This window comes from Apodemus sylvaticus, chromosome 3 (genome assembly GCF_947179515.1).
Source record: "Apodemus sylvaticus chromosome 3, mApoSyl1.1, whole genome shotgun sequence".
In the NCBI taxonomy this organism is placed as follows: domain Eukaryota; kingdom Metazoa; phylum Chordata; class Mammalia; order Rodentia; family Muridae; genus Apodemus; species Apodemus sylvaticus.
In genome coordinates, this window is record NC_067474.1 from 4,683,554 (window position 1) to 4,753,075 (window position 69,522).

General features: G+C 42.9%; 2 long non-coding RNA genes across 2 annotated transcripts; one reads left to right on the top strand and one right to left on the bottom strand.

The window, feature by feature from the left end:
- Nucleotides 1-6,707: 6,707 nt before the first annotated feature.
- On the bottom strand, nt 6,708-12,663 carry LOC127679777 (uncharacterized). Its single transcript, XR_007976902.1, has 3 exons — nt 12,517-12,663; nt 11,145-11,425; nt 6,708-6,975 (listed from the first exon to the last, which is right to left on the bottom strand). It is a non-coding gene; the product is annotated as an uncharacterized LOC127679777 (long non-coding RNA).
- Nucleotides 12,664-38,346: 25,683 nt separating this feature from the next.
- LOC127679778 (uncharacterized) lies at nt 38,347-44,741 on the top strand. Its single transcript, XR_007976903.1, has 3 exons — nt 38,347-38,517; nt 42,031-42,144; nt 43,801-44,741. It is a non-coding gene; the product is annotated as an uncharacterized LOC127679778 (long non-coding RNA).
- Nucleotides 44,742-69,522: the final 24,781 nt, after the last annotated feature.

Consider the following 69,522-nt stretch of genomic DNA (forward strand, 5'->3'; position numbering starts at 1 on the left):
CCTGCATGTATATCTGCATGTCTGTGGATCACATGCATACACTGCCTTCAGAGGCCAGAAGAGATCCCCTAAAACAGTTTTGGGCCACCACCACAGATGCTAAGAATCCATCCCAGGTCCTCTGGAAGAGCAGCAAAGGCTCTTAATGCTAAGCCTCATAATAAGAGTCTTGAAAGTAACCAATGGCAATCTCCATGCTTATACATATCCACTTTTATGCCAAGTTATTAAGACTGTGTTTCAAGTATGCTGTCATTAAAATAGTAATTGTGAAAGTATTTTTTTAAATTAGAAGTTTTGGCATGACATAAGATTAAGCTCAAATAAAGAAATAAACAAATACCAGAGCACAGATCTGGAGGTGTATACAGCAAAGAGCTTGCCAGGCAACCATGACAACTGAGTGCCATCCCCAGCCTCACACACTCAATGCAAAGACAGAGAGAATACAAAATGAGTCAGACCAGACCCTCAGTTACCTCACTGTATCTCTCAAGTAGGATCCAGCCCACTAGCTCCAGAACAGTGAGTAGTATTCCTCTTCTTCCTCCTTTCCAGAAATCACTCCAAAGAAACCCTTACTCTCCTGCCTCAACAACAAACACCTTCACAAGTGAAGCTCTGGGCTGGGGAGATAGCTCAGAGGAAAGCAGCAGTTGCTCTGAAAGCATGAGGACCCAGGTTTGGATCCCAGTGCTATGTAAAAGCCAAGCGTGGCCTCACATGCTGTAAATCTGTTGATAGGTTCCATAGGTCGGAACAGATGGGTGGGGACAGGAGGGTCACTTGTATGTTCTGGCCAGTTGATCTAGCTCCGGGCTCAGTTTAAAACTGAGTTTAAACTTTGTTTAAAGGAAGTAAAGTAGAGAGTGAAAGAGACACTGGTCTCCTCCTCTGGCCTCCACATCCATGAGTGCACACACATGCATAACCACCACTGCATAGGTGTGGGTGGAGAGACGAGTAGAAAGAGAAAAGAAGGAGGAGGGAGAGAGAAGAAAATGGAGAAAGATATGGTTTTAACTAAACAAAGGCTTGAAAGAAAACAAATGGTAGTCCAAAGGAACAAGACAGTTGGCCACCCACTTTGATTCATTCAACAAACATTCCATTTGCTACATACCACTCTAAGTACTAAGGTACAAAGCAGTCACAAAGTCCCACCCCCATGAAGATTACAACCTAGTGCACAGAGGTGCTACACAGTTACAAAATAAAAGTAAGTACATTGTGTAGTATCTTACTAGATAATAAATGTCACTGAAAAATAATGAAGCAAGGCTGGGGAGTCAGGTATGCTGGATGTGAGTGGACATCAGTGCCAGCTAGAGTCACCAATGTGGCCATGGAAAGAAGGTGGAACTGGGTAAAGGGTTGGTGTAAGAGGATTAATTCTACCATGTCTGGGGAAGAACATTCTAGACAGACAAAATATCAGGTGTGAAGGTCCTAATATGGAAACGTGTCTGGAATCTTAAGGAATAGCAGAGGCCATTATATATGTAGTGGCTGTATGATGGGAAAGGAAATCAAAGAGATCACAGGTGGGGGAAAGGAACAGCTCAAGTGGTCTTCTCAGCCTGCAGGCTTTACATTTACATTGGGATTTAAAGCAGAGTCATTGGAGAATTAAGATCAGAGAAGTAGACTGATTTTCCTGATGACTCAAACAGACAAGTTTTTTGAGCTGAGGATGGAGCTCAGTGGAAGAATTCTTACCTAGTATACATGGGGCCCTGGACTCAATGAAGAGTCCCACAATACAGAGGAGGGCGATGAGCACAAGAACAGCAATGAGGAGGAAGAAGAAGGAAGAAGTCTCACAGGTGGAGAACAAGGAGAGAAGCTTAGAGACAAGCTAATGGCGATTGTAATAATCCATGTTGGAAAGATGGTAAACCACATTAAGATAGTAGCAATGGAGACAGCAAGAGGTCAAGTCTAGAAATGAGGGATTTTTGAAGGATGAAATGTGCATGAGGAAAAGAGAGGAGTAGGGGATGTTTAGCCACATACTCAGAAAAATAAAGCCATCTTTAATGAAATTGCAAAAATATACACGGAATGTCAACAAGAGAAAAGACCCAAGTTCATCTGTAGGCATAAATTTTTTGCAACCTACTTTTAATAAGGGTTCAACCTCTCCTTTAGCCTGCCATCCAGCAGAGGTAGTAGAAGAGAAAAGTTATTAGGATGTGAGGGAAGTGCACCTGTTCATCAATAATCTTTGAGGGTAAACTCAGTCTTCTTTCTCAGCAACTCAATCCCATAGCAAACACCAAATATGACTCAACAGCTGCAGACCAGTTCTCTAGGCAGGCAGACACCAGGCACAAACACCAACCAGCCTGAGGTGAGGCCATAGAAATGGCAAGCTGCCGCAGGAGCCTCCTGAGCAGTTCTTCAGAAAGTTTCTCTCAATGATGGCATTGACACAAGTTGAGCTCAACAATGCTATGTAAGGTGAACCAATACATGTGTGTGTTTAGTAAATTAGAATAGTGAGGCAGAACAAACCAAATCAATACTCAATGCTTGTCTCCCATTGTCTGTGGAGTCATATTTATACTACTTCGTCAAGCATCCTTTCACCTGTGGCTGCTTCAGGAAATCAGTCTTTCATATGTCTGCTTTAGCAAGACATCCTTTAACCTTTGTGCCCCAGCAAAACATCATTTGATATAACTAACTTTCCAAAGAAACAAGAAGTTTCCATTTCACAGTCATCTTTGGACATGTGATGATACAGACCCAATAGTTGACTGGACTTGAACACCGGGAGTGCTCATTACAGACAGCCAGGAGGGCAGAGGAGATGGTCGAAGGAGGAATCAGGAAGAGACACAGATTCACTACAAGGGCAAAGCACTGTGTGTGTCATGGAAAAAGAAAGGTGCAGCAAGCCTCTGGGATGAGAGAGAAGCTGAACCAGGAAAGCTGACATCTTAGCAACCAAGAGAAAATAAAGATGCTTACTGGACAAGACTGAGCAGCAGCAGCAGCTACTGGCGGGAGGTCATAAGGGTGAAACTGAGAGGTAAGATTCTGATTCAGCCTGGCAGAGGACAGGGTTAATCTTAAGGATTTTTTTTTCTTGCAGGAAGGACAGAAAACATCAGCAGTAAAGAGAAAAAAAGAGTACTGTGCCTGGCATCATATTTAAATGGCTGGCCTGCTTCGTTCCCACCCAATGGAAAATGACTATCATTAGTTTTAAGGGAGGAAGAGGGGACAGTGCTTTTGTCACTTAGGGGACAGATGCCTGGCTGTGATGTTTCAGTGCATGCTTAAAAGTCTTTATGTTCTCATGACTCAACAGATTATGCTGCTAACTGACTGACTCTTTCTCAAGCTCTGCCCTGAATCAAGCTTAATCTTTTAAGTTGAAGGAAATACGTAAAGGTCACCTACCAGCAATTAAACCATCACTCCCATGAAACCTGGACTCAATCTGTGACATGTAAGAGATGCCTACAACAGTCTTCTTCAGCCCATGATGCATTGCTCCCATGGTGGATTGGGATTTTTAATAGGGTGGCCCAGGCTTAGGAACAATATTAAGAAATGCACACTGTTCCTTTCTCATAATTCAGCCCATGGAGACCAGATATCTAATGTCATGGCCAAGTGTGTTCTGTCATCACAGCTGGTCTCCTGTAAAGTCATCTCCTACCACCAACATTCCTGCCAAGTTTCCCATTTAGAACTGTCTTTCACACAGTCATATGTGAATGCCAAAGATATGAGAAAGTTAAAACCATTAGAATAAGTTTTTAACTCAAAAATGGAAGGTCTGCTTTGAAAAATATTTCTCAACAGTCCCTCAACACTATCTTTCTCCAATTTCCTGTTTCCCTGGTTAAATGAAATACATCCTAGGAACAGGCCTAGGTCATTATATTTAAATGGCTGACCTGCTTTGTCTCCACTCGATGGAAATGACTATCATTACCTCTCATAATGAAAGGATAGAGAACTTTCAGGAAAAGCCCTTCTGCTCCAATCACAGAGTTTTAAAACCAACAGAAAAGAAACCTTAACTGAACACAATTTCTGTAGTGTGTTTAAGAGTGCTTAGTAAATAATAAGAATGATAAGAAGCAGGAGGAGGATAATGTTCAGGGAAGATATTTCAACAACTCAAAGCACTAAGTGTCTTGAATATTATCTACTTGTTAAAGGAGAAGAACCTGCAGGACCTCTCCAATGTGTCGTGTGAGCACTACTTAGCTATTTGGGAGTTTGCTGTATATCATTCCCACTGGTTTTCAAAACTTATGAGCTTTTGTTATAAATGCTGAGCCACTTACACACACATACACACACACACACACACCTATACATGCACACACCTACATGCACACACACACACACACACACACACAGCTACACTCATGCAAGTATAAATAAATAACCTTCCAACCCACACATTTACTTGCCAACATCTACACCTCACCAGTAAATAGGTTTTCCAGATTTAAGAAAATAAAAATCATTGGTGGTTTCTTTCCATCTATAATAACTCCTTCTGTACTGAGTCAATAAACTCTACCCCAAGCTGCTTTTTCATAATTATATAATTATAATTTCAGCAGTATAAAATGAAAGTAAAATGTGGTTCTTATATCAAGTAACCTATGAAATTTGTCTTTTCTCCTTGTCTGTAATATTCATAGCAGAACAGAAATGATCAGAATCTGTGCTTTAAAAAAGATACACCAAGATTCATTTACAAAATTCAAAATAAATAATATGCTTTCTTAAAATATTATTTTTAGATGTTGGGTTGTGTGAGTATCCTGCAGGAGATGTTATGTGAAGGTAGCCCCTCACAAGTTGAAGCATCAGAGGCATATATTAAGTATCTTCATAGCCCAGGACCAGCAGATGATGAAATCTGACAGATTGGCTGGCATCATCCCCCCCTCCACTCCCCCTCCCCCGCTCCATTCTGCGTGCTTGTCTCGTGCAATCTGCTCCCGCAAGGCTGAGCCACTGAGTTATTCTAAAAACACCAGCCACACACACATACCACCTCCGATCCTGGAAACTGAAGAACTCTACACTGTGGCAAACATTCGCTCTATGAAGTTTTCCTAACTTTAGATGCAGATGTACCACCTATTAAAAGGGTGTCACATGCACATCATCCAGAAAACGTCTCCCATTACTATCCACAATAGTAAAAAATATATGTTCATCAAGTATTTCTGTTGAGCACTTGCCAGGCACTGTGCAACAGCTATTAAAGATATAAAACTAAAGCTAAACTAGATATCTTTTCACTTTTGTTTTTGTGGTGGTGATGGTGATGGTGATGGTGGTGGTAGTGCTGGTACTGGTGCTGGTATGCACTCAGAATTTAGCTCAAGGTCTCATATATGCCAAGCAAGTATCTATTATGAGTAAAACTGTATGAGAGTCCATGTTCTCTTGCTCCTTCTTCCTCTCCTTCTCTACCATCTATCCTCTATCATCTATCTAACTATCCATCATCTACTATCTATCTATCCTATCTATATACCACTTTTTCATCTATCATATATCTATGTATCTATCTATATCTCTAGCACAGGTTTTTGTATAGTCTTTGCAGCTTGGGCTCAAATTCTGTAAGTAGTCCAGGCTAGCCTCAAACTGGTTGTCCTCACACATAAACTTCCCAGGTGCTGGAATCACCAGTGTGTACCATTTGTTCTATGACATATATGTAAGAATTAGTGTCAAAATATATGGCACACACAACACAATGGGAGTAAAGCATTCCTGCTCTGCCTAGGACCTTGAGGGAAGCCACACTGAAAACCTTGCATTGAACTGAGCTCACTGAAAGAGCTTGCTAAGAAAGAAGAGCAGAAAGCACTAGCTATACACCTCCAAAGCCCAGAGACCTTGCTGGAAAACTGAGAAAACAGAATGACAGAAGTCATCCAACTGAATGCCAGGGTAGGCAGGAAGGACTTGAAATGTCATGCTTTCATTTGATACTAAAACAATAAGAAACTGAGTGATATCTAACCAAGGAAGAGCAGTCAAATCAAACTATATAATGATATTGCTATGGCAGGCATTAAAATGGATTTGAATAAGCAGAGAAAATTGGGACTTGAAATGGAGTTGTAGCAGCACAGAAAAGAAGAGGCAAGAGCCAGTTCTCATGGGACACAGAAAGAAGAGGAATAATACAGCAGTGATCCAGAGGCTCCAATTACAATGCTGGGGAAAAAGACTTTGCATGGTCCAGTGAAGGTAGCCTAGAGGAGACACGTGTCTGGTTGAAGAATCAGGCTGAGAATCTGCCTTTCAGTGGACTGCCTAAGACCATGGAAAGGTGGGTGGAAGTCAAGTGCTAACCACAATCAAAGTCAAAGTCAGTCAGATGTCAACAGGAGACAGTGAGGAGAGAGATAGTCAAAACAACAAGTGTATCAGAATGACCTGGATGTTTACATACTATGGCAACTTGTTGAGCTAGTTCATAGAGCAAGGCATGCCTTGGGGCAGATGTGCAAAGATGTCTGACTCCAGAGCATTCCCAAACCTCTTTTCTCTGGAGCCACACACATACTTCCCATTTCCAGCCAGAGGAGCGGTAAGGATTTAGAGGAACTCTACTGGGAGCTTCTGGAAAACTCATGCTCGTTTGTGAAACAACAGACATAGTTTATAGCCTTTGATTTTTCAAAACCTAATTTAATAAAGGTTCTTACATGCTTCAAACTCCCATCTAGCCCACCACCCACCAGAGGTAGGGGAAAGAAAGGTTAACAGGAAACAGGGTTTGTGGACCTGTTTAGAAATAGTTCTTTGGCGCTATTCCAATCTTCATTGTCAGCAGTCCAGTCCACTAGCAAAACACCAACATGAATCAGCAGTCCAGTCCACTAGCAAAACACCAACATGAATCAGCAATGGTTGTTCAATCCAGAAGAAACCACGAGGCTCCTCCAGCCAATTGGTCCAAGTCCACAGAAGCTGCAAGAAGCCACCAGAATATCACAAGAAGTTCTTTGGCGTGTTACTCTCTATGAAGTCACAACAAACAAAGATCGGCAACTCAGTGTAAGGTTATATACCTATATACAGAACATAACAAGGCAGACCAAGGTGAACCAATGCCACAGTCTCCTCCCACTGTCTATGGGGTCATTTTATATTCTTTCTAAATATCACACATCCTCTCACCTGCATCTGCCCCAGCAAAATATCATATGATATAACTGAGTTTCCAAGGAAACTGGAAAATTCCACTTCAAAATAGTTGATGCATGCTCCAGATAACCTTGAATGAAGGAGTGATATTTTTTAGTTCTTTGATCCAGCTTGTCACTGGAAGGTGACAAATAGCCACAATATAAATGATAGCAGCAAGGTACAAAGAAAGTCCCAATTTCTATTCCTACCTCAAGGGGACTTTTAGACAAAAACCAGGAAAACGTCATATATCAGAGAAGAGTCAGGCTCCAAATGAACCCAGAGGGTTTATTCTAAGGATAGACTGAGGCTACAAACAGTACCCAGCTGGCCTCAGCACACATATAATGTTGGTACATGAGGAACTCATACCTCAGACTTGTTGATCAAAAGCCATTAAGCAGAGTGCACAGTGAAGGAGAGGGCAGCAGAGCATGGTGGATAGAGCTAAGCTAGACAGCAAACTAGACAGTTAGAAAAATCTTCCCTGATCTGTACAGAGAATATCTTGTATATTGTATGGATGCATCACCTGTCAATTTAAAAACTATGGCCTATAGGAAAGGGTAAAATAGAAGGGTAGAATAGAATAGAATAGAATAGAATAGAATAGAATAGAATAGAATAGAATAGAATACATGAGTCAGAGAGAACTCTGGGATAGAGCTAGGAGTAGGAGATTTTCCCCGGGGCAGATGTAACAAGATGGATGCATGGTAACTGAACACAGATAATCAGCCACATGGCCGAATGTCGGTTAGAATGGTGGGTTAAGTTCTGATCTAGTTAGAGAAGAACCTAGCATATATGGCCAAGGTATTTGTAATTATATCTTTGAGTATGGGTCTTATTTCTGGAAGCATGGGACTGGGAGGAAGAACCAGACATAACTTCTACACTCATTACAGTGAGGTGGGGACAGGTGCTAACTATAGCTGGACAGAAAACCAGCTAAGTGCTTTTCAATAATCCAATAGTGGAGATAGCATCAAATTCCATGAGATCTTTAATACAAGAGAGGTTGGGAAGGAAGAGGGGCACATATTCTCAGACATTCACAGCTGTGTGATCCACCTAAGGACTCTTGTGGGAACAGGCATGAGCTATTTTATAATGTCGTGATTACGCACATCAACTCAAAGGAAAGCCCAGCTCGGCCAGAGCTTTTCAGATCTCTGCTTCTTCTGGCCTGAGAAAGTTGGGTCTTCCACAATAAAGAGGTAGTCAGTCACATGGCTTCAAAAGATATAAAGTGGTATTACCCTCTGGGATAAGAGCCATCCAACAGCTGACAAGGCCCACAGTAATTGTAACTGCAATTGTAACAATTGGAACAGGTAACTTCGAGGCAGTCAAACAAACCCCCAAATCCTCTAGGCCCCCTGAATATGACTGAATCATCATTTCCTCCCCATATACCTCTTTCCCTACAGGATCCCAGCTGGCCCTTCCACCCCACTGCATATATTCAATACAGAAGGAAATCTAGTGATTCCTCTTCTCTTAGTTAAAGTTTTATTACTGTGAAGAGACACCACAACCAAGGCAACTTTTCTAAAGGAAAACATTTAATTGGGGCTGGCTTACAGGTTCAGAGCTTCAGTCCATTATCATCATGGTGGGAAACATAGTTACATGCAGGCAGGCATGTTGCTGGAAGATGAGATGAGAGTTCTACATTTTGATTGCAGGCAGCAGAAGGGACTGTGTACCACACTGGGCACAACTTGAGCATATATGACCTAATCCCACTCAGTGACACACTTCCTCCAACAAGGTCACATCTACTCCAACTAAGCCACACCTCCAAATAGTGCCACTTCCTAAGGCCAAGCATTCAAACACATGAGTCTGTGGGAGCCATTTCTATTCAAACCACCACACCTTTTGTGGTCTTTTTGCAGTAAGCAGCCAAATAGACAAGAAACATGAGTAGACCAGAATCCCACAGAGGAGGAAACAAAGAGGATTGTTGTCAAGCAATTTAAGGTACATACAGCATGCAGGCGCCACTGTTTCCAGGAGAGAGACATATTTTTTAACTTAAATAATATCTAAATGTTCCACTTAAGGAAGAACAACATTCTCGAATGTTAGTTTGACATGCATAATTCCCAAAGTCCTAACATTTTACTAGAGAAACTAATCTAATTTCTAATAGACCAGTCATTTGCTGCCATTAATAGTACCCTTAATGTGTTATTCTGTATTACTAAGCCCCCTGTACACGTCCTAGTAGGAGACAAAGCCCCAGGAGAAAAAATGCCACCTACTGACCACATGTTAAAGATACAGTCTGAGTCAGTGGAATGGTTCAGAAAATAGAACTTCTAGCCTCCAAGCCTGAGAACTTGAATTCTTCTGCCTCACATAGAGAAGAGAACTAACTCAAGCCACACAGAATGGCACATACTCAAACACATACACACTTTTATACACACACACACACACACACACACACACACATACTTAAATTAAATTGATGTATTTTTTAAAAAAATTTTCCTTCCATCAAAAATAGATGTTTTTCTAACAAAATATATCCTGATTATGGTTTCCTCTCTCCCTACCCCTCCCAGTTCCTCTCCACCTCCCCACCCCCCAAATCTGAATCCACTCCCTTTCTATTTCTCATTAGAAACCATTAGGTTTCTAAGAGATCATATTAAAACATACCAAAATAAAATATAATAAGATTAAACAGAAACTGTCACATTAAAGTTGGAAGGGACAAATGGAAGGAAAAGAGCCCAGAAGAAGGCCCAAGAATCACTCCCTCACACACTCAGGCCCACTCCCTCACACGCTCGGGCCCACTCCCTCACACGCTCGGGCCCACTCCCTCACACGCTCAGGCCCACTCCCTCACACGCTCAGGCCCACTCCCTCACACGCTCGGGCCCACTCCCTCACACGCTCGGGCCCACTCCCTCACACGCTCAGGCCCACTCCCTCACACACTCGGGATTCCCATAAAAACACTACACAGGAAGCCATAAGGTGCATACACAGAGGACATGATGCACACCTGTGCAGACGTTGTGCACGCTGCTTCGCTCTGTGCTCAGCTGACTCAGAGGCCTTATTCGCCTGGTGTCCTCCGTCCCCTCCGGGTCTTACACTTTATACTCCCTCTTCTTTGAGATCCATCTGAGCTCTGAGAGGAGGAACTTGATGAAGATATCCTGTTTAGGACTGAGTGCTCCAAAGTCTCTCACTCTCTGTGTGCTGTCTGTCTAGGGTCTCTGTTCGTATTCCCATCTGTTGCCAGGGGAAGCCGCTCTGATGATGGCTGACTAAGGCACCAGTCTATGAGGACAGCAAAATGCCCTTAGGAGATACTTTATTGCTACTTTTTTTTTTAATAACAGTAGGATTTGGTTTTTTCCGACCTAATAAATAAATTAATGTAATTTAAAAAAAATTTTTTAAATACAGTTGGTGGGCCATGTTCATGTGTTTAGACTCATGGGTCATTGAGATACAGAATTTATTTCATGTAAAATGGTCTTAAATGTTATGACAGATTAAGTAGAAGTTAGTTGAGAATACATACAATAAAATACTGTCAAAGATTCTTCCTTTATTCACTTGGTGTGTTATATCTTTTTTTCATCACAACGTTTATTAAAAATATAGACTGATGCTTAAGTCTGTGCTTAAAGCACATTAAGTCTGTGCTTAAATTTCACTGTGGGTGTATGCTGACTTCCAAACAAATTCCTCACAAATACACTTTGAACAGGAGCTATAAACAGAAATAACCACTGAGATGGTACCATTTCGACATTATTTACAGTTCTGTCAACACCTAAGGTGTTGGTCTAAGGCCACCACGACCACAAGACATTATTTTACACTTCTGAAATATTTCAGCTATGGAGGTCAATTCCCAACGCCCAACTTCTTCTTAACAAGTAGACGTTTTACATCCATTTAGTCGGTCTTACACTTTTCTGGGCCAATTCATCTGCAGACAGGAGGAGAAAGCACCACCACGTTCTTCATGCCGTGTAGCCATGTGACTCTCGATCCTCATACACTGTCCTGCTTCTCACAGCAGAGCCACCGAGATGAGGAAGTTACAAATGGAGAAGACCACATGCTCACACGTCTTCTGCTTCATCTCCTGGGGTCGAGCTTCAGTGCAAAATTCTCGAACCAGAACATTGCAGCTCTGCCTCCAAAGCTTGTGGGTGTGGCACCCTGCGTGCCTAGTGTCTTAAGAAACCTATTATTACAAGAAAGCCTATTGTTATGTATATTCATTCACTTGATCTCTGATGATTCATTAAATGCATATTAACTAGTACCTGGATATACTGGAGTTTGCGTTTGACAATACAATCACAGAGAGACTAGAGTGACCCGGCACCTGCCCTCTTGGGCAGGCAGCTTTTCTAGAATCTGTCTAATTGCCTCTACCAGGAACAGCTTGGTCAAAGTCATGAATGCTTGCCTGAGCCTTTCAGCAAATCAGCTCTCAATGTGATGTCTCCAAGCCTCTTGTCACCAGAAAGAGCTCTTTATTTAAAGTGAGATCAGGGCCTCCTTTTGCTGTAAATCCTCATCTGGAGCCAAAGTTCTCATTTTTAGAATCTGGCCTCACCCTCACCCTCCCCACCCCCCCATCCTGGCCTCATCCAATCTTTCAGCCCCAGATCACCCCTGCCTAACACACCAGCCTCAAACAAATCACAGGGCCTTTGCACTGGCTGCCAACTCTGCCTTGATGATCACCCTTCAAACACTTGGGCAGCTCACTCCCTTTTCTCCAATTTTATCCACGAAGCCATTCCTAACAACCTCCAGCGGAATTTCAAGCCTCTCTGCCCCACATTGGAACCACATCCTCCCTGTTCTGTTCCCTTTCCTCAGGATCACTTAGCACCATCTGGCAGGCACGCTGTAAGCAGGAGTTTGCTTTGGTGCTTGTTGTCCTACCAAACGGAGTGCAGGCCCCATGAAAAGCGGCGGCTTCATTCTGGTTCCTTTGTATTTGCAGAGCCTAAAACAGTGTGTACCACCCACTGGTCAGACGACATCTCACTTCTATCAAGTATCTTCTCACTCTTTGGGATCCTGGTTCCTGATATTGGAAGCCCTTGTATTAAATCCATAGTCTAGGAAAACGAAGAGCCTGTCCCATGAAATTCCAGACAGGACTAGCTTCCCAGCCTCAGAAGTATCCTGGGCTTAGTTTGATGCTATCAGTCACTGGTTTTAAATTGTTAATAATTTGGCAGTAAAGGGTCTCCCTCTTGCTCTTGGCCCTATAAATATGATGTAACTAGAACTGGTGTGATGCTCTGAAGTAAATACCTGTGAGTAAGAGTCTCCTGAGAGGACAAAGTATGTTCAGTCTACAACCCCCCTAACAAGTCTCAGCAGCTGACTGTTCCATCACCATCGTTTAAGGAAAGCAGTCCATGAGCTGTGCTGTCCCCTTCATCGCAGGAAACCTTCAGATGTTCTGAGATTTGACCTTAAATGTTAATGGAGAAAGAATAAAGGGGGCTGAGTCAGGAAAGTGGATGTTCTGGAGTGCCGGCACAAAACAAAAAGCGGAGCCAAAAGACAAGGAAATTTTTTTTTTTTTGATGCATTATTAAATGATTGTCTCAGCTCAGGACCCAGCCACTATCTCCTGGTGCTCTCTGGTCACAGACATTGGTTACCTTAGGAAGAGCCATGAGTCCTCTGCTGCCCTCTGCTGGCTCCTGACCAAAGTGCCCTGTGTGTGCAGTGCTGGTAAGAGGGAGTGAGCAGTCAGAATGATGAATACAGGCCAAAGGACCAGGAAAGCAGGAAGATGAAGATAAGTAACACTTCCAGTCCTACTCCACTTAGCACAGAGAGGTACGAACTAGTGTGGTGCAGTGTCTTCGGGAATCCAACAAAAAGCCTGAGGTAGATGAGTTGTACTAAAGGTTAATTTGATTTTTTTGTTCCCTTTTGTTTGTCATTGTGTCGAATGAGAAGCTTATCTGTCTGTCTGTCCCAAAGAGGGTCTTATACCTCAGGCTGCCTGGAACTTGCTTATCTGTCTGTCTGTCCCAAAGAGGGTCTTATACCTCAGGCTGCCTGGAACTTGCTATGTAGCCCAGGCTGGCTTAAAATTGACAATCCTCCTGCCAGAGCCTAAGTGCTGAGATTGTAGGCATGCACCTCCATACACAGTCTGAATTTGTTCTTGAGTCCCAGGAAAGATTCAGATGAAGAGGAGAAGGAAGGCTAGAACCAAAATTAGAAGTAGAAGGAAACGTTTTCAGAAAAACAAGAGCAGACTCACAGAGAGGAAGCTGAGGTCACCTAATATTTCAAATACTAAGCACTGCCTACATCTACATAAAGCAATCAATACCTACCTGCAGGCAATGAATTTGGCAACACCCAAAGAATGAGGAATTTGGGGTTAGACATTTTAGTCAGGAAGCCTCTTTTTTTCACATCTCTATGGAATGGAAAGTATCCAGGCTAAATGCAAACACTCCCGTTCAAGGGCAGCTGTAATACAATGAGGACATTTTAGACAACAGTTCACCTCAGCACCCATGAGTTTGTAAAGCAGTCCTGTCTACACCACACCAAGACTCATGACATCTAGCCAGGGCACAGCCCAGGAGTAGAGCTTGTGTTTGATCCCAGCACTGAAAAAGCAAATGGACCCTCGAGAGCAGAATCCATGAAAGGGGAGGGTCTTGGAGATTCCCTCAGCAGTGCCCACTCTGAATGGCCTACTCAAGCCCTTAGGATACATGCTTGTAATACAGAATGTCCAGGTCACTGGCCACCAGTCTAGCCAGTTGGTGATCTCCAATTTCAGTGAGAGATTGTCTCATAAAAGAATAATAGAGGTGTGGGGTGGTGAGCTGTGATAGGCAGTCTGGTCCCTGACCGAGTACAGGCTTTAAACTCCAGAGACCCAGCAGGTGACAGCAGACATTTGGCCACGCCCCTTAGGCCCCTGGCTGCTGTAGCTACAGCCTCCAACAACCCCCTACGGAGAGGTGTGTGGCCTGAGACTGAGTCTCTTAGGAGCAGCACCAAGCCCTCCCACATGCAGATAAGGTATCTCCAAGCTCTCAGACCAAGCCAATGGGAAGTACCTCTTGTCAGACCCTGACCTACTCCAAAACTGTATATAAGAATTCTATCCGGAAGGAATGAAGTGTGTGAGAACTACTCCATCATCTGAGAGCTTCTGTCATAAGAGCTGTAACACAGCCATTTGGGAAGAGGTCTACTCTCCCAAAACGCCACCAGATGCTCCCGCACACTCCTCGCTGGCTAGTCAGACTCTCCTCAGCCTAGCCAGACCTGATTCAGCACAGGGTGGAGCTGCTGAGCGGGCAGGTGACTGAGGCGGAGCCAGCTGCCGCAGTGCAAGCAGGAGAGCCACTCTCCCTTCCAGCACATACTCTCTCCTCTTTGCCTGAGCCCTCACACCTGGCCAGGCCAGAGATCTCCTTAGAAAGCCTCCCGGTACCCAGGCCACATAGAGGAGAGTGTGGTAGTTTGAAAAAGGATGGCGCCCATAAGCTCACATAGTCGATTGTTTGCTCATCAGGGAGTACAATACTTGAAAGTGATTAGGTTTAGCCTTGTTGAAATAGGCGTGGCCTTGTTAGAGAAAGTGTGGCACAGGCTGGGGGGTATGGGGTGGAGGGGTGAAGGGGTGAGAGGGTGCAGAGGTGGGCTTTGAAGTTTCAAAAGCCCAAGTCAGGCCCGGTGGTTTTCTCTCTTCATACTGCCCATAGATCCAGATGTAGAACTCTCAGCTACCTCTCCAACACCATGTCTACCTGCATGCTGCCATGCTCCCCACCATGATGATAATGGACTAAACTTCTGAAACTGTAAGCCAGCTCCAATTAAATGCTTTCTTTTATATTGGTTGCCACTGTTACTAATATGATGACTCCATATTAGGTCCTTCAAAATGGACTTCAAAAGGAAAATCATCCGTTCCAGGAACTGACCATAAATTCCATCCCCCCACTCCCCAGTCATCAGTTCCTGCTCCAGGAACAGACCATAAATTCTAGGGACAAGACCATAAAATCCCCCATCCAAAAAACAGCCTGAAATAAGCACAAGGATGGGAAAAAATTTTACCTCAGGATGGCCCATCTGTGCTGGGCAGCCTTATATGGTTTGGGTATCTCATCCTGTGATTAAACGTTCATGACACAGGAATGCAGTCCTTTAACCACCTAGACACAAGTCATGTAAACTGACCCATGTAACATCCCCGTTGCCACCCACAAGGTTTTAGATTACCTAACCCTAGCTAAAATTCCCCTGATTCCCTATAAAAAAAGGCCTGCCTGCTTTTGCCTTCAACACTTTTGTAAGTGGCTAACCCCTGCATGCAGGTCTTTTGCTTTCACAAAATAAAAACACTCTTGCCAATTGCATATGTGAGTGGTGTTCTCTGTGCAGCACTTTCAGATTTAACAGTTATTGTGTCTCCTTACAGCAACAGAACACTGACAAAGACAGCAACCACAGAAGACATCCAACTTCTGGCCTCTACATGTACACACATACACACACAGTCTACAAAAGAAACTTAAGAGCTATTTCTACTAAAATCCTGCTAAATGTGCTAACACTTCATTTGGATCTACAGATGACTTCTTGGTAACTAAAATGAGGAGTAAGCTTGACATTTCTACCTTCATTTTGTATTCATCTGCTGGTATGTTTAGCCTTATAAATATACATGAGATTCCTGCCTCACTCTATACAAAGTCCAAGAATAGGCCCATATCCTACTGTCAACCATTTAAAACAGGGTCATCTGAAGCTTTGAATAATCTATCTATGTTCATGGTTGAAGACACCAAAATTAGAGTAACTAAGGTATCATTAACTGCCAGCCTTTACAACATCCTGTTCCGCACTCCTGCTGGTGGCACCAAGAAGTCCACTGTCACTATTCTTTTTTTTATTATATTCTTTGTTTACATTCCAAATGATTTCCCCTTTCCCAGTTACCCCCTACCCATAAGTCCCATAAGCCCTCTTCCCTCTGCCCATTCCCCAATCAACCCCCTCCTACTTCTCTGTCCTGGTAATCCCTTACATTGCTGCATCAAGCATTTCCACGACCAGGGCCCTCTTCTTCCTTCTTCTTCGGAATCATTTGATATGTGAATTGTGTCTTGGGTATTCAGAGCTTCTGGGCTAATATCCACTTATCAGTGATTGCATTCCATGTGTGTTCTTTTGTGATTGGGTTACCTCACTTAGGATGATATTTTCCAGTTCCAACCATTTGCCTAAGAATTTCATGAATTCATTGTTTTTAATTGCTGAGTAGTATTCCATTGTGTAAATATACCACATTTTCTTTATCCATTCCTCCATTGAGGGACATCTGGGTTCTTTCCAGCTTCTGGCTATTATAAATAAGGCTGCTATGAACATAGTGGAGCATGTGTCCTTATTGCATGCTGGGGAATCCTCTGGGTATATGCCCAGGAGTAGTATAACAGGGTCCTCCGGTAGTGTCACACCCACTTTTCTGAGGAACCGCCAGACTGATTTCCAGAGTGGTTGTACCAGCTTGCAGCTGACTCCTTATTCTAACTCTCCCAGGAGCTTACCAGTCTTCCAAACAGGTCTCTCCAAAATGATACTGCTCTCCCAATCAGGAATAACCACCTCATAGGATCATTGGACAGTTGGTAACACCCTGTTAAGTGATTGTGGCCCCTAAACTGTGGGCACTTCCTTGGCATCAGATGGAGATTCCCCTCTACCCCCAAGCAGCAACAAATTTTTGGCGCTGATAAAACCATGTGACTAGAGCTGAGATCATGGCCAACCAGACCACTGTTTGACCAAGACTCCTTGACTATACCTCTTGTCCTTTCCCTATGAAGTCTGGAGTTCAGTACTGGAGAGATGATCCATGGATTAAGAAAGCTTATTACTCTTCTCGATGACCTGAATGTGGCACATTGTGCAACTGTCAACTGCCTGAAACTTCAGCTCCAGGGAAACTGGCGTTCTTTTCTGATCTCTACATGGATCTTCACATATGTGTCACACACATACACAGGCACAAATGTTGGGTGATTTTTTTGTGTGTGCACTGTGTAAAGATTGTCTTTGTATTATTCAAATGCTGATTTCTGCACTGACAGAGATCTGATTGCCTACCTAACTCTGGTGTTGTTGTTTTTATGAAGCATCGCTTGTCTCAGTGTTCTGTAAATATCTTCTCCATCACTGTTTTATTCGTCAATAAAGAGATGAACAGTCTATAACAAAGAAGGAAATGATAAGTGAGACTTCCATGCAGAGTTAGGAACGCTAGGAAAGAGTCTGAGGCAGGTGATTTGCCATCAGGCATGAAGAAAGAAGCAGATGCCCATACTCAAGAGATAATAAGAATGCAAAATACAGATTAGTATAAATAGTAAAATTTTAAGTGTAAGAGGCAGTTGAGAACAAGCCTAAACTACAATCAAGCTTTCATAATTAATAGGTCTCCATATCATTACTTGGGTGGCTACTGGATCTGAGACAAGCAGGCAATACACAAATAAGTAAATAAAATAAAATATTTTAATTACTTTTTTAATTGTACAAGGACCATAACCACACAGGATAGCCTGTGTGCTGCTCTGAACTCATAGGTAACACCTACCTCATCCTCCCAAGTTGCTAAGCTTACGGGAATGCACTACCATGCTCATTCTTAATGAATATCATTAAATAAATAAATTAAAAAATAAATCTAGAGTTTATGTCACAGTCCTGAAGACAAGGCTGAGCCATGCAACCCTCCTGGTGTATTAAATCCTTGCATTACCTCCTGCCCTTCCACTTAATTTCTATGGTGATCAGTCACACCTGATGTGTTGGGAACAAGGAACAGGATTTTAGGGAATAGGGTGAAACCATAGAAAGAAATGAAGGGAGGGGGGAGCTGGAAAAGTACTCATTGCCACTCAAATAGCATGCAACAGCAAAGAGCATTTATTCTTCAGAGAACCTGCATGCAAGGGTCCATCAGACTTCTGGGTGGAAATCAGAGCTGTGTGCTGTGCAAGATCAACTCAAAGCCTGTTAGTGTAGAAATGGATGGCTTTTACTTTCTTTCCCTTGGTTGGTGGTCTCTGTCTCCAGGCATGTGGGTCCCTTTGTGACTGGTTAAGGCTCTGGGGATTTGGGGGACTTTTGCTGATTTTATTTGGCTCAAGCTACATGGTGGGATATCCTCTACAGCTCCTGATTGCCTGCTCATGAGGTTTCTCAGGCTAGGTGATGGAGCAGCTTCCTGATTGACTGCCTATGAGGGGTGGCTTTTCCTGGAATTTACTTGATTTGGACTTTTCCAGTTCTGGAAAACAGAAATTTAGACCTATTCTTCAAAGCTGCCAGTTTGCAGTCTGTCATGGAGTTAGCCTGGCTCTGGCTAACTCTATCCTCTCAGCCCTCACTATTCCTGGCAAGCTTGTTCCTTCACTGGTATTAGAGACTACTTCTTTAGGATTCTGATAGATATTAAAGGTCAGCTAAGACATCCAGCCTATTGGACTAGAGAATTCCTGGATTCTTGGCCTTTCCATTGGTAAACAGGCACTGTTGGACTATACACCTCTACACCATTCTGTTATATAGTAAATTCTGTTCTGTAAGGAATGCTGACAAATACAAGTATCAGAACAAAATTAAAAGCTCTGGAGAAACATGTAGATTAAGTGTTGCAGAGGTAGCCCATCCAATAGCAACATAAGGTCCTATCAAAAGATCCTGACTCCCTACCATTGCTTATTCACCAGAAATAAATAGTGATAATTATTGCTGAAGCCATCCTATGCTTGTTGGAGGACATAAACAAATCAAGCTGAAACTGAGCTGGAGAATTGTCATTAAAGTCTTAGGCAGGCTTTAATTTTTCCAACCCTGCTTTTAATAACAGTTCTTGTAACTGTATAAACCCAGGCACTATTGTGGGTACCACAAGTGCTAGCTGACCTATAGCTATCACCTGGGAGGCTCTCCTAGTGCATGACAAATAGAGGGGGACACTCTCAGCCAGCCATTGAACTGAGCATAGGGTCCCCAATGGGGGAGCTAAAGAAAAGACTCAAGGAGCTGAAAGGGTTTGCAGCACCACAGGAGGAGCAACAATATGAGTCACCAAGTACTCACAGGGTTCCCAGGGACAAAACCATCAACCAAAGAGTACACATGGAGTTACTCATGGCCCCACACACATCGGCAGCAGAGGATGGTCTTGTTAGACACCAAAGGGAGGAGAGGCACTTGGTCCTGGAAAGACTTGATGCCATAGTGTAGAGGAATACCAGGACAGGGAAGCAGGGGAGAGTTGATTGGGGAAGGGGAGAAGGCTTATGCGATTTTCGGGGGAGGGGAACCAGGAAAGGGGACAACATTTGAAGTGTAAATAAAGACTATACCTAATTTAAAAAAAAGAAATTAGGAAAAAAATATAACAGTTCTTAAATACTTTAAGCTCTGTTCTAGGCCACCCCCCACCAGAGGGAGTGAGAAGCAAAGGTTATTAGGATATGGAGGAAGTAGACCTGTTTAGAAATTGTTCTTTGGAGCAAATCCAGTCTGCGCTTTCAGGAAATCAGCAGTTCACAGAAATAAACAGTGGCAGCTTGATCCACTCACAAAACACTTCACAAATATACCAGTAGTTCAGTTTAGTAGTGTCAGGATAGCAAACATGAATCTGCAGTGGTGGCACAACCTAGCAGACACAGCCAGGCCTCTGCTGAATCAGCATGAGTCAGCAGGAGTGACCAGGACCACCAGGGATGCCAGGAGAAGTCATTGGTTGTGCTTCTTCAGTGAAGATGCAAGACCAGTGAAGCATTACAAAGCTAGCTCTGCAAGCCTCTCAACACTGTCCATTGAGTCCTCCACAATCACATGCCTTCCACCAGTTGTGCCTCACCACACATCTTGCCTCAGCACATGTATCTGTCTTAGCAAAACTCCATGTGCGTCTGTATCAGCTGACATCAGTTTTTCAATTAGCCTAAGTCCAGGAAACTGGCAAGAAGCCACCAGAACACCACCAGAATGCCACCAGAATGTTTTTGGTGTGTTCCTCTCTGTGGAGTCATAACAAACGGAGCTCAGCAATGTACTGTGAACCAATACATGTGTGTTGTTAGCAAAGAATCCTTCATTGCGTATCCTTCCACATGTCTGCTTTAGCAAAACAGCTTTTCACCTGTGTCCGCTTCAGCAAAATGTTCTTTGACATAACTGACTTTCCAAAAACAAAAAAAAAAAAAACCAAAAACCAGAAGTTTCCACTTCAGTCTTACTCAGTTGTGATCCATGCATCGCTGCACTACTAATCTTCCTGGTAAGATGGGCATTGGGAGCAGTAGTGATGTGACTGATAGGGAGGTAACCCACCACTTTCAGCCTGGATCTGAGGCCCACTCTATAAGAGGGATTCATGCCTAATACTATAAATTTTATCACAATCCTGAGGCTAGTGAGGTTATGGGCCCTGGGGGAGGCGTGGCTAGTGTCGCTTGATAAATGGGCATGATGTAACTGTCAAATTGTGTTCTGAACATTTATGTTTATGGTCATAAGTCAGCACTTCTTGTCAGAGAAAATTGTCTTTACAGTGAGTGCAGGGACAAATAAATGGTTAAAATGCTGAGAATAAGTGGCCATTAAATGCTCAGTCCTAATGGGATGTCAATAGCACCTCTCCAGGACTCAGACTACATTATGGAAGATGCAGTAGAAAGAATTGAAGAAGAAAGGGCAGGATGCTGAGGGAACCTGTCCTTCAGGCATGGCATAGTTTGTATGTCTGAACTCTCGGTAGCTAAGACTGCCTTACACAAAGTTGGCCTCAACTATGTTCCATCATGGAGTGGAATTTGCTCACAAGGGTCTGATTCTTTTCCCTGAAGATCTATAGAAACTTAATGCTTGCTGGGTGGCGGGGGCGGGCATTGCTTTCACTGGTATAGCCACTGATAAATTGTCATGCTCCTGTAACACTAACTCACTAGTGTAAAAACAAAAAAGAAAGTAGAAGAGAACTAGTTAGTAAGAGGTTAGGTGAGTGGCAATAGGAAGGGATATGAAATAGCGATAAGGTGAGTGTGATCAAAATATATTATATACATGTGTGAAAATACTGTAATGAAATATTGCTATGTAAATTAATATGTGCTAATAAAAACTTCTTCCAAAAAATCTTGATGCAGACAGAACAACTACAAAAGTAAAGATGATTTTAATGAAATATTTGAATATTTGATATTAAGAAATAATTGCTAAACTTTTAGTATGGTAATCATATCATAGTTACCTTTTAAAACATTCTTTTATATATATGTGTGTATGTATTGCATATATCTATATTTGTAGATTTTTATATTGACACAGATAGCTACATATAAAATTACACCTAAATAACTAGGACTAGATTCGCGTTGATACCATGGGGAGACAAGGTTCAGTGTGTGATACCCAAAATATAATACCTTGGTATTAAAATAGTAAAGTCAAGTTCCTGAAGTCACTTTCACCTTCCCTGGGCATGTTCCTCTGAAGCACAACATGACCCTAACTGGAGAGATGCCTTCTATACACAAAAGAAGGAGAGATACCTTTTTTCTTTCTTTTTATTTCATGTATAAGTGTGTTTTGCCTTTATGTGTGTATATGTATCGCATGAGTGCCTAGTGCACATGAAAGTCAGAAGAGGGCATCAGATCCCCTGGGACCAGTTACAGATAGTTGTGAGTTGCCAAATGGGTGCTGGGAATCAAACCCAGATCCTTTGCAAGAGAAAGCAGTACTCTTAACCACAGAACCATCTCTGCAATCCCTAAGAAAGAAAAGAGTCTTACCTCTGAAGACACAGGGTCAAGAGAGATACCTAATCACAGTTTCTGCTACATTTTCTCCAGCTTGTTAATATTACCCTTTTCCCAATTATATGTCTCCAGAAGTGTGACCACTCATAAAACATAAAGATACAAACATAACCATAAAGAAGTAGTCTTTGGGTCTATTTTTTATTACAAAAACTCCAAGGTGACATATAGTGTATTAGGACAGTATAAAAATGTAGTTCAGAGGGAAAATGCATGCATAGCAAGCACAAGTCCTGAGGTTTGATTCTCAATGCCACACACAACACACATTAAAAAAAGAAGTTCTATTAAATAAATTTGCATGCTCTTCTCTTGTAAACCTTTCTTCGTTATAGGGGACTTGGCTATAAATCTAGTTCCAATGAGTCAGAAAAGAATCTTCACTTCTGTATCAGTCAGGGTTCTCTAGACTCACAGGACATATGCAATGTCTTTCTGTATTGAGGGAACTTATTATGAAGACTTTTTATGAAGTCTGTAGTCCAACTCCCCAACAATGGTCAGCTGTGAACTGGAAGATCCCAAATATAGTAGTTACTCCACCCCACAAGGCTAGTTGTTTCTGCTGGTCTTTTGTAGAAGCAAATTCCAACAGATGTGCTGGCAAGTAAATGCAAGCAGTTGAAGAAGAGCGAACCGTCCTTCTTTAAATGTCCTTATATAGGTCCCCAGCAAAAGGTTAGGCCCAGATTAAAGGTGTGTATCACCACACCTGGATCTGGGATTTGTTTTGTCCCAGGCTGACCTTGAACTCAGAGATCTCCTTACCTTAGCTTCCTGGGAATAAAGGTGTGTACTACCTTGCCTGAGCCTAAATTTTTCATAGCCTCAAGATCTCCATGCCAAGATCCAGGTCAGAAACTTGTATTTCCCAGACTCAAGATCTAGATCACAGGTAAGCCCTCCAATTCTGGATTGTAGTTCATTCCAGATATAGTCAAGTTGACAACCAGAATAGCCATTCTGCCTCCCTTGCAAGAATTGTCAAAATAATAAAGTATTTTAAATACAATAAAAACAATGGTTGAAAATAAAATCAGAAATGTCTTTAACTTCATAACTATCCTTAAAGTTGTACTTCTTACACACAGCTCACTGTACTTCCTACACACAGGTTTAAACAGAGGTCAAGTGGTACTGGATAACTAATCAAACCTGGTCACTTTGAAGTCCTGCCAGGCACTGACCCATTGCCTCTTACAAGGTGGTTTCATGTGTTGGCAGAACTAGGAAATCTCTTTCCAGTACACAAGGTGTCTCAAATCAGAGCCCAGCCTTTCCCACTCCCTAGCATGAAACTTCTGAGAAATTCCACTCCCTTGAGGTCCATTATCTTGATAGTTTGATAGCCAAGCTGAGGGGTACAAGTGTTTCTTTAGAATCTTCATTCCTTCCAGGACAGTTACTATGGACTGATACTGCTATCTCCCAATCAAGGAAGATGACCCTGATACTCAAAACTGTATTTGAATTCTAGCTCTAGCCTGTGAAAGACATCCAATTAGGGCCTTCAAGATGAATCAGCAGGTAAAGACACTGCCTGCCAAACCTGAAGACCTAAATTCAATCCCCAGACCCATGTGGCAGAAGACCAACTCCCCTTCCACATACACACTGTGGCATGTGCTCACATACAAACATACAAAATAAATGTAATTTAAAAAATTTAAAGGAAGACAATACTATATTCTTACTTTATTTGTTATAATCTTTGACCTTACTAAGTACTTATTCTTGAATAGCCTTGAATTTTTTATTTTTTGTATTTTATATTAACATATTGTGTGTATATTACACGCTATCTCACATATTTATTCATGTAATTTACATGTTAAATATTTAAGTCTCAAATACACACATAAATAGAATATTAAAGAAGACATGTATGAGTGCACCTTTAGTGTTAAGAATTACCAACACTTGCATTCTTATTCCAGCTGTACTGTTCTAGTCCAGTGCATGCTATTGTTTCAGTGGCACACATCCTGGCACCTGTTTGCCACTGTATATGTCAGGGCACATCATTCATAACTAAGCGATTTTTTAAAACACAAGCACTAGCACCATTATGACACCTGTAGTTTACTAAGAAAATCAATTGGTCATTGTCCCTGATTCCTGGCACAGAATTTCGAAAGCCATGGACTACCCTTAGTACTCAAACTGTGTTTGTTATTCATAAAATGTCTCTTTCTTTTTTTTAATTTTAACATTGTTTTTTCTATATTCTTTGTTCACATTCCAAATAATTTCCCCTTTCTCCATTTCCCCCTCCCCATAAGTCCCATAAGTCCTCTTCCCTCCGCCCATTCATCAATCACCCCCCTCCTGTTTCTCTGTCCTGGTACTCCCCTACAATGCTGTATCAAGCCTTACCAGGACCAGGGCCCTCTCCTTCCTTCTTCTTGGGGATCATTTGATATGCTAATTGTGTCTTGGGTATTCAGAATTTCTGGGCTAATTAATATCCACTTATCAGTGATTGCATTCCACGTGTGTTCTTTTGTGATTGGGTTACCTCACTTAGGATGATATTTTCCAGTTCCAACATTTGCCTAAAAATATCATGAATTCATTGTTTTTAATTGCTGAGTAGAATTCCATTGTGTGAATATACCACATTTTCTATATCCATTCCTCCACTGAGGAACATCTGGGTTCTTTCTAGCTTCTGGCTATTATAAATAAGGCTGCTAGGAACATAGTAGATCATGTGTCCTTATTGCATGCCAGGGAATCCTTTGGGTATGTGCCCAGGAGTGGTATAGCAGGGTCCTCCGGAAGTGTCATGCCCAGTTTTCTGAGGAACAGCCAGACTGATTTCCAGAGTGGTTGTACCATCTTACAATCCCACCAGCAGTGGAGGAGTGTTCCTCTTTCTCCGCATCCTCGCCAACACATGTTGTCTCCTGAGTTTTTAACCTTAGCCACTCTGACTGGTGTGAGGTGAAATCTCAGGGTTGATTTGATTTGCATTTCCCTAATGACTAATGATGTTGAACATTTCTTAAGGTGCTTCTCAGACATTCAAAATTCTTCAGGTGAAAATTCTTTGTTTAGCTCTGTACCCCATTTTTAATAGGGTTCTAAGATCAAGAATTGACAAATGGGACCTCATAAAATTGCGAAGTTTCTGTAAGGCAAAGGACACCATCAAAAGGATAAAATGGCAACCAACAAATTGGAAAAAGATCTTCACCAACCCTATATCTGTCAGAGGGCTAATATCCAATATATACAAAGAACTCAAGAAGTTAGACCCCAGAGAACCAAATAACCCTATTAAAAAATGGGGTACAGAGCTAAACAAAGAATTTTCACCTGACAAATTTTTTCTATTGATACTAAAAATTTGAAAGTGCAAGGCTTAGACCCAGTTCTTCTCTTGCTGTTATTATAAACAGATCTAGGATGTTTAAGCCTGTGAGTTTAGGGCCAAATCACAAATTGTTAGGGTGTTTTCAAGATTTTAATCAGAAATAGCTGAGATGAGTTAACAGACAATAGTCCAGATTACTTTACATAGGTAGTCGGTTTTCAAAAACATCAGAAATCCACAGAATGTGACATTTAATGTTATTTATTCACTTGTTGTTGAGACTAGTCTGCTCCTGACAGCTTTCCCTGTCTTAGATTCAAAGAAGAAATTGAGCATTTATGAGTTACTACAGTTTTGGTGAGACAGCCACCTGGCAAGAATTGCCTCTTTTTATCTACAGACATAATACTGTCCAAAGAAAGGACACAATTACAGATTTAGGACAGCTTGATTCTGCTGAGACAGAGTAGGCTAGTCCTTAAGTATATTACAGATACATACTCATACTCAGAAAAGGAAATAAAAGCATCTGTCTTCTCTTCTATGCAGAAGCTAGTTGTGTGTGTGTGTGTGTGTGTGTGTGTGTGTGTGTGTTGTATGTCTGAATGTGTCCCTGTCTGTGTGGATTTGTGTGTGAATGTGTCTCCATGGGTGTGTATGTGTGTGTGTGTGTTTGTGTGTGTGTGTGTCTTAATGTGTGTCTATATGTGTATATGTGTGTGTTTCTGTGTGTGTGCATGGTTGTATGTGTGTATATGTATGCACGTATGTACATGTGTGTCAGAATGTGTGTGGATGCATGTGTTTGTGGCATGTCTGAATGTGTGTCAGTCTGTATGTATGTGTATGTGTGTCTGTCTGTCTGTTTAGGACATGAGCATAGAAAGGAGACTATAATGGAACGTAAATGTAAATGTCATTTTTATTTCCTCAGCTAAAGAGATGAGAGCTGCACCCAAGTGTTATGAATGTCACTTGACCTGAGCTCAGATCATTTCCTTCTCTATTCTATCCATCTCTAGACCTGGAAGCTTCTACCTTCCATACAGTCTAACCTTCTACATGCTTGGGACTTGAATGCTTCAGCTTCAAAGCACCGTCTGCTAACCTAGGCCTAGAATGTTTCAGCCTCAGAGACTTACTACTAAATAAATTCATTCTTTTTGACTCTTTCTGAACTCTTCCTGGCTAGTTCAACTCAGCTATTCTAGCTCAAACTCTTCTCCAAACTGACTGATTTAAATTGGCTTCTCTTGGCTTCTGACTAGATTGTTCTGCTTCTGAACTGTATGAACTTAACTGCTCTGAACTGGACTGAACTGAACTCAAACAAAACTCCCCCCCCCCCCACTTCTTTAAGTAGCTTCACCACTATACTGTCTGTATCCTATTTCTGACTCATTCTGTTAAATCTTTCTCTGAATCATCACTTTGTCTGCCTCTCAATTAGATGTCATTGTTTGAGATTAAAGGTGTATTAAAAGCAAATCTATAGGCAATGTCAAATGGAGAGAAACTCAAAGCAATTTCACCTAAATCAGAAACAAGACAAGGCTGTCTACTCTATATATACCAATTCAATATAGTACTTGAAGTTCAAGCTAGAGAAATGAGACAACTAAAGAAGACCAGGGGGATACAAATTGGAAAGGATGACATCAAAGCATCATTATTTGCAGATGATATGATGGTTTACATAAGCTCCCCCCCAAAATTCTACTAGGGAACTCCCAAGGCTGATAAAAAATTTTAGCAAAGTAGATGGATACAAGATTAACTCAAAAAAAAAAATCAGTATCCCTCCTATATATAAGTGACAAATGGGCTGAAAAAGAAATTGGGGAAACAAAAGCTTTTGCATTAGCCACAAGTAATATAAAATATCTTGTGGTAACTCTAGCCAAGCAAGAGAAAGATAGCAAAAATTTCAAGAATTTGAAGAAGGAAATTGAAGATGGTATTAGAAAATGAAAAGAAAATCGGCAACCAACAAATTGGGAAAAGATCTTCACCAATCCTACATCAGATAGAGGGATAATATCCAATATATATAAAGAACTCAAGAAGTTAGACTCCAGAAAACCAAACAACCCTATTAAAAAATGGGGTACAGAGTTAAACAAAGAATTCTCACCTGAAGAACTTCGGATGGCGGAGAAGCATCTTAAAAAATGCTCAACTTCATTAGTCATTAGGGAAATGCAAATCAAAACAACCCTGAGATTTCACCTTACACCAGTCAGAATGGCTAAGATTAAAAATTCAGGAGACAGCAGGTGTTGGAGAGGGTGCGGAGAAAGAGGAACACTCCTCCACTGCTGGTGGGGTTGCAAATTGGTACAACCACTCTGGAAAGCAGTCTGGCGGTTCCTCCGAAAACTGGGCACCTCACTTCCAGAAGATCCTGCTATACCACTCCTGGGCATATACCCAGAGGATTCCCCACCATGTAATAAGGATACATGTTCTACTATGTTCATAGCAGCCCTATTTATAATTGCCAGATGCTAGAAAGAACCCAGGTATCCCTCAACAGAAGAGTGGATGCAAAAAAATGTGGTATATCTACACAATGGAGTACTATTCAGCCATTAGAAACAATGAATTCATGAAATTCTTAGGCAAATGGATGGAGCTAGAGAACATCATACTAAGTGAGGTAACCCAGACTCAAAAGGTGAATCATGGTATGCACTCACTAATAAGTGGATATTAACCTAGAAAACTGGAATACCCAAAACATAATCCACACATCAAATGAGGTACAAGAAGAAAGGAAGAGTGGCCCCTTGTTCTGGAAAGACTCAGTGAAGCAGTATTCCGCAAAACCAAAACGGGGAAGTGGGAAGGGGTGGGTGGGAGGACAAGGAGAGAGAAGGGGGCTTACGGGACTTTCGGGGAGTGGGGGGCTTGAAAAGGGGAAATCATTTGGAATGTAAATAAAAAATATATCGAATAAATAAAAAAATGTAAAAAAAAAAAAAAGAAAGAAAGAAAGAAAGAAAGAAAATGAAAAGATCTCCCATGTTCATGGATAGGTAGGATTAACATAGTAAAAGTGGTTGTCTTATCAAAAGCAGCCTAAAGATTCAATGCAACCTCTAAAACAATTCTTTATAAGCCTTGAAAGAGCAATACTCAACTTCATAAGGAAAAGCAAAAAACCCAAGTCAGCTAACACAATCTTATACAATAAAAGAATGCCCAGAGTTATTACTATATCTAATCTCAAGCTGTTCTGCAGAGACGTTGTAATAAAAACTTCATGATATTGACATAAAAACAGACACATTGATCAATGAAATCAAATCAAAGACCTGGACATAAATTCACCCACATATGGACATATAATTTTTAATAAAGAAGCCAGAAATATAGTATATTGGGAAAAGCTGATCTAACTGAATGTATGCAAATGGAAGAATGCAAATAGATCCATATCTATCACCCTGCACAAAACTGAAATCTAAGTGGTTCAAAGAATTCAACATAATAATAGATACACTGAACCTAATAGAAAAGAAAGTGGGAAAGAGCATTGAATGTACTGGCACTGAAGACAGATTCATGAACAGAACACCAATAGTACAGGCACTAAGATCAACAATTAATAAATAGGAATATATGAAACTGAAATGTTTCTGTAACTCAAAGGACATCATTAATAGAACAAAATAGCAGCCAGCAGAAAAGGAAAAGATCTTTACAAACTCCACATCTGATGGACAGCTAATATTAAAATTTTTTAAAGAGGATCGCTTGGAACACGCCCCACCAGGGTTCTACCTGCATCCAGGAAATCAGCAGCACCACAGCCACCTGGGCACCTACCCTGCCAGAGGACATCTGCCCTGCAGGGAGGCAGTTAGAGGGAGTCCCGCCTTTAGAGGTCAGGCACCGCCATCTTTGCTCCTGTGACTGTGTAGAGGTGTGGACAGGTATAGAGGGAGTAGAAGAGCCCTTGGGACACAACTCACCAGAGACCCACCTGCACCCAGAGACCCACCTGCACCCAGAAGCTGGGCAGCCCCACAGCAGTCTGTGCCAGGAGAAAGCCGGTTACCAAGGGGTGCTGAGATAGGCTTTCAGGCACACGGGAGAAACAAGCACCAGCCAGTGACAGCAGGACCAATACTAGAGATAACCAGATGGCAAAAGGCAAACGTAGGAACATTACTAACAAAAAAAAAAAAAAAAAAAAAAAAAAAAAAAAAAATCAAGGCACTATGAGACCATCCAAATCCAATTCTCCAACAACAGCAAGTCCTGGATACCCCCAACACACCAGAAAAGCAAGATTTGGATTTAAAAATCACAGCTCATGATGCTGATGGAGGGCATCAAGAAGGACATAAGTAGCTCCCTTAAAGAAATATAGGAGAACACAAGTAAACAGGGAGAAGAAGCCCATGAAGAACTCAGGGAGAACACAACAAAACAGGTGAAGGAATAAAGCCATCCAGGATCTAAAGATGGAGGTAGAAACAATAAAGAAATCACAAAGAGAAACAACTCTGCACATTGAAAACAGGAAAGAAGTCAGGAGTCATGGATCCAAGCATCAACAACAGAATACAAGAGATGAAGAGAGACTCTCAGATGCAGAAGATACCATAGAAAGCTTTGATACAACAATCAAAGAAAATGAAAAATGCAAAAAGCTCCTGACCCAAAATATCCAGGAAATCCAGAACACAGTGAGAAGACAAAACCTGATTATAGGTATAGAAGAGAGTGATTTCCAACTTAAAGGGCCAGTAAATATCTTCAACAAAATTATAAAAGAAAACATCCCTAACCTGAAGAAAGAGATGCCCATGAACATATAAGAAGCCTACAGAACTCCAATAGATTTCACCAGAAAAGAAATTCCTCCTGTCACATAATAATTAAAACACCAAATGTACTACACAAAGAAAGAATATTAAAAGCAGTAATGGAAAAAGGTCAAGTAACATAAAAAGGTAGACCTATCAGAATTATACCAGACTTCTCACCAGAGACCATGAAAGCCAGAAGAGCCTGGGCAGATGTCATACAGACCCTAAGGGAACACAAATGCCAACCCAGACTGCTATATCCAGCAAATCTCTCAATTACCATAGATGGAGAAACCAAGGTATTTCATGACAAAAACAAATTTACACCGTATCTTTCCACAAATCCAGACCTTCAAAGGATAATGAATGGAAAATACCAACAAAAGGAGAGAAAGTACACACTAAAAAAAGTAAGAAATTAATCTTCTTTCAACAAACCCATAAGAAGATAACCAGACAAACATAAAAAATTACATCAAAAATAGCAGGAAACAACAATCACGATTCCTTAATATCTCTTAAAATCAATGGACTCAATTCCCCAATAAAAAGACATAGACTAACAGACTGGACTCGTAAACAAGACCCAACATTTTGCTGCATACAAGAAACGCATCTCAGTGCCAAAGACAAACACTACCTTAGAGTAAAAGGTTAGAAAACAGTTTTCCAAGCAAATGGTCCCAGGAAACAAGCTGGAATAGCCATTCTACTATCCAATGAAATAGACTTTCAATCAAAAGTGATAAAAAAAAAAAAAAAACCATAGAAGGACACTTTATACTCATCAAAAGAAAAATCTACTCAGAGGAACTCTCAATTCTGAACATCTATACTCCAAATAGAAGGGCACCCTCATTCGTAAAGGAAACTTTACTAAAGCTTAAAGCACACATTGCACCCCACACTACTCTTCAACACCCCACTCTCCTCAATGTACAGATCAGGGAAACACAAACTAAACAGAGACAGTGAAGACAGTGGTCTTCAATAGCAACAGAAACAACAGAAAGCCCACATATACATAGAAGCTGAACAATGCTCTACTCAATGATACCTTGGTCAAGGAAGAAATAAAGAAAGAAATCAAAGACTTTTTAGAATTTAATGAAAATGAAGGCACAACATACCCAAATTTATGGGGCACAATGAAAGCAGTGCTAAGAAGAAAACTCATAGCTCTGAGTGCCTCCAAAAAGAAGCTGGAGAGAGCATACACTAGCAGCTTAACAGCACACCTGAAAACTTAGAAGAGAAAGAAGCTAATACACCCAAGAGGACTAGAAGGCAGGAAATCGTCAAACTCATGGCTGAAATCAACCAAGTAGAAACAAAAAGAACTATACAAAGAATCAACAAAACCAGGAACTGGTTCTTTGAGAAAATCAACAAGATAGATAAACCTTTAGTCAGACTAACCAGAGGGCATAGGGACAGTATCCAAATTAACAAAATCAGAAATGAAAAGGGAGAATTAACAACAGAAACTGAGGAAATTCGAAAAGTTATCATATCCTACTACAAAAGCCTATACTCAACACAACTGGAAAATCTAGAAGAAATGGACAATTTCCTAGACAGATACCAACTACCAACGTTAAATCAGTATCAAATAGATCATCTAAACAGTTCCATAACCCCTAAAGAAATAGCAGTGGTCATTGACAGTCTCCCAAACAAAAAAAGCACAGGACCAGATGGTTTTAGTGCACAATTCCATCAGACCTTCAAAGAAGAACTAACACTAATTCTTCAAACTAGTCCACAAAATAGAAACAGAAGGAACACTACCCAACCCATTCTATGAAGCCACAATTACACTAATACCAAAACCACACAAAGATCCAACAAAGAAAGAGAACTTGAAATCAATTTCCCTTATGAATATCGATGCAAAAATACTCAATAAAATTCTTGCCAACCAAATCCAAGAACACATCAAAATGATCAAGTAGGCTTCATCCCAGGGATGCAGGAATGTTCAATATACAGAAATCCATCAATATAGTCCACTACATAAACAAACTCAAAGAAAAAAAGCACCATGGTCATTTCATTAGATGCTGAAAAGGCATTTGACAAAATTCAGCATCATTTCATGTTAAAGGTCTTGGAAAGAACAGGAATTCAAGGTCCATACTTAAACATAGTAAAAGCAATATATAGCAAACCAATAACCAACATCAAACTAAATGGAGAGAAACTTGAATTAATCCCACTAAAATCAGGGACTAGACAAGGCTGCCCTCTCTGTATATATATTTGTTCAATATAGTACTTGAAGTTCTAGCTAGAGCAATTAGGCAACAAAAGAGGTCAAAGGGATACAAATTGGAAAGAAAGAAATCAAAGTATCACTATTTGCAGATGATATGATAGCATACTTAAGCAACCCAGAAAATTCCTACAGCCAATAAAGAACTTCAGCAAAGTTTAACTCAAACACATCAGTAGTCTTCCTATACTCAAAGGATAAACAGGCTGAGAAAGAAACTAGGGAAATGACACCCTTCACATAGCCACAAACAATATAAAGTATCTTGGTATGATGCTAACCAAACAAGTGAAAGATTTATATGACAGGAACTTCAAGTCTTTAAGAAAGAAATCGAAGATCTCCCGTGCTCATGGATTGGCAGGATTAATATAGTAAAAATGGCCATCTTGCTGAAAGTAATCTACAGATTCAATGCAATCCCCACCAAAATTCCAAATCAATTCTTCATAGAATTTGAACAATTCTCAAATTAATTTGGGATAACAAAAAACCCAGAATAGCGAAAAATATTCTCAACAATAAAAGAACTTCTGGGGGGAATCAGCATCCCTGTCCTCAAGGTACTACAGAGCAATTGTGTTAAAAAAAAAAAAAAAAAAACTGCATGGTATCGGTACAGTGACAGGCAGGTAGATCAATGGAATAGAATTGAAGACCCAGAAATGAATCCACACATCTATGGTCACATAATCTTTGAAAAAGGAGCAAAAATCATCTGGTGGAAAAAAGACAGCATTTTCAAGAAATGGTGCTAGTCCAACCGGCAGTTAACATGCAGAAGAATGCAAATTGATCTGTTCTTATTTCCCTGTACAAAGCTTGAGTCCAAGTGGGTAAGGACTCCACATAAAACCTGATACATTGAATCTAATAGAAGAAAAAGTGAGGGAAAGTCTCAAACACATGGGCACATGGGGAAAGTTCCTGAACAGAACACCCATGGACTATGCTCTAAGAACAAGAATTGACAAATGGGACCTCATAAAATTGCAAAGCTTCTGTAAGGCAAAGAACACTGTCAATAGGACAAAATGGCAACCAACAAATTGGGGAAAGATCTTTACCAACCCTACATCCAGCAGAGGGCTAATATCCAATATATACAAAGAATTCAAGAAGTTAGACTCCAGAGAACCAAATAACCCTATTAAAAAAATGGGGAACAGAGCTAAACAGAGAATTCTCAACTAAGAAAACTGGAAGGACTGAGAAGCACCTAAAGATATGTTCAACATCCTTAGTCATGAGGGAAATGTAAATCAAAACAACCCTGAGATTTCACCTCACACCAGTCAGAATGGCTAAGATAAAAATTTCAGGGGAAAACAGATTCCGTTGAGGCTGTGGAGAAAGAGGAACACTCCTCCATTGTTGGTGAGATTGCAAGCTAGTACAACCACTGTGGAAATCAGTCTGGCAGTTTGTCAGAAATCTGGGCATATCACTACCTGAGGACGCAGCTATACCACTCCTGGGCATATACCCACAAGACTCTCCAACATGTAATAAAGACACATGCTCCACTATGTTCATAGCAGTCTTATTTATAAAAGTCAGAAGCTGGAAAGAACTTACCTGTCCTTCAACCGAGGAATGGATACAGAAAATGTGGTACATTTACACAATGGAGTACTACTAAAAACAATGAATTCATGAACTTCTTAGGAAAATGGATGGACCTAGAAAATATCATCCTGAATAAGGTAACCCAATCACAAAAGAACACACATGGTATGCACTCACTGATAAGTGGGTATTAGCACAAAAGCTCCACATACCCAAGATAGAATTCACAGACCACATGAAGCTAAAGAAGAAGGAAGACCAAAGTGTGGGTGCTTCGTTCCTTGAAAGGGGAACAAAATACTCACAGGAGCTAATATGGAGACAAAGTGCAGAGCAGAAACTGAAGGAAAGGCCATCCAGAGACTGTCTCACCTGAGGATTCATCCCAGATATAGTCACCAAACTCCAACAAATACAGAGTTGGATGCTCACAGCCAACCATTTCACTGAGTGCAGGGTTTCCAATGTTGGAGTTAGAGAAAGGACTGAAGGAGCTAAAGGGGTTTGCAACCCCATAGGAAGAACAACAATATCAATCAACCAGAGCCCCCTGAGCTCCCAAGGACTAAGCCACCAACCAAGGAGTACACATGGCTCCAGCTGTATATGTAACAGAGGACAGCTTTGTCAGGCATCGATAGGAGGAGAGGTTCTTGATCCTATGAAGGTTTGATAGATGCCCCTGTGTAGGGGAATTGAGGGCAGGAAGGTGGGAGTGTGTGGGTGGGTAAAGGAACACTCTCATAGAAGCTGGGCGTTGGGGGGTGGGATAGGGTTTTCCTGGAGTGGGGGGAACCATGTAAGGAAATAACACTTGAAATGTAAATAAATTAAAATAAATAAATAAATAAATAAATAAATAAATAAATAAATAAATAAAAAGTAAAAAAAAATGACATCATGAAATTTGCAGGCAAATGGGTAGATGCCAGGGGCCTGCCCCACAAGACTGGGTTGAAGCTGGACACAGCATTGGACACGGGCCAAAAGACTGATGATTTCTAGCCTCCAATTGTGCTAAATGCTATTAGCTGATGGCTTCTTGAGACTTAACATTCTCTTGCTTATTCTGTGGCTGAAACTGCTAGGTTTTTTTTTTCCTCTTTTTATCTCTCTATGCTTTATTTTTACTTTATAAATCTCTGTGTTTTATAAACATTGAAAACTTTTATTAAGTTTTTATGTATTACTTTTAATTTATAAATCTCTGTGCTTTATTAAATACTGTATCTTTATTCTATAATTCTCTATTACTGTTCTGTGCTTCAGTAAGCACTGAAAACTTAACTCTCTTGATTTATTTATTATATGTAAGTACACTGTAGCTGTCTTCAGACACACCAGAGGAGGGCATATGATCTTATTAAGGATGGTTGATGAGCCACCATGTGGTTGCTGGGATTTGAACTCAGGACCTCTGGAAGAGCAGTCAGTGCTCTTAACCACTGAGCCATCTCTCCAGCCCCTTTGGAGTTTATTTAAAGGGGCAAATGCTACAACATACATGTGAAGGTCAGAGAACAACTAGTGGGTCCCCAGGAATCAAGCTGAAATCTTAAGGCTCTTTACCCACAGATTGTCAGCACCTTTATCCACAGAGCCATCTTCCTGGTCCCTTGTTGGTTTGTTGTTTGTTTTGAGAGTGTTTTATTTATTAGTTAGTTAGTTTGTTTGTTTGTTTGTCTGTTTTGAGACATAATCTTCCTCTGCAACCCTGGTTATCTTGGAACTCATTATGAAGTGGACTCTAGCCAAAAACTTGAAGCAATCCCCCTGCTTCTGCCTCCCAAGGTCTGTCTTTACAGGTAGATAATACTATGCCTAGCAAACAATTGTTAGTGTTTTGTCTTCCTGCCATAACAGAAAAATGACTTGACTATTTCTATTGTGGTACTAAGGATAGAACCAAGGGCCTCTGTGAATGCAGGTAAGCACTCCGTCACTGAACCACATGAGTTTGTTCTTTGAAATGGAGAGTCAGTATGTTGTTACACAGGCTGGTTTCAGTTTATAGTCTTGAGTGATCTTTTGCCTCAGCCTCTCCAGGACTAAAGCCACTCCTCACCTAAGTAACTCTGAAAGAACCAATCTTCTCCCTCAATCCTGCTTTCTAAGTTAAAAACCAACCTCCTTCCTTCAAAAATCTGAAAACAAAACTACCATATTAATCAGACATACTCCTGGCCATACATTCAGAGGAAGTGAAGCTGGTGTTGCTTATAAGCAATTCTACTAGGCTCCTCCAGGGCCCTGTCAACAGTTTACATCATTGTCATCATCGTCATTGTCATCCTCATCATCGTCGTCCTCGTCATCGTCGTCGTCATCATCATCATCATCATCTCCTGCCACCATCACGAACAACTACCAGATGGGTGAAGCATCAGTTGCATATAAAATAACTGTCCCACAATTCCAGCTCTCTCCATTACCATGTATACCAGTCTTTCTCCCTCTTTCTGTCCTTCTCTAAACCCCTTCTTTGCCGTCATGGCTCTGCTCTGTCTGCCTGTTCACATGTCCATTCATCTGCCTGTACCTCTTCTTCAGGTCCCCATTACTCTCCCTTCCTCCAGTAAACCCCTTTTATACCAGATCTGTTGTATGGTGCACTCAGGGGCACACCATAGCATAGGCCCACCAGGTACCCCCTCACCACACTATATTTTATAAGTTGGTGTACAAAAGCTATGTCTGTTGGCATTATTCCCAATAACTAAGATATGACATAACCCTAGGTACCCATCTACAGGAGGAGGGACAAAAAATGAAAACAAAGGGAGAAGACCAGGGACTCCCAGAGATGAGAGAGAGGAAAGAAAGGTAGGAAGGTAGGTACAATTATATATGCCCATAAGGAATATCACAATGAATCTCATTTATTTGATTAATATGTGCAATGGTAATGTAAAACCAACCTGCCTGCTCAACCCATCAGATGAGATATTCTATTTTATAGAATAAAACTTTAACCAATTTTAGGAGGAAAATAAAGCCAATTACAATTGTTAAACTTGGGCTGAGGTGGTAGTCCAGTTTTAGGGCACTAAAAATAAGTCTAGAATGCACAAGGCCTTGTGTTCAATACACACACACACACACACACACACACATATATATACACAATCATTAAAACTTCACACTTGCCAAGGCAGTGGTGGCACATGCCTTTAATCCCAGCACTTGAGAGACAGAGGTAGGTGGATTTCTGAGTTCAGGGCCAGCCTGTCTACAGAGTGAGTTACAGAACAGCCAGGGCTACACAGAGAAACCCTGTCTTGAAAAACCCAAAACAAAACAAAACTTCACACTTGTGATTTTGCCCTTTGATACCATCTGGTATCACCCATCTGGTAGTTGTTCGTGATGGTGGCAGGAGATGATGATGATGACAACAACGACGATGACAATGATGTAAACTGTTGACAGGGCCCTGGAGGACCCTAGTAGAATTGCTTATAAGCAACACCGGCTTCACTTCCTCTGAAGTATGTACCTTACAATAATGTATGGCACATAGAAAGTTATCAGTAAATATTTGCTAAAATGGAGTACTATGAACATTGTTAATTGTCCATGCAACACTTAGTCCCTTCCATTAGAAAATCCCCAGATATCAGAAACATCCAGTGAAACCCATGAGCTAGGCCATCAGGCCAAGTTCTACCTCCTCTCTGAGGCAGGCAGCTCAGGTTATCTACTCTAAACAAGCCAACTGCAGCCAGAGAGGTAGAAGGCCACGCTTATTGGTAGGTTTGAGAAAAGATTAGTTGATCTCCTGAGAGTCTTTCTGGAACACACACACATACACACACACACACACACACAAACACACAAACACACAAACACACACACCACTCACACCTACTCCATTACAAAAAGGCAGATAGCCAGGCGGTGGTGGCGCATGCCTGTAATCCCAGCACTCAGGAGGCAGAGGCAGGCGGATTTCTGAGTTCAAGGCCAGCCTGGTCTACAGAGTGAGTTCCAGGACAGCCAGGGCTACACAGAGAAACCCTGTCTCGGAAAAAAAAAACAAACAAACAAAATGAAAGAAAGAAAAAAGCAGGTAGCCCAGGGGCTGATGCAAGAGAAAGTGAAAAAGAACCAGGCTCAAACTTGAGTGCATGTTGACATGAAGTCACTGAATCAGACCAACCTTAAAGCTTGCCCCACTATTTGCATTAGCCAATAATCTGCTTTACTAGGAGCTGAAAGCAGCAGTGTAAAGGAAGGAAATCGCCCAGTGCTAGGAGCCCAGAAGAGGAAGGCAGTCAGAGAACAAGGCTGAAGATGCACACCAAATGTGCAGCAAGCAAGACCTACAGACTGGATCCTGTGGGGACAAGCGCAAGATGGAACCTGGGGACACGGCAATGACTTGCTCCAATTTCTATTTCACACACATTATTAGAGGATTTGAAATAGGTGAGAATGAAGACTGAGAAATTGCTTAACCCAGGAGTGAGATAGTGAAACCCTGACAGACTTTGAGAGTTGGGATATAAAGGGGATAAATCCAAGAGACAAAGATTCCTAGAGGCCAAATCCATGTAGTTATTGTTGCCTGCTGGGTGTAGGAAGTAAGGGAGGGAGAGGGGTCCAGGCTCAGCCCACCCCTCCCGTTGGGATTCTGGCAGTTGGTGGCACCATTTGTTGACATGAGGAATACAGATGGAGTTCCATTTTTGATATGTTGAGTATCAGGGGCTGTGGGATGTGCAAGGGTTGTTTGCCAGGTAAAATAACGTCCCACATGGTGCTTTTAAACTGTTTTAGTGGCTTAAAGTAACAACTTCTGATGATACCACTTGTAGGTCAGTCAGGAGCCTGGCACAGGTCTCTCCGTACTGACCCCTATCTGGACAGCTGCTCTGCCTTGAGGCGTCTATTTCCTTTCCTCGCCCAGACTGTCAATCCTCTGTACACCTGGACTCAAATCTTCCTTCCTCCACCTTCAAAGCCCACAAATCTCACCTTTTCCTACCCCGTGTTTCCAAATGCATGCACATTGACAGAGTGAAATCATGCTACCTGGTTAAGCCAGGCTATTGCCTCCATCTCGAGGCCCTTTATCTTGACAATACTTTCTAGGTTCCTATTGCCATACAAGATGACACAACCACAAATTTTGGACATTTCAATGTGGATGTCTGGGGTGTTCTTTTTTCTGCCTACACAGTTACCATTCAGGTTATATGGCATGTACAGGAACGAACACAATCATTTGGAGTAAGCATGCAACTTACTCACTCCAGGGAGCAGAGGGGAGTGTGTGTACTAGGGAATGCCTGGTGTACTGTGCATATCCCAATGGATGGTTCATCTATCAATGTGCCTCAGAAAGGAAATGGACAGTGAGGTGGATATAGGTAGATATTTAAATGAGAGCTGATGAGTGAAATTTCTACTGTTATTTGGCAGGGCAGATTTGGGGAGCTATGTTAGGCTATCATCAGGAAACTAAGTTCTACTATCCTCTACGTTAGAACTGAAAACAAAAGTCATAGCATGCTATGTCATGGCTCAGTCTGGCAGGCAAACTGCTCACCTGCTTGACTGGGTACCGTTGACTTTGAGGTGAGAGGTGGCTGGTTTGTGGCAGGAACTGATACAGGAAGTACTTTCAAACTTTTCATATCAATGGCAAAGTCAGGTGAGTATATTTTTCATAAAAGTCTAATTCACTTATTTTCTTGAAAAATTATATCTGACCCTATTTTGCCACTATTCCATATGGTAAAGGTGTGTGTGTGTGTGTGTGTGTGTGTGTGTGTGTGTGTAGTAGTAGTAGTAGTAGTAGTAGGGTGGTATTCATGTGTGCAGGAATGCAAGTAGGAGTGTGTATGTGTGTGTGAGAGAGAGAGAGAAAGAGAGAGAGACAGACAGAGATAGAGACAGAAAAACAAGGAGATGTGTGCATGTGTATGCATATGCAGGTGCTCACACCAGGGGGCCTAGGTTGGATATTGGATATCTTCCTCTATCATTCTGCATTATGCTCTTGAGATAGAATCTGCTCCTGAACCTGGAACTCCCTAGTTTTTCAGCTAGACTGTCTGGCCAAGGAGCCCCAGCAATCCATCCACTGTCAGCTCTAGGGTTACAGGATGTCATGGTTTATATATGCTTGGCCCAGGGAGTGGCACTATTAGGAGGGGTGGCTTTGTTGGAGTAGGTGTGTCACTGTGGGTGTGGGCTTTAAGATCCTCACACTAGCTGCCTGGAAGCCAGTCTTCTCCCAGCAGCCTTCAGATGAAGATGTAGAACTCTTAGCTCCACCTACACAATGCCTGCCTGGATGCTGCCATGTTCCCACCTTGGTGATAATGGACTGAACCTCTGAACTGTAAACCAGCCCCAATTATATGTTGTCCTTGTAAGGGGTGTTTTGGTCATGGTGTCTGCTCACAGCAGTAAAACCCTAACTAAGACACAAGCCCATGAGGTCATGCTCAGACCTTCTGCATGTCTGTTAAGGGTCCACCCTCAGGTCCTCATGCTTGCTGGACAAGCACTTTACTGACCAAGCCATCTCTCCAACCATATATGGTAAACTCAAATCATGTGTGCACACTTTACTCATTATAATCATACTCCCCTCCATTAATCCACATCCAGCCTGCTCTCATATGGTTTTCTTCTATTCGAATCTGTAAGACACACAGAGAGAGAGCTAAGGTACTGATGTCCTTGGATGTCCCCTAAATCAAGTTCTGTCACTGCCAGGTATAACACTTTTTCTAGGTACATTTCCAGTGGCATCTGAAGCCTCTGCCACCAGCCTAGTCACCAGATCTGGTTGCAGGTCCTTCCTCCTGCCATGAGGCTGACTGCTACACACCGGCTGCAAAGGAAGTATCCGACTTGCAGCTCTCTACCCGTAGCCTACCCAGGGCTTTCCTCCTTTTCACCTCCTTCAACCCTCTTCCTTCTTATACAAGAGCATTAGGCCTAGATGCAGCCACCTGTGCTACCCTGGAAGGAGCCGAAGGTTTCAGCCTTCAGATAGATGCACATGCACACACGAAGCTCTCACAGCAAGCCAGCAAGTCAGAGTGGAGGCTGGTATGTCACACTTCTGCTTTCTTTTCTTAGCCTGTTATCTACCACCTCCACCGAACCCTGCCAGCCTCCCATACCACTCCCACACACGCAGCACATGTTCTCCGAGCAAGCACCCTCCCGGCCCAAAGTTTCCCATTACCCAAGTCACAGGCCCTCCACAGTAGTCTCTTTCTCCCCTCCATTTCTTTTCCTTTCTTTTCCTTTTTTAATTTTGTGCACATTCAGCTTCACCAAAAATCTATAGGGAGGAACTTGATCCAGAAAGAAACTGACTTAAAAATTCAATTTGAACTGAAATAGTGAAGGGAGTAGAATTGAACCTTGCTGCCTTATTCCATTTGGGACAATAAGTCATCAGGCCAGGTGTGAGGGCGTGGCATGCTTGGGCTTCCAGCTGTGAAGGTGGCTGGAAAAGACCAGTCTAGGAGCTTGAGGCCAACCTGATCAGCATAGCAAAATCCTATTTCAAGAGTTAAAAAAATTTTTTTTTAATTTAAAAGTTGTCTTTAGCTGGGCAGTGGTGGCACACGCCTTTAATCCCAGCACTCTGGGAGGCAGAGGCAAGCAGATTTCTGAGTTCAAAGCCAGCCTGGTCTACAGAGTGAGTAGACAGCCAGGGCTATACAGAGAAACCCTGTCTTGAAAACAAACAAACAAAAAAAGTTGTCTTTGTATAGCAAAAACAGATGGAAACTTTCTGGTATCTCTTGACTGGATCATGCTGCCTCCTAATACCATATCGCTGGAGACTCAGGATTCCACATTTGGGGTGAGGGCTACAGAAACAGTCAGTGCAGTGTATCTTCTAAGGATTTTAGACTTACTGGACAGAAGCTTGCTGAATAAGATGATGAATAACAACTGTATGTGCAGGATGCTCCACCCCACCTCACCCCATCGCCCGCTGCCTCATGGAGAGGGCAGGACATAGCACTCCTGAGAGGACCCCACAGACTCCAAGGTTCTGAGCACCACTAAGATCAGCAAGTAAGTGGGGAGAGAAGGGGACATGGAACAGTGTGTGCACAATGAAGAGATGGAAGTGGAGATAGGAGAGAGCAGCCAGATGCCATAGGCCAGTGATGCCCCCTGGGGCCCCTTGTTGGTGGCAGCATTTAGGAGGAATGCCCTCCCCTTGCACCTCACCTGGGCAACACAGTAGGGCTAGCTCTGACGGCATGGTGTGGGGGAGGGCGGTGAGCCAGCCCTAAGGGCATGAATGCAGGAGAGCTGGCCTCTTCCCTGTGGTGGTATTGATGAGGGAGAGATGCTCTCCACCCCTCCATCCCCCACTTTACCCTTTGCCACCTGTGGCAGGAGGGAGAGCTGGCTATATCTTCTTGCCAGTTGCAGCACTGGATGAGCTAGCCTTGGCGGTGCTACAGAACCTGCTGTAGTGGAGTGGGTGTGGGAAAGTTGATGGGCTGACACCCAGGCCCAGATATGGGGGTTTGAGTTGGCTCGCCCGCACATCTGCCCTGTCAGTGGACTGCTAGAGCACATGAAGAGGCCAGTCCTACAAATCCAAAAGTGTGGAATGTCTACAACACATAGGGCAACAACAGGACAGCAGAGAGGAGTTCCAGTGAGGATCCTAAATTGATAGAGTAACAAAAGCCAGAGGCCTCCAGCCAGACCAATGGCTTATTGCAATGAGCATTCGCCAGTAGAGAAGTGTGGACAAAAGGGTACAGTGTGGGACACACTGTGGCACATCGTAGCTTCCATACCAAGAACATTTTAACTTTTTAGTCTTTTTGAGTTACACATCACGCACCCCAGCCCCTCTCTCATCTCACTCTCTCTTTGTATCTGCCCTCTGCAACCTCCCCCCAAAATAAAAAACAAACAAGCAAATAAGCAACAAGAAAGCATAGAAAACATCTCATCATGGAAGCTGTAGCATATTCCAGTATGTCCCACAGGAGATCCCTCCGTCTACACATCTTCACTTGCAATGAGTCATTGGTCTGGTTGTGGATCTCTGGCTTGGGTGACACCACCAGTATTGGATCTTCATTGGGTCTCTTCCCAGTTCTCCTATTGTTGCCACGTCCTGGACACCCTGCAGCTTTGGATCAGCCTGACTGGCCCTTTCACACATCCCAACTCTTCACAGATGATACAGATTTTGGATCTGGGCCTGAGTGGTAACAGAGCTGGTTAGTGTGACCGCTTTCCCTTATCTGTACTACCAGTGTAAGCTCTCCAGCACTGCTCTGGCTAGGCCACTGAATACTACCATGGGCAGGAGGCAGGGTCAGCACTGGCTCACCGCACCCATGCCTCTAGAGCCGGCTCCACTGTGCTGCCCAGTCAAGGTAAGGGGCCTACTCTTCCAAGTGCTGCATCCTGTGAGGTACTGGGCCAGTTCTGCTCTTACATCCTCAGGGCTGGTTCACCAGCGCCTTTGACATCAGGGACAGCTCCACTGTGTTACTCAAGCTGCTCTCTTGAGTGCTACAGCCAGTGAGGGGACAAGAAAAGCTATCCACTCTCACGCCTAGCTCTCCTGACTATAGCAGGTAGCAAAGAGGAATGGAGGACGGCATCACCTCACGTCCTCATATCAGATGAGTGGCAAGGCCAGCTCTCCCACGTTCTAATCCTCAGGTGCCAGCTCACCTGTGCTCTCTCCCCCAGGGCCAACTCTACTGTGCTACCCAGGCGAGGTGCATGGCCTGCTCTCCAGAGTGATGCAGGCAGTGAGGATCAGGACCAGCTCACCTGCTTTCTTGACCTCTCAACTCTCTCGTGACAGATGGGTGACAGAGCCAACTCTCCCATACCCGTGCTCCTGGTGCTGATTCACCCACAGCCCTGCCACTAGGGATAGCTCCACTGTGCTCTCCAGAGTGTTGCTGCAGGTGAGAGAAGGGGCCAGTTCTACACAGCCCCTGGACATCCACATGACTCCCAACGGCTGCCCAGACCAGGGACATCTCCATGCTCTCTAGTGGTGATATAAGCCATGTACATCGACACTGACCCCTACCACTGCATGGCCACACATTAAGGCATGCATGGCTCTCAAGGGCACCTCCTGCTAGTACCTCACCATGCCCCAGGCGGCCGGGCTGTCCACTCACAACAGGCTACTTCTCTCCACCCTCGAGTGTTCCGTTTCATCTCTCTTCACAAAGTTCAAGTTGCTCTACTTCTCTCCCATCTGACCACCAAGTACTCGCACATTGTGGTGGCTCCTGCTGCAGGGTGGCTACATGGCTGGCCGGCCCCTGGATGGCATCATCTGTCAGCCCTTGATGATGTGGAAGCAAGCAGGTGTGTGTGGGTGGCATGGCAGTTTGCAGGTCTCCATCTGGTCAGTCTTCCTCAGCCCACATTGTGCTGCCTGGATTTGATTTGATTTTTACGAGACCTAGGCAGAAGACTGCTTTGGCCACCAAGCCAGGCATCAACCTGTGTGAACAAAGGACTGTCATCCGCTCTGCCCCGACTGATATACGAGCAGCACCACCAACAAGATCTTTGCCCACTGCCAAATTTGTTGGTTTGGGTTTTGGTTTTGTGGGGGGAGGGGTCTTTTGGAAGGAGGCTGTGAGGGCAGAGGATAAATACGAAGAGATGGGGAGATGAGAGGGAGGGGCGCACGATGTAAAATCACAAGGAATCAATAAAAGTTAACACACACACAAAATAAAAACCATATGTGCACTGAGGAGCCTACGGGCAAATGCACTTCTAACAGATCATGTAGACAAAAGCATATCTGACAGTTGTATGCTACTGGATGGTGGTACACACCTTTAATCCCATCATTCGGAAAACAGAAGCAGGTGAATCTCTTGAGTTCAAGGCCAGCTTGGTCTACAAAGCTAGTTGCCAGACAGCCAAGGCTACACAGGGAAACCCGGTCACAAAAAAACAACCAAAACAAACAACAAAAAAGTAGAATGGCATTGTACTGATTAGGTTTTTTTTTTTTTTTCAAATTGATATAAGCAAGGCTCAAGTGGGAAGAGGGAACCTTAATCGAGAAAATATCTCCATTAGTCTGGCCTGTAGGCAAGTCTATGTGGCACTTCCTTGATTAATGGTTGGTATAGGTGTATCCAGCCCACTGCAGGCTGTACTACCCTGAGCCAGTGCTCCCAGGTTACATAAGAAGGCCGACTGAACATGCCAGGAAGAGCAAGCCAGAAAGCAGGACTCCTCCACTATCTTTGCTTCAGTTCCTGCCACCAGGTTCTAGACTTGGCTTCCTATTTGCACACATACACACACACACACACACACACACACACACATACACACGCACACACACACATACACACACACACACACACAAAATTCTCTGCACACAGAAGACTGATGTGGTGTGTGTTCCTTGCCTGAAAGCATGCTGCTCTCATTAGCAATCTGGTTTCATGAACATAAAGGAAACAAAAACTTTCCACTTCCCTTGCCTGAAATTATTGCTTCCTTCTTGGCTTTCAGAATCATAATTGAATCTTATACAGGAAAAAGTGTTTCCACACATTAAACACATTTGTGCCTATATTTAGAACAGCTCCCCTCTCCTTTTCTCTATTACAGCTAACACCTTATAGGTTGTAGATATTTTTAAGAGGATTAGCAAGCTGGGTGTGGTGGTACATGCCTGTAATCACAGCACTCAGAAGGTTGAGGCAGGAAGATTATGAGTTCAGCACTAGAACTGGCTCCCACAGAGAATTTTAGGTCATCCTAAGATACATGAGACACTGTCTCAAGAATAAAAAATATATTATGATTTGAAAAGTCATCAACAAAATTTAAACAACACCAAAATGGTGTCTGTGTGTGTGAGTGTATGTGTGTGTGTAAGTGTGTGTGAGAGTGTGTGTGTGTGAGTGTGTGTGTGTGAGTGTGAGTGTGTGTAAGTGTGTGTGTGTGAGTGTGTGTGTGTGAGTTTGAGTGTGTGTGTGAGTGTGTGTGTGTGTGTGTGAGTGTGTGTGTGTGTGAGTTTGAGTGTGTGTGTGTGAGTTTGAGTGTGTGTGTGTGAGTGTGTGTGCACATGAGCAGGCACTGGACACTGAACCCAGTGCTTCACTCTTTACAAAGCATGCATTCTATCACTGAGCTACACACTCAATCCAAAGCAACTGCTTTTGCTTATCAGATGAGAAAAGTATTCTTAACTGATAATGAATAAATTTCACTGTAACCACAGAGGTTTGATATGACTATAGCTTTAAGTCTAAAACAGAGAAATGCAAAAAGTAGTGAGAAACTGAGAGGCCAAACCTCCTCCATCTTGGATCCAGTCTTCATCTTAAATGAAATATATATATATATATATATATATATATATATATATATAAAAATCAGGAAAACCCCACAGTTTGTCCTTCACTAGCTCTCTAGCTTCTTCCTAGCAACAGTTAATCAAAGATTAGTCTGATGGTTTCAGATGTACTTTCAGACTATTCATGGTTGTATATGGTCTTGCTTCAGAGCACCCACCTGTCCATAGACATTCAATTAGATGCTTGCCAGGCTGGATAACCCCTCATTTGGTCTCGTTTTCCAATAAAACCTTGCCCTGATAAGAGTTCAGGGACAGTAAGTAAACCCAAACTTAAGTATGTAATAAAGAGACCCTAATGTGATTACATAGGAGTTGGCTCCTTGGTGGTCTTTTGGAGTTCACAAATGCTTTCTGGCACAACAAAACCAAACCAATACAGGCACATTTTCATGAAATACATATTAAAAGTACTACTATGTAGCAGGCACTGGGATAAAGGAAAAGAATGCAGTGATGATCAAAAACAGAAAAGGCCCATGCTCTTATATTGATTTCAGTCTAATGAACCATTTACATATTAATTAATCACACTAATTAATCTAAATTAGTCATTCTGTGAGGGACCAATAGATGTCCCCATTATCCATTCAGAGCTCCAAGTTCATATTTTGTGCCTAAGTAAGGACATTTTTCAGCCTCCTTTCCAGCTAAATATAGTCACACAACCAACTTTTGATAAGAAGCGAGTAAAAGTCACTCAGACCATGCTCTTATAAGAAGTGGGTGTGTCATCCATCTCTACATACTGAGAGATCAGAGGAAAAAAAAAAAAGCAGGAGATCTTGGATCCCTTAGATGCCCTGAGGAAGCTGACAACTGTATTATTCAGTGCCCAGGACATCAGAAAGGAAGAGACTCAGTGGCACCGGGCAATAACCAGACAGATCAAGTAGCTGGAGAAGTGGCTATGCAGGAGCCTGTCTGGGTTATGGGCCTGCAAGAGACACCTGCTGGGGAATGGGATTGGACTAAGGGATGGCCTCGCTTAAGACATAGAGAAGAACAAATTCATATTGCTAGGCACCCTATCAACTATTACCTAGAGAAGGAAGGGCAATGGTGTATACAAAAAGGACAAACTATACTTCCCAGAAAGCAAGCAAAAGACTTACTAGGCCAAATGCACAGATGGAGTCATTTACGGGATAAAAAGCTTGTCCAAGCAGTTAAGGGACCTAAAGTATATATAACAGACCTCGGGTTCTGGGCCAGAGAGATAATAGAGCAGTGTAAGGTAAGCCAGCAAGTGAATGCTTATGAGGCCAAGCATAAACAGGGCAAAAGACCTAGGGAAGAATGACCTGGAGTATACTGAGAGGTCGATTTTACACAAGTTAAGCCAGGAAAATATGGTTTCAAATACCTTCTAGTGTTTATAGATTATTTCTCTGGATGGGTTGAGGTTTCCCACCACCACGCAGGAAACAGCTACAGTGGTAGCCAAAAAGATATCAGAAGAAATCTTCCAGAGGTTTGGAATGCCCAAGCTAACTGGATCCGACAATGGTCCTCCTTTTGTCTCTAAGTCAGGGATTGGCAGAGATATTGGGGACTAATTGGAAGCTCCATTGTGCATACTGTCCCCAAAGATCAGGGCAGGTAGAGAGAATGAACAGAACCCTGAAAGAGAATTTAACTAAATTGTCCTTGGAGGCTGGTACTGATTGGGTGGTGCTCCTTCTCCTGGCCCTGTTCCAGACCACCATGTACCATTTTAACCTGACCCATTTTGAGATTCTGTATGAGATCCCCACACCCTTGATCCCAGGTCTTGATACCCACCCCCCACATAACTTTTCAAGCTGACAAGGATCTTCTGGCTTGATTGCAAGCTTTTCAGATCAGCCACCAGGAATTGTGGCCTAAAATTGTGCCCTATCTAATGCAAGTACCCCACAGGTTCCACCTGAGTACCAAGATGGAGATTGGGTATATGTTAAGAGACATTGTGCTAAAAACTTGGAAGCAAAGTGGGTTCATTTAACTCATGTCAGACTAGCACCTGCGTCTGACTGGATAGCACCCAGACACCCAAGCAACTTCCTTCTGCAAGATCAGAGAAACCTTGAAATGGTGTAGGGTGCTGCAGCAGCTTGTAGTGTGTGTGGTGTAGGAAAGGGGTGTGGCACCTCTGCTACCACTTGTTGGGCTCAGGGCTGGGGGAGCAGGGGCGGGTGGGGGTGGGGCGGGGGGAGTAGAGGAAAATCCTGCATCCTGCCAGAGCTCGCAGGCTCTTGCCAGGCACCTTGCTGATGTAATCTATACCCATAAAAATGTATAAAAACTGCTTATAATAGCCATTTGAGGTTGCCTTCTAGTCACTCACCTTGAGGGACTAATTGAAGGTCAACTCCTATGCGCTGGAAACTAAACCTCTTGCTTTTGCATTCACTTGCATCTCGGTGTCTCACTCAGGGGCATCTCGAAGTCAGTACCACTGACGGAGGGTTGGGGTCTTACAGTCCCTTACAGCAGAGAGTCTTTGGCTTGAAAGTTGAAGGCTTGAGGCTGGTGATGGTCATGGCTGGGAGTGCAGAGAGGCCTTCTACAGAAGACTGGATGACTGCTCTATAGGTGAAGGCCTTCTCCGTGGCTCCCCACAGCGGATCCCAATGAAAAAAGGCAGCCTGTGGTTTTAAGGCATTTATTGTCATGTCAGAAAGTGGATGAGTAAAACCATATCCCACTTCTCGAGAAGATTAAATACCTTCTGCTGAGAGGAATGTCTGGGAAGGAAAGCTTATTGGCTAAGCCTTCCAGGCCTTTAAGAACCTTAGAATGGAGAACTGTCTTGAGCCTCCATAATCACAGGTCACATGCTCTACCTGTGGAGGGGCTTCAGGCATTGGCTTACATGACTAATGGCCACAAATCTATGGAGGGGTTCAGCTAGTGACAGGGGTGTGGTGCCCAGGAGCAGACAAAGCTCCTGCCATCCCTTCAGGGTGTTTGGGGTTTGTAGCCTTAGCTCAACTTTCATGGTCCCACGGGATCATGTACTTTCCTAAGAAGCTGGTCACTGGATGCACCATCGGGAAGCTGTTAAAAGTATTTTAAGCAGAGTAATTAGTTCATCAGATTTCTGTTTCAAATAGACTGTCCTAGCTAGGACTAAGCAAGCTTGGGTCAGATCGTATTGCAGGACTCAGGAGAGAACTTATGGTGATTCTCTCTAGGATTGCAGTCCTCCTGAGCATCAAGATTGCAGTGATGAGATATAAAATATCTTTTACATTCTAAGACACTAGAACTTGCTGGACCTCACAGCAAGAGTTAATGTACATCTTGAAATCACTTAGGACTTAAGACTGCTATCCTGTGAACTCAACCCATTCTTTAACCCACCTTTAACAGAACAATGTAACATTTACCCTTACTTGCTTTGAGTTTAACCATCAACTTTTACAACCTAAATTAATACATTGCTGTGTCTTATATTATTTACTCTTACATGCCCCTGACCTAGAAGACTGCATATATATCATTTGCTGAAGGCTTCACACACAAAGGTTGAAAGCAGTCTTCTAAAATCCTCCATAAAGGATAGACACAATATGTCTGGATATTGCCAGGCAGTGGTGGCACATGCCTTTAATCCCATCACTCAGGAAGCAGAAACAGGTGGATCTCTGTGAACTGGAGGCCAGTCTGATTTACAGCCTGGTCTTCCAGGACAGCCAATGCTACAAAGAGAAACCTTGTCATGAAAAACAAAAGAAAGTGTGGATATTGGCTGACAAACAATGATATGCATAATACTGCTTGCTATGTGGGTCGGTTGGAATCTGTCCCTTCCTCCTCCAGCACTGAGCTAGGCTCTTCAGCCTCTTCACTCAACCTGCGACATTCCTGGCTGCCAGCCCCTGCTTTCTGCCTGTGTTATTCCTGGCCTTTGTTCTTCAGAGAACAGTACAGCTGCTGCTTTCACCTGGAAGTCATGGCAGCCTCAGGGCAGCCCTACCTTGAAGCATCCAGGATCTGCTAGACTTGAAGTGCTCTGATGTCAGCAAGCAACCTGCTGAGATTGGAGCCAATGAGTTCTTAGATCTCTCCTTGAAGTCTGGGGGGCGGGGGGGGGGGGGGGGGAGGGATTTCTTCCTAAGCTATGTGTTGACTAATATTTATTAAAGTTTGGTTCTTGATCAGCACATTGTTGACTTGACTCATTTCTCTTTTCACCGTTTCTCCATCTATCCCTAAGATTCTCTTCCAGGAACCAGCCCCCAATAACAACAGAATACAACAGGGAACAGTTTGAGTTAATGATTGTAAAACTCTGCATGTATGTTTGGGCATCATATGTATGCCTAGTACACATGGAGGCCAGAAGAGGGCATCAGATCTCTTGGAACTGGAATTATAGATACTGGTAAACCATGTGGGTACTTGGACTCAAACTTGTGTTCTCTGAAAGAACAGCTAGTGCTCCTAACTTCTGAGCCACCCCTCTAGTCCCCAGTCTTCCCCTACCTCCTTTTTTGAGACAGGGTCTCTGTATGCATCTCTGGATATCCTGGAACTCTCTTTGCAGAGAAAACTGGTCTTGAATTTACAGAGATTTGACTACCTCTGCCTCCTTAGTGCTGGGATTGAAGGTGTGCTCCATTATGCCTAGCTCTACAATTATATATTTTAAATGGCATTGTATATGTAATCTCTCTGTATCCTATACATCAATCACAGTGCTTGACATGGACTAGAACTCAGAACTCACATATTGAATGTCTAGAGAACAGCCATTAAGAATATTAGCTGCGGAAGTGGCAGCAGCAGTAGCAGTTCGTCCAGCGAAAGGGCCATCAGGAGTGGAACCAAGGTGACAGTATCCTGGCAGGCCCTGTGCCCGCTACCACTGACCATCACTGGCCAGCCGGGCTGCAAGTGGCGGTGGCGGCGGGTTTACAGCACCTTTCACCCCACAGAAGCCACTTCAGAACTCTGCCTCATGCCAGTCAGTTACGAGAGACTCTCCGCCATCTTGACTCTCAGACACCAGAGAGAACTGACAGCCTGAGGTATGCAAACATAACCCAAGGCCAACATCATGGGGGTCTAAGCCCGACAGGCATTGGCCCTGGGCTGTTGGGGGGGGGGGGGAGCAATAGTGTGCCAACCTGGCCAGGAGGTTATTTGCCCAGCAGTCTGTCCCAGCGTGTGCATGCCGCCATTTTGGCTATGGGACGCCAGAGAGTTCTATCATAGCCTGAGGCTAACATAACAGAATCTAAGCCCAACAGGCGTTGGACTGCCCCCGGGCTCTGGGCTTCTCGGTGGGCCATCTGTGTGCCAACCCAGCCAGGAGGTTGTCAGCCCAGCAGACTCTCCCAGCACTTTCAGGGAGCTCGAGCACACTCCGCCATCTTGGCTGCCTAACAGAACCAGTTAACAGTAGTAGCCCGAGGCGAACATTGCTCGGGCCTAAGCCTGCCAGGCTTTTGCCTAGACTCAAGGCCTGAGCAGCTAGGCTAGCCTTGTGTACACCAACCTGGTTGGGGGAGCAGCTGCCCAGCAGAGTGATCAACACTCAGAGTGATCAGCACTCCTACCCTGAAGGAGGAAACGGGCACCACCTGGTTCACAGAGGCAATCTGGGGCAAGGCACACTAGGGCTCCAAGGGCACCCAAGAGGAGGGCAGCACATCAGCAATCTGTGACAGGGGAAACCCAGCCATCCAGTGTTGCGGAAATAGCCTTACAGCCTCACAGGAGGCTCAAACATCGGCCAGAGACAAAACCAACTACGCCAGAGATAACAAGATGGCAAAGGGCAAACGTAGGAATGCTACTAACAGAAATCTGGGCAATATGGCAGCATCTGAACCAAACTCTCTGACATCAGCAAGTCCTGGATAAGGCAACACTCCAGTAAAAAAAGATTTAGATTTAAAATCACTGGTCATGATGCTGCTAGAAGAACACAAAAAGGACCTAAATGAACATCTTAAAGAAATACAGGGGAACATGAATAACCTAGAAACCCATATAATGGAAACACAAAAATCACTTAAAAAATTCTGGAGAATAAGGCTCAAGAGATAGAAGCTAATAAAGAAGAAACGCAAAAAAAAAAAAAAAAAAAAACTTAAAGAAATGCAGGAGAAAGTGAGTCAAATGGCAGAAGTCATGAAAGAGAAAACACAAAAATCTCTTAAAGGATTAAAGGAAATCACAAACAAACAAATGAAGGAACTGAGCAAAACCATCCTGGATCTAAAAACAGAAGTAGAAACAACTAAGAAATCATAAAGGGAGACAAATTTGAAGATAGAAAACCTTGGGAAGAAATCAGGGTCTACAGATGCAAATATCAACAACAGAATACAAGAGATGGAACAAAGAATCTCAGATGCCGAAGATACTATAGAAACCGTTGACTCAACAGTCAAAGAAAATGCAAAATGCAAAAAGCTTTTATCCCAGAACATTCAGGAAATCCAGGACACAATGAGAAGACCAAACCTAAGGCTTATAGGTATAGATGAGAGTGAAGATTTACAACTGAAAGGGCCAGCAAATATCTTCAACAAAATTATGGAAGAAAACTTCCCTAACCTAAAGAGAGAGATGCCCATGAATATAAAAGAAGGCTACAGGACTCCAAACAGACTGGGCCAGAACAGAAATACCTCCTGTCACATAATAATCAAAACACCAAATGTACTAAACAAAGAAAGAATATTAAAGGCAGTAAGAGAAAAAAATCAAGTAACATATAATGAAAAACCTATCAGAATCGCACCAGACTTCTCACCAGAGACCATGAAAGCTAGAAGATCCTGGGCAGATCTCATGCACACAAATGTTAGCCAAGACTACTATACCCAACAAACTTCTCAATCACCATAGATGGAGAAAGCAAGATATTCCATGACAAAACCAAATTTACACAATATCTTTCCACAAACCCAGCTCTACAAAGAATAATAGGAGGAAAACTCCAATACAAGGAGGGAAACTACACCCTGGAAAAAGCAAGATAGTAACCTTCTTTCATCAAACCCAAAAGAAGATAACCACGCAAATATAAAAATAACATCAAAAATGACAGGAAGTAATAATCACTATTCCTTAATATCTCTTAACATCAATGGACACAATTCCCCCAATAAAAAGACATAGGCTAACAGAATGGATAAGGAAACAGGACCCTACATTTTGCTGCATACAGGAAACACACCTCAGGGTCAAAGACAAAAACTACCTTAGAGTAAAAGGCTGGAAGACAATTTTACAAGCCAATGGTCTCAGGGAACGAGCCAAAGTAGCCATTCTAATATCAGATAAAATTGACTTTCAACCCAAAGTCATCAAAAGAGACTCTGAGAGACACATCTGGTTGGTCAAAGGAAAAATACAACAAGAAGAACTCTCAATCCTGAACATCTATGCTCCAAATGCAAGGGCACCCTCATTCATAAAAGAAACTTTATTAAAGCTCAAAACACATATTGCACCTAACACAATAATTGTGAGTGACTTCAACACTGCACTTTCCTCAATGGACCGATCAGGAAAACAGAAACTCAACAGGGACACAAGGAAACTAATTGAAGCTTTGGACCAATTAGATTTAACAGATATATATAGAACATTCTATCCTAAAGCAAAAGAATATACCTTTTTCTCAGCACCTCATGGTACCTTCTCCAAAATCAACCACATAATTGGTCACAAGACAGACATCAACAAATATAAGAAGAGAGAAATAATCCCATGCCTCCTATTGAATCACTATGGAGTAAAAGTGGTCTTCAATAGCAACAAAAAATAAAGAAAGAAATAAAAGACTTTTTAGAACATAATGAAAATGAAGACACAACATACCCAAATCTATGGGACACAATGAAAGCAGTGCTAAGAGGAAAACTCATAGCCCTGAGTGCCTCCAAAAAGAAAATGGAGAGAGCATACACTAACAGCTTAATGACACGCCTGAAAGCCCTCGAACAAAAAGAAGCTATTTCACCCAGGAGGAGTAGAAGGCAAGAAATCATCAAACTCAGGGCCGAAATCAATCAAGTAGAAACAAAGAGAACCTTACAAAGAATCAACAAAACCAGGAGCTGGTTCTTTGAGAAAATCAACAAGATAGATAAACCCTTAGCCAGACTAACCAAAGGACACAGAGACAGTATCCAGATTAACAAACTTAGAAATGAAAAGGGAGATATAACAACAGAAACTGAGGAAATTCAAAAAATCATTAGATCCTACTACAAAAGCCTATACTCAACACAACTGGAGAATCTGGAGGAAATGGACAGTTTCCTAGACAGATATCCAACACCAAAACTAAATCAGGATCAAATAGATCAACTAAACAGTCCCATAACACCTGAAGAAATAAAAAGGGTCATAGAAAGTCTCCCAAATAAAAAAAGCACGGGACCAGATGGCTTCAGTGCAGAGTTCAATCAGACCTTCATAGAAGACCTAACACCAATACTCTTCAAGCTATTCCACAAAATAGAAACAGAAGGAACTCTACCCAACTCGTTCTATGAAGTCACAATTACGCTGATACCAAAACCACACAAAGATCCAACAAAGAAAGAGAACTTCAGGCCAATTTCTCTTATGAATATTGATGCAAAAATACTTAATAAAATTCTGCCAACCAAATCCAAGAACACATCAAAACGATCATCCACCATGATCAAGTAGGCTTCATTCCAGGGATGCAGGGATGGTTCAATATAAGGAAATCCATCAATGCTATCCACTACATAAACAAACTCAAAGAAAAAAACCACATGGTCATCTCATTAGACGCAGAAAAATCATTTGACAAAATCCAGCATCCTTTCATGCTAAAAGTATTGGAAAGAACAGGAATTCAAGGCCCATACCTAAACATCGTTAAAGCAATATACAGCAAACCGGTAGCCAACATCAAACTAAATGGAGAGAAACTTGAAGCAATCCCACTAAAATCAGGGACTAGACAAGGCTGTCCTCTCTCTCCATATCTTTTCAATATAGTACTTGAAGTTCTAGCTAGAGCAATTAGACAACATAAGGAGGTCAAGGGGATACAAAATGGAAAGGAAGAAGTCAAATTATCACTATTTGCAGATGACATGATAGTCTACCTAAGTGACCCGAAAACCTCCACCAGAGAACTCCTACAGCTGATAAACAACTTCAGCAAAGTAGCTGGTTATAAAATCAACTCAAGCAAATCAGTTGCCTTCCTATACTCAAAGGATAAGCAGGCTGAAAAAGAAGTGAGGGAAATGACACCCTTCAAAATAGCCACAAACAATATAAAGTATCTTGGTGTGACTCTAACCAAACAAGTGAAAGATCTATATGACAAGAACTTCAGGTCTCTGAAGAAGGAAATCGAAGAAGACCTCAGAAAATGGAAAAATCGGCCATGCTCATGGATCGGCAGGATTAATATAATTAAAATGGCCATCTTGCCAAAAGCAATCTACAGACTCAATGCAATCCCCATCAAAATCCCAACTCAGTTCTTCACAGAGTTAGAAAAGCAATTCTCAAATTCATCTGGAAAAACAAAAAACCCAGGATAGCTAAAACTATTCTCAACAACAAAAGAAATTCTGAGGGAATCAGTATCCCTGACTTCAAGCAATACTACAGAGCAATAGTGTTAAAAACTCCATGGTATTGGCACAGTGACTGACAAGTGGACCAATGGAATAGAATTGAAGATCCAGAAATGAATCCACACACCTGTGGTCACTTGATCTTCGACAAAGGAGCCAAAAACTTCCAGTGGAAAAAAGACAGCCTTTTCAACAAATGGTGCTGGATCAATTGAAGGTCAGCATGCAGAAGAATGTGAATTGATCCATTCTTATCTCCATGTACTAAACTTCACTCCAAGTGGACCAAGGACCTCCATGTAAAACCAAACACACTGAAACTAATAGAAAAGAAACTGGGGAAGACCCTTGAGGACAAGGGCACATGGGAAAAGTTCCTGAACAGATCACCAATAGCTTATGCTCTAAGATCAAGAATTGACAAATGGGACCTCATAAAATTACAAAGTTTCTGTAAGGCAAAGGACACTGTTAAAAGGACAAAATGGCAACCATCAAATTGGGAAAGGATATTCTCCAACCCCATGTCTGATAGAGGGCTAATATCCAATATATACAAAGAACTCAAGAAGTTAGACCCCAGGGAACCAAATAACCCTATTAAAAATGGGGTACAGACCTAAACAAAGAATTTTCACCTGAAGAAATGTGGATGGCCGAGAGGCACCTTAAGAAGTGCTCAACATCATTAGTCATTAGGGAAATGCAAATCAAAACAACCCTGAGATTTCACCTTACACCAGTCAGAATGGCTAAGGTCAAAAACTCAGGAGACAGCAGGTGTTGACGAGGATGTGGAGAAAGAGGAACACTCCTCCACTGCTGGTGGGGCTATAAGATGGTACAACCACTTTGGAAATCAGTCTGGCGGTTCCTCAGAAAACTGGACATGACACTTCCAGAGGACCCTGCTATACCACTCCTGGGCATATACCCAAAGGATTCCCTGGCATGCAATAAAGACACATGCTCCATTATGTTCATAGCAGCCTTATTTATAATAGCCAGAAGCTGGAAAGAACCCAGATGCCCCTCAAAGGAGGAATGGATACAGAAAATGTGGTATATTTACACAATGGAATACTACTCAGCAATTAGAAATAATGAACTCACAAAATTTTTAGGCAAATGGTTTGATCTGGAAAATATCATCCTAAGTGAGGTAACCCAATCACAAAAGAATACACATGGAATGCAATCTCTGATAAGTGGATATTAATTAGCCCAGAAGCCCTGAATACGCAAGGCACAAATCGCATAACAAATGACTCCCATGAAGAAGTATGGAGAAGGTCCTGATCCTGGAAAGGATTGATCTAGCATTGGAAGGAAATATATAAGGACAGAGGAAAAAAAGGAGGGAGGTGATTGGAGAATGGATGGAGAGAAGAAGGTTTATGGGACATATGGGGAGGGGGTATCTGGGAAAGGGGAAATCATTTGTAATGTAAACAAAGAATATAGAAAATAAAAATATTTAAAAAATAAAAAAAGGAAATCCATCAATGCAATCCACTACATAAACAAACTCAAAGAAAAAAACCACATGGTCATTTCATTGGATGCTGAAAAAGCATTTGACAAAATTCAGCATCCTTTCATGCTAAAAGTCTTGGAAAGAACAGGAATTCAAGGCCCATACCTAAATATAATTAAAGCAATATACAACAAACCGGTAGCCAACATGAAACTAAATGAAGAGAAACTTGAAGTAATCCCACTAAAATCATGGACTAGACAAGACTGACCTCTCTCTCCATCTTTTCAATATAGTACTTGAAGTCCTAGCTAGAGCAATTAGATAACATAAGGAGGCCAAAGGGATACAAATTGGAAAGGAAGAAGTCAAATTATCAAATTTGTAGATGATATGATAATATACTTAAGTGACCCAAAAAACTCCACTAGAGAACTCCTACAGCTGATAAACAACTTCAGCAAAGTGGCTGGTTATAAAATCAACTCAAGCAAATCAGTTGCCTTCCTATACTCAAAGGATAAGCAGGCTGAGAAAGAAGTTAGGTAAACGACACCTTCACAATAGCCACAAACAATATAAAGTATGGTGTGACTCTAACCAAACAAGTGAAAGATCTATACAGCAAGAACTTCAGGTCTCTGAAGATGGAAATCTGAAGAAGACCTCAGAAAATCAAAAAAAAAAAAAATCTTCCATGCTCTTGGACTGGCGGGATTAATATAGTTAAAATGGCCATCTTGCCAAAAACAATATATAGATTCAACGCAATCCCCATCAAAATCCCAACTCAGTTCTTCACAGAGTTAGAAAGAGCAATTCTCAAATTCATCTGGAATAACAAAAAACACAGGATAGCTAAAACTATTCTCAACAGTAAAAGAACTTCTAGGGGAATCAGTATCCCAGACCTCAAGCAATACTACAGAGCAATAGTGTTAAAAACTGCATGGTATTGGCACAGTGACATGCAAGTGGACCAATGGAATAGGATTAAAGACCCAGAAATGAACCCACACTCCTATGGTCACTTGATCTTTGACAAAGGAGCCGAAAACATCCAGTGGAAAAAGGATAGCCTTTTCAAAAAATGGTGCTAGTTCAATTGGAGGTCAGCATGCAGAAGAATGCAAATTGATCCATTCTTATCTCATTGTACTAAGCTCAACTCCAAGTGGATCAAGGACCTCCACGTAAAACCAGACACTCTGAAGCTAATAGAAAAGAAACTGGGGAAAACCCTTGAGGACATGGGCACAGGGGGAAAGTTCCTGAACAGAACACCAATAGCTTATGCTCTAAGATCAAGAATTGACAAATGGGACTTCATAAAATTACAAAGTTTCTGTAAGGCAAAAGACACTGTCAAAAGGACAAATCGGCAACCAACAAATTGGGAAAAGATCTTCAACAACCCTATATCCAATAGAGGGCTAATATCCAATATATACAAAGAACTCGAGAAGTTAGACTCTAGGGAGCCAAATAACCCTATTAAAAAATGGGGTACAGATCTAAACAAAGAATTTTCACCTGAAGAAATTCAGATTGCCAAGAAGTACCTTAAGAAATGCTCAACATAGCCAGGCGGTGGTGGCACACGCCTTTAATCCCAGCACTTGGGAGGCAGAGGCAGGTGGATTTCTGAGTTCAAGGCCAGCCTGGTCTACAGAGTGAGTTCCAGGACAGCCAGGGCTATATAGAGAAACCCTGTCTCAAAAATAAAAAATAAAAAAAATAAAAAAGAAAGGAAGGAAGGAAGGAAGGAAGGAAGGAAGGAAGGAAGGAAGAAAGAAAGAGAGAAATGCTCAAAATCAAAACAACCCTGAGATTTCACCTCATACCAGTCAGAATGGCTAAGGTTAAAAACTCAGGAGATAGCAGGTGTTGGCGAGGATGTGGAAAAAGAGGAACACTCCTCCACTGCTGGTGGGATTGCAAGATGGTACAACCACTCTGGAAATCAGTCTGGCAGTTCCTCAGGAAACTGGAAATGACACTTCCGGAGGACCCTTCTATACCACTCCTGGGCACATACCCAGAGGATTCCCCGGCATGCAATAAGGACACATGCTCCACTATGTTCATAGCAGCCTTTTTTATAATAACCAGAAGCTGGAAAGAGCCCAGATATCCCTCAATGGAGGAATGGATACAGAAAATGTGGTATATTTACACAATGGAATACTACTCAGCAATTAAAAACAATGAATTCATGAAATTTTTAGGCAAATGGTTGGAACTGGAAGATATCATCCTAAGTGAGGTAACCCAATTACAAAAGAATACACATGAAGTGCAATCACTGATAAGTGGATATTAATTAGCTCAGAAGCTCTGAATACCGAAGACACAAGTAGCATAATAAATGACTCCCATGAAGAAGTAAGGAGAGGGCCCTGATCTGGGTAAGGGTTGATCTGGCATTGGAGGGGAATATAAGGACAGAGAAAAAGGAGGGAGGTGATTGGAGAATGGATGGAGAGAAGAAGGTTTATGGGACATATGGGGAGGGGGGAACCGGGAAAGGGGAAATCATTTGGAATGTAAACAAAGAATATAGAAAAGAAAAAAGAAAAAGAAAAAAAAACAAAGGGAAATCGGGCGGGGGTGAGGGGGTGGGAACAGGTCGGGTGGAGGGGCATATACATGGAGGCAGGGGGTGGAAGGAGGGGTTGAGGGTCTTGGGGGGAATCTGGAAAGGTTTTACCATTGGCAATGTAATGAAGAACATATTCAATTAAAAAAAAAAGGGAGGCAGGCTTAGCACACCTGCAGTCCACTCATGCCCTCGGGCCGGCTCGGTGGCACCTGCACCACCAGAGTCAGCACTACTGGCTGCCCAGCTAAGGCTGCGGCCCACTCTCCCAAGTGCTGAGGCTGGTGAGGGGAAGGGAAGCTCTCCCCAACTCATGACCCTGGAGGTGACTAACACAAGTGGGGAGGAAGGGTAGTAGTATCTGAGCCCAAGCCACCTCACAGCAGGTAAGCTAGCTCACCTGCAACCTGCTACCAGGGCTGCTGTGTAGAGTGCTGCCTCTGGTGAGAAGTGGGGCCCCACTTTCCACAGTGACTCAGCCAGTGAGGAGTAGGGCCAGTTCTGCACAGCCTGCGCAGACCACAGATATCCCCATGGTCTCTAGTGATAATCTGAGGCATGGACATTAAGACAAACCCCTGCCACTGTGTGGCCATGGAGTGAGCCGTTGCCCTCAGCAGACACAAGAGCTGGAACTTCATCCTGGCCTCAGGCAGCTGAGGCTGGCTACTCATGACAGGCTATTCCTCTCCACACTTTCTTCTCCAGTTCATCTCTCTTCTTAAGGCTTGAACTGTTCTGTTGTCCTTTCTCTCCCATCTGTCCATCACATACTTCCACACTGTAGTGGCTCCCACTGTGGGTGGGCCATATGGCTGGCAGGCCTCCGGGTGACCTCTCCTGCCCACACCACGTAGCGTGGTGGCAGGCAGACGTCTCTGTGTCTATAGCCTGACCACGCCTTGTGGCAGCAGACCTGTCTCAGGAAGTCCTTATCTGACCAGGAAGCGTGACTGCAGGCAAATCTCTGGATATCTTCTTCCTCCTGCTTTGTGTTGCATGGAGGCAGGTGTGACTTATATGTCTCAACATTTTAGATTTTTTGTTGTTGTTTTTAACTTTTGTTGATTATTTTATTTTACATTCCAACAGCAGTTTCCACACACACACCCTCCCAGTCCACCTCCACTCCTCCATTTCTCTTCAGAAAAGCAGAGGCTCATGGAGATCAACCTTCCCTGGTATTATTAAGTTGCAGTAAGACTGGGTGCATCCTCTCCTATTCAGGCTAGACAAAGCAGCCCAGTTAGGGGAAAGAGATCCAAAAGCAGACAATGGAGTCAGAGAAAGCCCCCGTTCCTGCTGTTAGAAGTCCCATAGGAAGACCAAGCTGACTGTCTGTCACACATGTGCAGAGGGCCCAGGTCAGTGCTACGAATGCTCTTTGGTTGGCGGTTCAGTCTCTGTGAGCCCCTGTTAGCCCAGGTTAGTTGACTGTGTGGATTTTCTTGTGGTGTGCTTGACCCCCTGGCTCCTTCACATACAGGGTCCCCGGTTGGTAGTTCAGGCAAGCTGGTTGATTCTGTGGGTTTTCTTCTGGTGTCCTTGACCCCTCTATCTCCTTCAACCATTTCTTCCCCCTCTTCCAAAGGAAGTTCTGCCTAATGTTTGGCTATGAGTCCCTGCATCTGTTTTCATCAGTTTCTGGGTGAAGTCTCTCAGCTAGCAATTATGATGGGCTCCTGTCTGTAAGTAAAGCAGTGTCAGAGTGGGAGCACTCTCATGGCACGGGTCTCAAGCTGGATCAGTCATTGATTGGTCCTTCCCTCAGTGTCTGCCCCATCTTTACCTCACCATGTCTTATAGGCAGGACAAGCTGTGGATCAAAGGCTTATAGCTGGTCGGTGTCCCAGTCCTCCACTGGAAGTCTTGCCTGGTTACAGGCGATGGCCAGTTTAGACTTCATACCCCTCGTTCCTACGCTCTTAGCTAGGCTCACCCTCATGGATTCCTGGGGTCTCCACTGCCCCAGGTTTCTAGCTCATCACGGAGATGTCTGATTCTGCTTTAGTTTTAACAGTGTGTATATGTGTGGAGCCTGATCCTGTGGATTTGGAGCCAGAATTATAGGCATTTGAAAGTTTATAATTTGTAAGCTAACTGAAATGGGTGCTGTTAGCATTCTGTCTAAGCTCCATCCCACATTTTCCTGGCAATAGCCAGGTAGGCCTAGCTCACTAAAAAAGGGGCTACTTGCCCCCTCCTCCCTCTCTTACTCCTGTTTCCTGCTTGCTTCTCTCTTGCCCTCTTGGGCTCTTCTCTCCCCCTTCCCCTCCCCCATCTCTCCACGTGGTCATGGCGGCCTCTACTTCTCTATTCTCTCCTTCCCTCTGCCTTTCTCTACCTTTACTACCCTCTTAACCTCCCTCCCCATGCCCTGAATAAACCCTATTCAATGCTATACTGTGTGGCTGGTCCCTCAGGGGGAAGGGATGCCTCGAGCATGGGCCCCTGAGGCACCCCCTTCCCCCACACCTCACCACACCCCCATAGAACACAGACAGACTCCATCCAGATAAGTACATCTGCCCAAAGTTTCCACTTACTACCTATTCCAGAGGGTGGGATTCCTCCGGGTTGCAAATATACATCCTAAGAAAATTTTTTCTTTCTTCCAAACACACTTAATCTTATTCCCTACTTATAGTAATGTGTTTCAACATCTTGTCAAGTCCAGGCCCTCACTACACCCAGGACAGCTCCAGAGAAGCAATCTTCAGATGCTCAATGTCCTCTCAGACACAGGCGCTTCTACTGGACCTGTTCTTCTGACCTGTTCTCAGATGGCTCCACAGACCCTGGACAGCAAGAAAACAGCCAACTCTCCTAAGACTGGACTGGGAGTATGGTCCCCCATACGCATCCCTCTAGGTTCCCCAGAGACAGGCTGCCCTCAATGTCAGCACGAAGCAGCCAGATATCACAACAACCCTATTCCTGCTTCACCATCACATCTTTCTACTTTTTTCTTTTTTAATTAAACCAAAAACGGGAGAATGTTAGCATTCTGTCTAAGCTCCACCCCACAGTTCCCTGACAACAACCAGGTATGCTCCTCCCCACAGTTATCTGGTGGCCAAGCCAGCTGTCAGTCAGTCAACAGGTTCTCCAATGCAGGAGGATTAAAAAGAAAAAAGTCAGTTAGACAACATTGTAGCATGACCTCAGTCAATTCTGAGACAGAAGGCAGGTTCATTTTTTCCCCATCTGCTTTTGTGCTGGTTTAATCACATGCCAGTACTAAGGGCGAGCAGCACAAGGAGGAACAAGCCAGGCAGGAAGCTAAGCCCTCCCCCCCCCCAATCGTTTCCAAGGGCTGGTCAGAAAGACCAAAATATCTGAGCCCACTTCCTTGTCCTTGGCCAAAATCAGATTCTTGCCTGAAGCCTACTTCTTTTGTTGTGCCCTAAGATTATGATTCCTGACTGAACTTACATCCCTGTTCTAGCCTAAAATTAGATTCCTGCCTGAGCTTACTTCCTTGTCCTGGCCTAATGTCAGATTCCTGCCAAGCAGCCCCCAAAGGCTCCCCAGAACCTGGCAACATCCTGATAGGCCTGGCCCACTATAAAAGGGACTGCTTGCCCTCTTTCTCTCTCTCTCCCTCTCTCGCTCTCTCTCTCTCTCTCACACACACACACACACACAATTCTCTTTTCTACTTGCTTCTCTCTTGCCCTCTTGTGCTCTTCTCTCCCGTTTCCTTTCCTCCCACTCTCCACATGGTCATGGCAGCCACTACTTCTCTACTCTCTCCTCTCTGCCTTTCTCTGCCTCTACTACCCTCTTAACCACTCCCCTTCCCATGCCCTGAATAAACTCTATTCTATACTATACTGTTATATGACTGGTCCCTCAGGGGGAAGGTCCCTTAGCATGGTCCTGCTGAGGCCCCTGACACCTCACCATACCCCATAGAACATGTCTTATTTCCTTTTATATTTTTATAATCACAGCAGGTGCTAGGAACCAAACTCTGGTGTCCTGGAAGAGCAGGACTGTTGTGGATGAGTGCTGTTCTTGTGAACCAATCCCCTAATGAATAAAGGAGCAAAACACTGGGCAAGTAGGTAGAACATCCAGGTTGGATGGAGAAAGAGAAGATGCAGGAGACAGTTACTTACTTTTGGAGCTGGGACAGCAGGGGGGTAAGATGTACCTGCAAAGTTTCCCCATATCACGATGGATTCACAAGGACCCACCACCAGAGGGATCAGATTTTAATTTACAAGACTAGGTTTTAGTTGTTACACCCAGAGACTGAGTTACTGTTGTTTCTGAACTAAGTTTGTGTTGTATTTTCCTTCACACAGCAACTCCTCTGGATTCAACAGAGAAAGGCATAGCAACCAAGCATGGATTTGCCTGAAGTGCTCCACAAAGGCCATGGGGAATTTGACGCATAGAGATGGAGTGCTCCACAAAGGCCATGGGGGATTTGACGCATAGAGATGAAGTGCTCCACAAAGGCCGTGGGGGATTTGACGCATAGAGATGGAGTGCTCCACAAAGGCCGTGGGGGATTTGACGCATAGAGATGGAGTGCTCCACAAAGGCCGTGGGGGATTTGACGCATAGAGATGGAGTGCTCCACAAAGGCCTGGGGGATTTGACGCATAGAGATGGAGTGCTCCACAAAGGCCGTGGGGGATTTGACGCATAGAGATGGAGTGCTCCACAAAGGCCGTGGGGGATTTGACGCATAGAGATGGAGTGCTCCACAAAGGCTGTGGGGGATTTGACGCATAGAGATGGAGTGCTCCACAAAGGCCTGGGGGATTTGATGCACAGAGATGGAGTGCTCCACAAAGGCCGTGGGGGATTTGACGCATAGAGATGGAGTGCTCCACAAAGGCCGTGGGGGATTTGACGCATAGAGATGGAGTGCTCCACAAAGGCCTGGGGGATTTGACGCATAGAGATGGAGTGCTCCACAAAGGCCTGGGGGATTTGATGCATAGAGATGGAGTGCTCCACAAAGGCCTGGGAGATTTGACACATAGAGATGGCATGGTAGCGCCTCCCCAGTGGGAACCTAGAGAGCTGGGTGGAGAGATTGTGGAGTTCAGAGTCCAGATCTCCACAAGATAAGACAGTCTAGCCACTGCTTGCTAGTGCATGGCCAGTCAGGCTTCTAGGGCAGAGGCACAGCGCAGGAATGTGCTGGTTCTACTTCTATGCCTATTTCCTCTGTTGACAACATCTAAATGTTCATCTCCAGTCCAGAACTCATTCCTGAACTTCAGACTCAAGTACTCTTTGTCTTTTCAAAGTCTCCACTTAGATGCCTAATAGATATTTCCAAATTTCCAAATGCAAGCTCATGATTCTCTCCTCCTAAAACCTGTTGCCTGGGACTTCTCCACCTCAAGCAATAACTCCATCCCTTCATTTGCTCAGAGGCAACTAAATCATCTCAGCTTTTCTTTTTCATATCTTACATCCGATCAGTAGCAGAAGTGATTTTGTAGTTAGTTCTATCTTCAGAATAAACCTGGCATAGATCACTCTTACACCTCCTCCTCCATCTAATACCTGGATTACTTCAAGTCTCTCAACTTCCTCCTTCCTTCCCTACCCAGACTGCTGCCAAAACTCATAGAACTTATTTCCATGTCAGCAGATGGATGCCAGACCATGCCTTTTTAAAGTGTGAGTGATGTCATTCCCTACAAAACCTTCCAGTGGTTTTCCATCTCCTTTAAAGCAGCATCCCAAGTCCTAAGGATGACTTGTCAAACTCCAGCATGTGCCTACCCATTCCCCAAATACCTCTGACCTCATTTTACCTCTCGAGCACCTCCCTCTTCTTCTGCAGGATCACCAAGCACACTCCAACCTCAGGATCTTGACCCCCAACAGTAATCTCAACCTGCAATGCCTTTGCCCACAGAAAACCACATGCCTTGCTTATCCACTCTTCAAACGCCACCTTCTGAATGAGGCCTTTCTAGTCATCCTATATAAAACTACAAATGTCACCTCCTTTCTCATTGCCATGTCTCCCATCTCTGTAAGAGTAGAATGTACATGGCATGTTTGCTTATAAAAATACCCTGTCATACACTTTCTCCATGAAAATATAGGTTCTTTGAAGACAGAGTGTACTGATATGTATAGTAAAGCCTCTATGTCTGACTTTAAGTGAGATGTATAGTAAACGACTTTGTATCTAGCTTTGAGTGAAATGTTTCAGCAGAGCCTTTGCTATGTTCAGGTCAATCAATAGAGGCTGAGAAATTGTTATGATACTGTTTGAACCTGAGGAAATATTGTCTCTCTAGAGAATCTGCATGTGGTGCTACTTGAGAGCAGCCTCAGTCCTAAAACACTCCTGGAGGTCTTACTTTTGATTATAGTCAAAAGGGACTGAGGTCTGTGTGGATTGTCTGCTCTTATGAGCAGCAAAGGGTAAGTTAACTTTGGTAGTTGGGCTCTTTCCCAGCCCCAATTAACTTTGTATAATGTTTGAATAAAGTAACTGGATTAAGCTATCTGGGTGTCTTTTCCAAGAAGGCTAAACCCCTCTGTTCCTTTGGAAAATGAAGGCTTAGCATCTTGGTGAGCTTCTCACTCTACTGTGACACCTATAGCCAACATCAATCAGTAATAGAGATTTATTTATGTTTTCTGTTGTTCAGTGCTATACCTGCAATGCTTAAACAGATGGACATGCAGCAGGTAACCACTAAGTATTAGTCAAATGATGACATGCAAATAACTTGAATCTTTTATAAGAAACATTATTCATTTGTCCAATGAATATAGATTCAGAGCAAATACAGGTCTGGTTATGTTCCTGTTGCCTTGTCTACAGAGGCAGACAGGCTGAGCACCCCACCAGGCTCATGGAATTTAATAATAGATAACCAAAAAACAAGCACTTGAGTGAGGGAGGGTGGTGACATGGGAAGACAAATCTGGGTTCTACCCCAGTGCACCAGTGGTTGGTGGGGAGAAACGGCCTAGAGGTGGAGAAGCCACAGGAGAGTGGCAGGGTCATAGTTTCACCTGGTATTGCTTCTACCCAGTGTCAACCATGTGCTCTAGCTGACCTACTGACCGTAGCATGGGGCTCGGAATGATCAGCATCTGTTACAGAGAGGGAAGGTAAAGGGAAGTGCAGACATGGAGCTGAGCCAGACAGGGCTATGTATGTCTTAGAGTTAGACTTTAACTTGTATTAATGTGACATTAAATTAATCCTTTGTCAATCTGGCATACAAACACATCACAACCTTTTCTTAGTCATACCCAAGATCTCACATTAGAAACACAATTAACTGTAAAACTCCCAGTCTTTCAAACACAGTAAAAATTCAGTCTTTTTAAAATATCCAAAATCCCCTTTAAAAGTTCAAAGTCTCTCAATTGTGAGCTCCTATAAAAGTCAAAATTAAGTGAAATACTTCCTTGAAGGGGGAAGAAGCAGGGCACAGTAGCACGCTGAACAAAGCAAAACCAATATCCAACAGTGCAAATAATTCAATGTCCAGTTGTCTTGAATTCACTCACAATCTTTCAGGTTCCTTACAAAGAGCTTAAATCACTTCTCCAGCTCTGCCCTCTGCAATACACACAACTTGTCTTTTTGGCTCTGACTGACTCCACTCTGCTGGTGCTGTTCTTGGTGATCATCCCATTGTACTGGCATCTTTAAAATGCTGGGGTCTTCTCTAGCAACTGGGCTGCACTTTCACCAATAACCCTCACTCAGGCTGCACCCTCACCAGTGGCCTCTCACAGTGCCAAGTCTCAGCTGCTTTCCAGGATCCTTTCATGTCTTCCAAACCCATATGACCTGAGTGACTTTTAAATTACCACCCACTTCCACCGCCAGCATAAGGACTAACCTTAGCTGCCTCTGGAACCTAGCTTTTGTGTGCCTTCAAGAAACATTTCTCAGATTTCATTTCAGCTGGTATCATCCTCTTCCTCCTCCTCCTTCCTTCCTTCCTTGTTTGTTTTGAGACAGGGTTTCTGTTTACTTTTGGCTGTCCTAAACCTTGATCTGTAGACCAGGCTGGCCTTGAACTCACACAGGACCTCCTACCTCTGCCTTCTGATTGCAGGAATTAAAGGTGTGCACAACCACCATCCAGCTATGCTGGTCTTTTCTTATGGGTTTTTTTGTTTGTTTGTTTGTTTGTTTGTTTGGTTTTTTTGTTTGTTTGTTTGTTTTTCCGAGACAGGGTTCCTCTGTGTAGCCCTGGCTGTCCTGGAACGCTCTTGTAGACCAGGCTGGCCTCGAACTCAGAAACCCGCCTGCCTCTGCCTCCCAGAGTGCTGCGATTACAAGCGTGCGCCACCACCGCCAGACTTATGCTGGTCTTTTCTTAATCTCTGCTAATTTCTCAGCTCCAGTGGACAAGCATCAACTGTCCTAGTAACTAAAGGTTTCATTCAAGTCAGTGGTACTGGTCTCTTGTTGATCAAAGCTGACTCTTCAGTTCCAGATGGCCAGACTTTTGCAGGACATTTGATCACACTGAGAACCTCAAGACTATGTTATTTAATGGGACAACCCTGTTTCTAGGTGAATTGTGGCTCATCCCTTAGCACACACTTAATTCCTCTAGCTGGAGTAGAGACACACCCTTAGTTTGTAGCACCTTTAATCCTAAACAATGAAGGTAAAGTTGGTTTGTAGAAGGAAGCACCCATGTTTAAAAGTGATGTTTAAATGAGTTGTTAAGGCCTAGGTAAAATATTAAGGCCTAGGTAACTGTTACCGGGCTAGCCTGCCATTAAAGGAAACTTTCCCATATGTTTCTGTTATTAGGAAACTTTCTAATGCCAAATTGATTACATATTCTGTTATGTTCTGTACCCTTGGAAACCAATCATGATAGAAATCAGATTGAGCCCAAACCAACCACTCAGCAGCACTTCCTGCACCTGTGTATAAGCTTTTATGGCATAAACTGCCCCTGGAATGGACCCCAACATAAGAGAGACACTAGCAACAATATACAACATCATTTGGAATAAGACTTCCATTTTGAGTAATGGTCAAGTAAAGTTTTGAGGGTCCCTAAGGAGCTTTCTAGCCCCATACCTTCCTTATAGCTTCTGCCTCTCACTTGAGGCCAAGACTAGGTCAAGTTCCTACTCTACCCACAGGATTATTCTTGAGTAAAAAATTCTCAGAATGTACTAATAGTCACCAGGTTGAGTTCAAATGTATGTCATGCCTGCTAGCCAATAGATTTAAAGGTCAATATACTTAGCCATTAAGTTTGAACTGTAACCTTGCTGATGGAACCTGTGCCCCTAATAAAAACTGCTTGTAATACCCATTCGGGGTTCTCGTCACTCGCCTCAAGGGATGGAGACCCCGAAACGCCAGAAAATAAACCTCTTGCTTTTGCATTGATCTCTGTCTTGGTGTCTCATTCGTGGG